The 72,089-nt window shown below is 30.3% G+C and overlaps 3 protein-coding genes across 3 annotated transcripts in view; all 3 read right to left on the bottom strand.

Annotated features, from left to right (window-relative positions):
* LOC114745455 (receptor kinase-like protein Xa21) overlaps window positions 1–5,359 on the bottom strand; it is a 7,745-nt gene extending 2,386 nt beyond the window's left edge. The window contains exons 1-4 of the mRNA XM_028933612.1: window positions 4,672–5,359; window positions 3,784–4,077; window positions 2,653–2,793; window positions 2,322–2,540 (exon numbers count right to left, since the gene is read on the bottom strand). Of these exons, the coding sequence (XP_028789445.1) occupies window positions 2,322–2,540; window positions 2,653–2,793; window positions 3,784–4,077; window positions 4,672–5,359 (1,342 nt within the window). The remainder of the gene's footprint in view (window positions 1–2,321; window positions 2,541–2,652; window positions 2,794–3,783; window positions 4,078–4,671) is intronic.
* Window positions 5,360–27,514: 22,155 nt separating this feature from the next.
* Window positions 27,515–62,818, bottom strand: LOC114745456 (receptor kinase-like protein Xa21). Its single transcript, XM_028933613.1, has 10 exons — window positions 62,612–62,818; window positions 62,099–62,531; window positions 61,801–61,961; window positions 61,596–61,716; window positions 35,394–35,643; window positions 34,925–35,106; window positions 32,890–33,030; window positions 32,556–32,774; window positions 28,059–29,816; window positions 27,515–27,891 (listed from the first exon to the last, which is right to left on the bottom strand). Exons 1-10 carry the CDS (start codon window positions 62,816–62,818, stop codon window positions 27,515–27,517), a joined length of 3,849 nt encoding a protein of 1,282 aa, XP_028789446.1.
* A 4,977-nt stretch (window positions 62,819–67,795) lies between these two features.
* LOC114745454 (probable LRR receptor-like serine/threonine-protein kinase At3g47570) lies at window positions 67,796–72,083 on the bottom strand. The gene is made up of 5 exons (XM_028933611.1): window positions 72,049–72,083; window positions 71,335–71,553; window positions 70,275–70,331; window positions 68,577–68,765; window positions 67,796–68,373 (listed from the first exon to the last, which is right to left on the bottom strand). The coding sequence occupies exons 2-5, from the start codon at window positions 71,462–71,464 to the stop codon at window positions 67,997–67,999; spliced, it is 753 nt and encodes a 250-aa protein (XP_028789444.1). The 5' UTR covers window positions 71,465–71,553; window positions 72,049–72,083; the 3' UTR covers window positions 67,796–67,996.
* Between the last annotated feature and the right edge of the window lie 6 nt (window positions 72,084–72,089).

Here is a 72,089-nt window from a genome sequence, read left to right as displayed (position 1 = left end):
TGACAAAACATGTAACATGATATGTTTTGTACGTGGTTGTTCCTGTAGCATCCTACTTCCCATCCTCAATATAAGAGCTAGTTGACTAATTGAGTAAATTAAGAAAATTAGTTAAGTTATATTTATAATAAATATGTGTTTTTAAATTAAAATATACTTGCTAATCAAGTATATTGGCTAAAATTACCATTATTATAAGGACTATTTTGGGAAAAAATAGATGAATGTGAGAGATAAAGTAAATTGGGCTCTTATACTTAGGATCAAAATAAAAATCAAACGAGTTCTTATATTAAGGATTGGAAGTAGTATATATGTTTCAAAAATTTGAATTCACTTCTCTATATTACAAGAAAACCCCAGATATCTTATTAATTTCAAATTTTTCCTATGCTAGGAAGTCTACAACTAAATATAGGAAAGAGAGGAAACTAATTTCATCCATGTAAGAAATTAGTTACATCCAACCTAGCAATTTACATGTGGGTAACATCTTTATCATTCCTTGTGTCACAAAAGACTCTGTCTAATTTTCGGGCAAGGATTCTATGCAGGAAAAATTAGAACGAAGAACCTAGAGAGAATGATATTTATCGATAATGATCATAAAAATTATAATTACTTAAACAACTAAAAATCAAAATATAAATTTAAAAATACTAAATTATCCCTAATCAAATTAAACCTCTTACATTATCTCTGCCGCATTCTATTTTTAAAACTTTAAATTTTACTAAATTTTTTTACTAAATTAAACAAAATTACTGCTTGCATAGACATCCCTTGAAAAACATTACACGAACACTGTTACGTTCAATTTTGACACAATTTAAGTTTTACTTTTAAGATCATAACAGATTTTAATTAAAAATAAAAAAATATACTTTTAGTATTGTTAAGTTCTCCAATCGTATATATCCATGTGTCCTTTTTTGTTTCATGTAAATTTATAATTAAATGTTAATATATTAAAAATAGGACATATGGTCATGTGTAACATGATCAATATAAAGAACTTGATGTAATTATTTTCATTTAAAGAAATGTTATATATATCTAGAAAATAAAAATAAAATTAACCCATTAAAAATTAAAAGGAAGTTTGTTTAATTTTTTTAATAAGAAATTTATGTGAGTCACAAATATAAAAAATCCATGTAATGTTTATAAATTTTTTAATTATTTGCTCTTATATTTATATATAGATCATATATATATGGATTCATGATATTTAAAAAAAAGATATATGATGAACGGATTAGATTATTCTTCTTGAATGATTTTGAGGAGTGAATCTTATAATATACACATAATATAAAACTCTAATAAATCATACCATTTATTCATACTATTTATTCACAAACTAAAATTATAAATAACATGATTCTTTTTACATAATTTCATGAGATCCACAATAGTTTGTTCATAATTTGACGTTATAAATTTTAAATTGACAATATAAATCACAAAAAATAATTGATGATAGAAATGGATAAATATTGATTGCTGGTCAAAGAAATGGATAAAAATTGATATTAATAATTAAATGATACCATGATGATAGGAAAGAGGATAGAATATGGACGTCGGTGAGGAATAAAAGTTGAAAAAAGATATAGTCATGTGGATGATAGGCATTTTTAATTTTAGTTTTAGTTTTATTCTTTTTAATTTTAAATGTACGTAGGACGGAATGCGCGAGGTTAGACGAGGAAAAATTTAATACTTTAAATGTATACTTTTAAATTTGATCCTTCTAAATAATTACAATTTTTATGATACTTTTTAATACATATTAATAAAACTACAAATAAATATTTTGCAATTTCTGTCTCAAATTTTAGTGTTATATGATTTTGATCCTTAATATAAAGCCCAATTGACTAATTTAAGGAAATTAATAAGGTTATTAAATTACTTAATTATAACATATGTTACATGATCTCTAAAACATTTAGGCGAATTATTAGATCATATATCAATTTATAAATGAAGCAAATTAGTTTGGATAAAAGCGATAAACATAAATATTTCAAAGTAATTTAATAACTTATTTAATCTCTCCAAAATAGTCAACTAAATCTTATATTAAGGACTAGGGTAGTAATATATATAGGCTAACAAGAGCATGTCCTTGGTTTTGTAATTTATCAAAAGAAGGATTGGAATTATCAAGTATGTATGTGCCCGTTGGAAGATATCATTAAGTTTTAATTAAAGATCACAATCATTTCTTTTCATGTTAGAATGTTTGAATGAAATTACTATATAAACATGTGACAAAAATATAAACACACCCGCACACAACTCTTTGCGCGTACCTGAAAATGAGTTATCATTCAAAAATAAGCTTCGCAGATATGTGCAGTTACTTATTGACTTTGGAATACTTCCCTCAAAATGATTAAGAGAAACTGCAAAAACTTCAAGTAAAGGGAGTCTATAGCACATCTCTTCTGGCAAATTGCCCTTTAAATAGTTATAGGTAAAGTCAACTATTCTCAAAGAAGGTGTGTTGTAGATAGATTGAGGAATTTCACCTGGGAAAAAACAATTTATGAATTTTAGAGATGATGTAGAATATAAGTTTTGCAAATAATAAATGGAATTTTGTTGAAGCTTCAAATTGATGGATGAGTAGATTGACCATACCTGAAAAGGAGTTGTTATTTAGATTTAAAGTTTCCAGCATTGTCTGATTCCCAAGAGTTGGTATACTCCCAGTGAAACCGTTTTGTCTTAAACGTAATATTCTTAAAGAAGAATTGGTGAAGAGAGATGATGGAATTTCTCCTGTTTAATTTAAAATTTAATTTCAGCAAAACGATAATTAATATTATACTATTAATAACCCATATGCCTTGCTTATTAAGCCTATATTTTAGTAAAAGCTCCTCTTAATGATAAGCCATATATGCTTTTTTTAATCATGCATGCATTTTTCAAGAGTCCTGTTCTAATTTATTACTATTGAGTATTGACTATAGAACACTGATTCTGCTACAAGATATAACCGTAAAAGAATTTTTATTTTTATTTAAGGAATTAAAGTATTTTCAATTAGAAATTTTGGAGATAATATAGAACAAGCTTTGCTTTCGCCCGTACCCACATATATTATATATGATAAATTAAATTTTGTTAAATAATAAAATTGGTGGCTGAGTAGATTGAGAATATACCTGTTAAGGATTTTTCTTCCAGATATAAATATTCAAATAACGTGCAATATAATATTGCCAATTGATGATGTTAGTCTACCTTTCTCTTTATGAAAAACTAATTTCACATTAATAAACAAAAGTACAAAGCTTAAACATACTGAGCCAAAAAAAAAAAGAGTCTACCTTGACTTTTAAATTACACTTCCACCAAAACACTTAGAAGATGGAGTCATTTAATATGATTCTATAAAATTGGTTAAAAATAATAATAAATATGTAAAAATACTATTTATTTTCTAAAATCACTCTGACTTGGGAAGTCGATATTTTTATGGCGTGGATGAGTTAATGAAATATAAAAAAAAAATGGATATTTTTATTTCATATTGTTTCATTGATATTCACTGTCATATTAAACTATCTACAATCCACAGCATATTGACACTGCTTGAATTACATGTTTAATGCTTTGCTTATCCGTGTTTTGGAAAGTAATCCAGTGGAATATTAATTGTTTACTATATATCCAGATAATTTGTGTTACAAATTAATGACCTATAAACATTATGAAAATAAATTTGCAATTAACCTATCAAGGGTTTATAGTTAGAACTCATACCTTCCAAGTTGTTGTTCATGAGATTCAAAACTTGAAGATTGGGTAAATTTCCAATGTCGCTTGGTATGTATCCTCTGTTGAATCTGTTAAAACCTAATTCCAAAACTTTCAGTTCTTTGCATTGATGCCAACTAGATGGCATTTCACCGGAGAGATCGTTTTCAGCCACAGAGAAAAATTCAAGTCTTGGGAGCCCAATACACACATTGGTTGGGAGACTGCCATGTAATTGATTTTGGGAGAGTGACAATTCTTGCAGCTCTGAATTATTAAATAATGAAGATGGTATAGTACCTGAAAGCGATCAATTGTTTGTGAGATATACAATATCTTCATTTGGAATATTGAAAACATGGAGTACGTCAGTAACGTCATAAGTTAATATAGTCAAGGGTCAAGGTGTAAAATAGTCTCAAAAGTTTTTTTGGCTTCAATATTATTGCGAAGTTTAATTGCCCCATACCATTAAAACTGTTAATAATCAATGTTATTATTTTAACGGTCAATGTTAGCCTTTTAATGATAGGAGGCAATATTGTTATGATTTTAAACTTTCAGGACAACATTAAATCCAAAAAAGCTTTAAAACCCTTAGTGCTCCTCCATGAAAACTTTCAGCACAAATTTATACTTTAACCTTATAATCCATGCGCTTGAGACCATAATCTTCTTACTCATTTTGAGAGATAACGCCTCTAACATACTTTAAATGTTAAAATAAATAATTATTTTCAAAAAGCCATGAGCGTTCCAATCTGCTGGACTAATATCCATAGACCAAGGTGTCATTCCTACGGCGTGCTGAAAGATACAAAACATGGAAAGCAAGAGAAAATTAAAACATCAGGAACCAACACCTATAGACACTACAAATCATCCAGGACATACCTGACAAAGTGTTATGAGACAAATTCAATTTTTGAAGTGAAGATAGGCTGAAAATTGTAGGTGGAATAGTTTCAGAAAGCTTGTTCCCTGCAATTTGTAACATCTTCAAGTGCTTCAAACTTCCTATCTCAAGTGGAATGCTTCCTTGAATGAAGTTAGAATTCCAATCCAAGATCTCTAACCTTGATAAATTGAATAGAGATAATGGAATAGATCCAATAAGACTATTATTTCGAAAACTCAGGTACTCAAGCATAGATAAACCTCCTATCCATGTTGGAACTTGCCCATGAAAGTCATTGTAGCTCAAGTTGAGCAGTTTCAACCTACGCAATTGTACCCACTCTTTTGGTATCTCACCGTAAAAATCATTGATGCTTAGATCAAGTTCAACAAGGAATGATAGATTTCCTAGCTGTGCAGATATGATGCCTTTAAGACCTGTATCACTAAGATTCAAGTAATGAACCCTTCCGTGATGAGTATTGCATCCAACACCAACCCAATCACAGGGAGAAGAAGCAGAAGAGTCAGACCAGTTGGCTAGGAGATTATATGGATCCACAATAGATGCCTTAAAAGCAAGGAGTGCAGATTTGTCGACGGTGGAATTCCCCTTGCTCCATGCCAAGGAGCCCAAAAAGTAGTGAAGGAAGAGAACGAAAACAGAGGAAGCAAGTTTTCCCATGTTTAACAAGTCAATTACAGCTGCAAATATGGAGCATCCTGGAATAATACACATTCATACTTCTCCGTGTTCAAATTATTTTAGTACTGTTTAAAAAATTTCTACGAAAAAAGTAATTATAAACTACTAAAAGGAGACGCACCCAAAAAAGAAAAGAAAAAGAAGATGAGATGCGATGGCAGAAGTCTCAGCCTTTTTCGCAGGACTTTCTCTCACATACCCCTTTCAGGCCAATGAATACTTCCGTTGTGTGTGGGGCCCTTCGATGCCCCTTGTTTTGAAAAATCGTGTCTAAGAATATGTCAACAAGAGGGAAGAACTTTTTATCGCCCATAAATGATGGCAATTATTATTTGCTGAATTCTAAAATTTAGTACAGCTTGTGAAAGAACCATAAACCTAATGTTATCCAAAAAAAAAAAAAAAAGAGAACCATAAACCTAAAATCCATATTAAGAAAATTCAATTTTTTCCTAAACTTCATGAAAACTGATTTATATTTAAAGTTGTCCAGAACTCCAAATTAAACTAAATCCACATGAGAAAGAATTTTTCGAGGTGGATGTGGATTAGTCCACACTTAAACAATGTCTGAAATTTTAACCTATTTTTTTCATTTCATTATCTATTAATTTTATTGCCAATTTCTTTTCTTATTAATCACATTTTATGTACTGCATTATTTATTTCTCACACACATCTTTTTCCTACTTATCATCTCTCTCCTTAACTTTCTCTCCCTATAAATAAGAGTATTTTTAAAAAAAAAATAAAATACTTTTTTCACTATCTATCTTTTTTAACCAACTTTTTTATTTGCATAATTCACTTATTTATATATTATTATTCTAGCTCTATTTATAACGTAGAGAGAGAAGATTTTAATTCTATTTATAAGTCATATTATCACATTTTTAACAGAAATGTACTATTTTACCCTCATTTTTTCTTGTGTTGATTGTTATTTTGTTGAAAAGTCTATATGTAAAATAGAGATAAAGTTCAAAATTTGTTAAATTTTAAAATAAAGATTTGGCAGAAAAAATTAATAGCACATTTATGTTAAATTAATGTGGTACCTGTGTGTTATTTTTTTTATTAAATCCTTTAATTGTATGCTATTAACATAATTAGCTTCTGTAGAAGAGCTAATAATATTAAACAGAGCAAAGTTTCAGGGGTTAATGGCGTTAATAGAATGAAATTAAAGGATTTGATAGGGAGAGAAAAAGCATACAAATACCAAACTAATTAATTAGAAATTCAAGAAAATTACAGGGACCTCAAAAATGGTTTTTCCTAACTACTCCATCTAATCCATAATATAATACTTTTTCTGGTTCAAATTATAAGATAAAATTTATCCATTTGTGTTTATTAAGAAATTAGTTAAAATCAGTTTAAAACAATAAATATGTAAGTCATGTATTTTTTTCCCTCAAATATACTGTTATTAATGAAGATAATTAGTAAAAAATACAATAAATGAATCAAAGAGGAAAGAGAATATATAAGGGTAAAATTAAAAAATTAATACTAAGAAAAAAGTAAATGTTATTTTATAAAAATAAAAAATAAACCCATTCAACAAAGTGTAGCTCGTATTTTGAACAAGAGGGAGTATAAGACATTAGTTAAACTTTCTCACAAATAAAAAATGTTACTCAAATTATAAATAGTTTTTCAATCATAATTTATGAAATAAAAAATAAGTATGTAAAAAAATTTTTATCTTAACTTATGTAAAATATATCTATAAAAATTTTTTTGTCAGCTTCTTGAGCCAAAACAGTAATATTAATTATTTATCAGGATACTACGTCTAAAATCATTCAAGACAGGTGTAATTTTAAAAATACACAGAACTCGTTTTTTTTGGAAGAACGAGTTTTGCACCTTCATTTTTTTAAATAATGTTTTTCTAATAAAAATGGTGGCAAGGATAGCCTGCCATTTCCCCTTCTGCACCTATATTACATGATTTAGTAATGTTTTTAATTTTTTAAATTAGTCAACTGCATTTTAACAAAAAAAATTAAAAATTGTATGTATTAATTAATTTATTTAATTTTAGTTTTTAAATATATTATATTATATATAAATTAATATTATAATCATACGTGATGTGTGCGCATGTGCACACGGGAAGATGATGAAAAAAGTGACGTGAGGAGGAAAATGTTGAGGGGAGTGGGATGAGGTGCACAAGGAGGAGACGTCAAGGGAGCAGGTGGCAGGCTATCCTTGCCACCGTTTTTATAAATAAACATTATTTTTTTAAAAATGAAGGTGCAAAACTCGTTCTTCCAGAGAACGAGTTCCGATGGTAGAAGAGTTAGGCCAATCTTTTATGACGGGCTAAAGGATATATTTAGTTTTTTAATTTTATATAAAGTTTTAGTTTAATCTTTTAATTTTTAAAAGTATATTTTTAGTCTTTTAATCTTAAAATTATTAATATTAAATAATGATTTTTTGTAACAATCATGGTTGTTTTGAATATTAAATTTGATATGTTAGTATTTAGTAATGTTTTATCAGCATTTAAGAGCTCAATATTATTTTTTGATAACAATTTTAGAGTTAGAGGACTAAAAATTTACTTTTTAAAGTTAACAGATCAAAATAAAACTTTATACAAAGTTAAAAGACTAAGTATATTTTAACCTTTATAATGTGACAAACTAAATTTTAAATTTCTATTAAAAGAATTGTGTACAAACTGTATAGAAGAGACTTCTGATAAAAAGATATTTGTATTTAATAAAAAAACAAAAATTGTGAAAGATGCAGATGGACGGAGATCGTAAAGTGTTAGTTGAAAAAGAATTGGCAATTTGTAATGACGGAGACAAAAATTACAAAAAAAAAAATTGTGTGGTCTTTAATTAATTTGGAGAAATTGCAAAAAAAGATATTGGAATTGTAAAAACACAGATAGGGACCCTTTACAACTTCACTTTGGGTTTTGACATTTTCAGGGCATATTATTCTTGTTAAAACCTAAAGTGAAGTTGTCAATGGTCTCTATCTGCGTTTTTGCAATTCCAAGGTCTTTTTTTTACAATTTTTCCAATTAATTTCTTCCTTGCCACTTTGACTCTTTGAGGAGCACATTATCAATAACAGTAGGCTTTTGAGTAGCCCCAAAAGAACGTTAATTGGAAGCTTGTGGAGATCCTTTATATTATTTTTTTTCAAAAGAAGATATCCAATTTAAATTCTTCAGGCGAAGACTTAATGTATGTATATGATTTTTAATATAAAACTTATTATTTAACTAATTTGATTAGATTAAAAAAATAGATAATTTAGTTAATTTATAATAAACATGAAACTTGTTTTTTTATAAAATATATTAATTATTTTCTTTAATACCACACATCTCTAGCTACTTGATTATTGTTGATGAATATCACTAAGTTGATTATTGTTGAGAAATATTACTAAGAATAATTTTTAAAAAACTGAATATAAAATATAAATCTTATACTAACTCTGGTCCTAAGGATAGAAATATCAGTAATATCTAGTTCAATTTCCCAAAAAAGAGAAATTCAGTGTGGATGGTAAGCTAATTCCACTCTCAAGAAGAGATTCAATGGATGGCCATAATCATTTACTCCATTATTTGATCCGAGGGTCAAGTATGGTGGCTTGGAGTACCTCCAAAGAACGTTGATAATGAAAAATGCAATCCATTCACTTGTCTGGATTCAAAGATTACATATTTGAATTGTGGGCGACTTACGTTCTCTTGTCATATGAATGCGCCTGAAAGTCAAAATCAATATGACAAAAACAACTTCCAAATGTCTTCTTGAGAATTCATATAATGATGGTATTAAAACCTAATCTGAACGGTCAATTTTCCATTTCCTTGTGGATTAATGTCTTTTCTATTAAATATTACCCTTATCAAAGTTATATATAAATTTTTTATATTCAAATTAAATTAAATTATTTTAAATATGATTGGATTGACTATGATTTAATCATGATTAGACCAGTTTACTGATTGGCCTGGCTTTCAATGAATGATAGGTTTTGATAACTTTTTTTTTAAAAAAAAAAGAATACCTCAGCTTCTTCTTTAACTCTTCACCTCTCCGTGTCAGATTCGAACTGGGGGCAAGTGGGAGGACTCTCAACCTTTGAGCATATGTTGATAACTTTGGTGATAAGGTTGATGATATTATCGTAGTGGTAACAATAATGATAAGATGGACATTGAGGTATTGGTATGGCCCACAATGATAACAAATCCAATATTGGTAATGGAACAATATTTCATAATGGCAGTCGTGGTTGTAGTCCTGGTGGCATTTATTGTAATGAGTGCTCCCCTGCATAGTGTAGTCAATATTTCAAAAATAGTCGTAGTAATAATTAAATTTAGCAGAAAGGGTTAGTTTCTCATAATATAACAAACTAAGGCTCTAATCTCTATTAGAAATGTTTTTACATATAATGTTTGATAATACCTTGAATAGGATTGTTTCTAATATAAAAAAAAATACAATGTTGTTCACTCAAGATAAATGGCAGTAGAATATAAAAATCGTAACTGAATCACTAATTGTGTTTATATTACAAAATATAGGAGATTATTGTGGATCATAGCGGGGTTCATTTGTTATTAGTGCTCCATATGTCTGCGTATATTGATAATACATAGTTGATGTTTTAAAACTGGAAATGTTATATTGAACTAATATAAATTTTGGATACCAAAAAAAGAAAAAAAGGAAAATGACTAACTTATTTTTCCATAAACGACAAATGATCCAGATTTGAGACCTTGATCACTTGATAGTGATTTGGTTTTCTTCGGTCTTTATTATCAGTACATTTCAAAAAGATACTTCTATATCATAAATATAAGTTACTTTTAAAGACGTGTAATTATTTTTCTTGAATTTTCATATAAAAATCTCTCACTATATGCACGGGGAGACTTTTCTAGTTTATACTATAGATTTTTAGTTTAAAAAGCAATTAATAATTTATCATAATTAATAAAAATAACGGTGAAAACCGTTAGAATTTGTTATTAATGAAATGATTTAATTAAGTAACCAGCATTCAACTTATTTTCTTTAATATACACGCATATTAAAAGTGACTTGTATTAAGAATCATAATGGTTTTAATCTTCTCATCTGAAATGGAATATTAGACATGAAACACTTTATAACGCTGCACATCTCATTATTTTACGGCATGCAGCGTTATGGTTTTATAAGGCGAATTAAGAGTTACAAGAACAGCACTAGGAAACAAATGTAACTCACTGGATGGAACTTGTCTTTCTTTGATCCTATTCACAAAACTTCCCTTGATAATACACGCACACACTCCACTGGGTAATGAAAGGGTGCTACTATTATGTACATTTGATTTTAACAATTCGGAGAGAAGGGGTGAAAGGTTGTCGCGGCAAACAGTAAAAAGGAGAATGAAAAAGTGAAACTGTAAAAAGGTCAAGGCCTTAGGACATTTTAAATGACTTTTAATTGATATAGTTTCTATGAACAACAGAGATTATAATATTTCAGTTTCCCTTTTTATCATGTTTTAGCACCTTCCATGACAGTTATTTGAACAACCAGCATGAAAAGTCTGAATCTATCTATAAAATTATGGTCACTTTTTTTATGATGTTTTTTTTTTCCTGGTGAAACACCAGAGTATCCCCACACTTGAGTAGTGGGAAACTAATCTCTTGAGACTTGCAGAGACCCAATTACAGGAGCTACCCTCCCAAACACGCCAACTCCATTCCCATCCTCCAATAGAATCAAAGCCGGGAGCAATGGTCAAGGGACACAGACAAGTAGAATAAAAAGACAACATAAAAAGACAAGTAGAAGCCTATTTGTACTGCATTAATCATTTCTCACACACATCTTTTTGCTACTTATCATCTCTGTCATTAACTCTCTCTTCTTATAAATAAGAATTTTTTTAAAAATAAAATACTTTTTTTAATATCTATCTTTTTTTAACTAACTTTTTTATTTGCATAATTCGGTTATTTATATATTACTATTCTAGTTCTACTTATAAGATAGAGAGAGAATATTTTTATCCTATTTATAAGTCATGTTATCACATTTTTAATAGAAATATACTATTTTACCCTCATTTTTTCTTGTGTTGACTGTTATATTGTTGGAAAGTTTATATGTTAAATAGAGATAAAATTAAAAAATTGTTAAATTTTAAAATAGACATTTGGCCAGAAAAAAAATTAATGGCACATTTATGTTAAATTAATTTGGTACCTGTGTCTTTTCTCTTTATTAAATCCTTTAATTTTATGCTATTAACGTAATTGGCTTCTGTACAAGAGCTAACAATATTAATAGGGCAAAGCTCTAGGAATTAATCGTCCTAATAGAGTGAAATTAAAGGATTTGATAAGGAGAGAAATGCATACAAATACCAAATTAATTAATTAGAAATTGAAGAAAACTACATGTACCTCAAAAATGGTTTTTTCAAGCTACTCCATCCGATCCATAATATAATACTCCCTCTTATTTAAATTATAAGATAAATTTTATCCATTTATATTTATCAAGAAATTAGTTAAATCGATTTAAAACAATAAATATATAAAGCATGTATTTTTTCTTAAATAAGCCCTTATTAATGAAGAAAATAAGTTAGAGATGTAGTAAATAAGTCAAAGAGGAAAAAGAAAGTAAAATTGGTAAAAATATACTAAATGCTTAGACCCCAAAAAAAAAACCAAATCTTTTCAATAAAGTTTAGCTTATGTTTTGAACCAAAAGGAGTATAAGACATTAGTTAAACTTTCTCACAAATCAAGAAATGTTAGCTAAGTTATTAAATGTGTTTTAAATTGATAAAAGTTACATATTTTAACTTTAGTTAATAAATATGATTGGACCAAAATTTTATTATAAAAGACTTCTTACATTATGAAACTTATCAACCGGAGGGAGGGTTGTAGTTAGCAACGATGGGAAGGCAGAAGCGAGTTAACTCTGACTCATCTAAAGTATATTTGGAATAACTTCTTAGTAGCTTTTCAATTGTCATTACAGAATATGAGGTAAGTATGTGAAAAAAAATTTTATATTAATTTATATAAAATGTACTTATAAGTATTTTTTATTGCTATCCCAAATAGACCCGAATATTGGTCATTGTACGTTGAATACTCTTATTACGTGAGGGAACTTGTTTTATCCGAGTCCACATCAGTCATTAATGTCATACTGTAGACATCTCATACAACCTGTAACGGTAAGGGAATATGATATATTTGTTTAATTATCATCTGATAGAAAAATTGTGAAATACTAATATGGGCTAAGTTTAGTAGAAGAGTTAAGCCAATCTCTTATAATGTGGTAAATTGAGTTTTAAATTTTTACTGAAAGAATGGTCCATATTTAATACATTATAGCGTTTAAAAGAGACTTCTAATAAAGAGATATTTGTATTTAATTTTAAAAAACAAAATTTGTGAACGATACAAATGGTAAAGTGTTAGTTGAAAAATGATTGGCAGTTCGTAACGACAGAGACAAAAATTACACAAAAATATATGTGGTCTTTCATTAATTTTTCGTTATCACTTTAACTCTTTGAGGAGTAACTGCAGGTCTTTAATTAAAAATTATCAATGTTTAGTAATTGAGGATTTGCTCCAATTCTCTCGCTAATGAACTTTACCGCCCTTGGAAATCGGAGGCCCACGGCGGAGGTGGCAGATCTCCTCCAACGGAGTAAACGGAAGGTCGAATCTGATGACGATGCCGGTGGATCAGGTATGATAAAAAGGCAGAATGTGGAAGCTCTGAGATTTTTGGAGGAAGGTCGCTCATATAGCCAGACATGAACGATGGAGTCAGAAGGGCGGCAAGTGCCAATGTGATGAATAAGGGAGTTGGAGGAGTGGAAGAAGACGAGGAAGGTAGGAGTCAAGGAGGTGGAGCGTAAGATTGGGACGTGGAGCATCCCTGAGTTTGTACCCACTGAGGAAGAGAAAAGTAGAATCAGAAAGCCCATCGCAAGAAATCTGGGCTATTGTTCTGCATATCAGGCGGAGTTGTGGGAAGGTTTTGGTAGGTTCGGAGCAGTGTTGAAATACTGAAGGTGAAGGTTGAAAATGGAGGACGAGGAGATGGGTGTCATTATTGGATCTTTGTTGCAGATGATCCAGTTGGAGGAGGAAAGACTGGATTCTGAAGTTCACTCGCGTGTTGAGGGAGGAGAATAAGGTGGCAGATAACATAACCAATATGAATTTAGAGCTAAGCATTGGCACGCATGTATGGAGGGACTGTGGGACAAATTAGCCTTTTATGTTTTGCTGATAGATGGGGAATTCAAGTAGATAGAGTGGCTGATTGTTCCGTGGTTTTTTGCTTTGTTTTTTTTTTGTTTTGTTCTATTGTACTGTTTTGTCTGATTTTTAGGCTAAGACTCATTCCTCTACGGGGGGAAAAACAAAATAAAAACATAATTACCTCCTATTCAGTGCTCAGTCTCACAACATTTTCAAGAATTCAAACAATGCAAATTATGCAAAAACAACCTTCATTGTATCACTAGATGGGCTTGGCAGAATTCAAACAACATATTAATAATTAATAATATCTGTCATTAATCTGAGCATCTGTAAGTGGCCAAAGCCAATAAATACGAGAAGTCTGCCGTTGCCCCAGATAGAATTCACCAACTCAACATGTTTAATACTTGTATAAGTTTACAATTTATACGTTGATGTTTAAAGTGTCAGAGGTCAAGGCAAATGAAAATAAGCTCATTAGAAGAACCTATTGGAAAAGATAACCGAAAATCTCAGTAAAAGAGAGACATACAAAATCTGCAGCATACCCTTGCCAGCCCAGTATCCCAAAACCTGTAAAATACAGCAAAATTTACTTAGACATTAGAAACAACATTAAGATAACACCAGCAAGCAGAAATTCAAATGAAATCCACACAGTTATAATGATCATTAACACCTAATGACCAAATTACTCAGGAAGTTGATAAATTAAACTGTAACGTCCAAAAAGGAACCTGCCAGAACTTGGTTATGAAACTCCATTCCGTTTCGGCCACAACCACAACAAAAGCTATCAACACAGCGTAACACCGGAATATGCCATCGAAAACCTAAAACCCACTCACAACAATGAGAAACGAACAGCGAAAACAAGATGAGGTCAAATTGAATCTAATACGTATAAGGGAAAGAAAAGGTAACGCACTACAGATCCGTTCTTGAAGGAGTGCACAGCAGAGAGGATATTGACGGCGATGCAAAAGACGGCAGCCAAACAGGTCAATAAACTGAAGCACCTACACGCTACCAAGAAAGGATCCGGTCTGGCTCTGACGGGGGTGCTCGACGGAGTTCTGGGAACGCTCTCTTCCTCGCCGTTTCTAGGCATTTTCTTAAGCTTTCTCAGATGAAACAAGGAATGCTAATTTCCGATTCGCCAAACAAAACTTCCTCACATTTTCTCGAGCTTCCCAAGATAATTTTCGTGCAAAAGGCTTTGAGAGTTCTCGATGACAGAGTCTCTACATGGAATTCTTCACATGCCCCTCAGGGCAACGAAAACCGAATGGCGAAGTGACACGTGGTGATCATAATACTGAGAGCCCCCGTCCCTTCTCGGCTTCCCCCCCCCAAATAACCCCCAATATAGAAATTTGTTTACTAGAGGCAATCCTATTTAAGATACTATCGGATATTAAATATAGGTACTTCTAATAAAAAGTCCCCTCCAAAATATAGATATTTGTTTATTGGAAGCAATCATATTCAAGATACTATCGGATATTAAATATAAGTACCTCTTTAAGCGGAGATTTGAACCTTAATTTATTATATTGTGAGAGACTAATTTTTTTATTAGACCCAACTCTTATCCGTGCAAATAAAAAGTTAATATCTGCTCTTTAAAGTATAAACTAGTACAGTACCCGTGCAATGCACGGGTGTGAATTAGTATTTCTTCATATAGCATAAAAAGTTTAATCACTATATACTAATTAGTTAAATTAGTTAAATTGATATATTTGCTTATGTCACCAAAAGAGAAAATTCATATATATGCTCAAGATATAAGATTATAAAAAGTTTCTTTGTAAGTAATATTGAAATGTTTTTGTGATGTTTCTATCATTTAAGACCATTATTTTCAAAATATTCAAAGCGTCGTTGCTCTTAAATGTTCTATAGGTGCTCTTATAACATGTTCTGCTAATATAATCACAATTAACCAATTGAGGTGCAAATTAGTATTTCTTCATATAGTATAAAAAGTTCAATCACTATATAGTGATTAGTTAAATTGATATATATGCCAATGTCACCAAAAAAGAAAATTCATATATATGCTCAAGATATAAGATTATAAAAAGTTTCTTTGTAAGTAACATTGAAATTATTTTTTTTTGTGATGTTTCTATAATTTAATATCATTATTTTCAAAATATTCAGAGCATTATTGCTCTCAAATGTTCTATAGGTGCTCTTGTAACATGTTTTACTAATATAATCACAATTAACCATATGTCATTACAAAGACCAATTGACTTCACTTAATATTGTTACATATAAACATGACTGAAGCACTCAATTTTGGCGGAAGACCAGGTATCCACTTATATATATAAATAGTTATTTAATTTTTAGATTTTTTCCCTCAATTTGAGATTTAAAATACACCTATATAATTTAATTGACAACTGCCATCAACAATGTAAATTAGAAATCATTATTGGATGGGACCTGTGTTTATTTTTTCTTAGTTGTTGCTTCTTGTCCTAAATATAAGATCCTACATGTATATTTAAAATAAAAAATGAGATCATGTAGTATGGTTATTTGATTTTTAGGTTATTCTTAATTTAAAATTTAAATTATTTATTCAAGATTTTTATTCTGAATCTAAAATGTAAAAATTAAATATTTTGGTTGTAAATATAATAATGAACTCTACGCATTAAAAATTTGAAGAAACAACATTGCATGCAAGTCTCTTTAAATTCTATTAACTTATTTTTCTCTCTCTAACTATGAATAAATATATTTTGTGATGAAAATAATGATTTAAATCAGAAAACTTAGGTCAAAAGCATCTATTCCCATATCACAGTTAACGATGTTTCTTGGATCTTATGTTCGCTCTCATCTCAATATTAGTTAAACCACGACCCTAACCACAAAGCATAAATATCGGATATGGGTTACATAAATATGATAATAAATGAAATATAAATAAAAAATTTTTTATAGTTTTTATTTATTTCTAAAACCAGCCATGTTAACCGATTTTGTTTATGGCCAAAAAAAATAATCTGCATACACAGATAATTATAATTCTAAATTCTTGTATTTGTTTTATTCAAAATTAAAATTTTTAATATATAAATATTAAACAATTAAACACTTCCTAATTATTTATCACCAACATCTATTTTATTTTATTAGTTACATTATAATAATTTAAAGAATCTAAACTCACTTCCATGCAAAATTAATACTAAATAATACTAAGAAATTAATGCAAAATTGAAAATATGTACTCCACATCATGGCCAGTATAATCGAATTTGAAATCCCACATAATCTCCATGTTCTTAAATTGAAATCAAAATTACATAACCACCTGAAACTACTTGTATAAATAAATAATTACTTCCATCCGATATATGTGCCATGATTTGTGATGATAAGGAGGAATTAGAATTAGAAACTCATATATGGAATATACGGTGATTTATGTGTATGGACGTGTCACGAATTTTGTTTCTGTAAAAAATAGAAAAATAATGCACTACTCAACATTTCAGAGCCATGTTTTCAATCACGGCAAGTGAGCTAGTTAATGGGCATACAAATAAGCCAACATGCCATGATATCCCTTACGAATAGCACCCTATATAAACAAAGTCTATAAAAGAATCACAGGGGATGGAATCTCTCAATTCTCATATAGTTACTTCTACTCACACATAACAATAGGCAATGGATAACGTGATGAACCTACCTCTCACAAGTATAGATTCAAACTGCCTCACCAAACCCATATGTGTCTCCGTCGTTTGAGTATTCAATGATGCTCAATATACACGAGGGCAAAATCAAAACCCTCGATCAACTTTATTCTAATGGACAGGCAGGTATGGCTTTGTTTATTTATGTTCGCATTCATACTTTTATAACCTTGTAATATTTATGATGTCTATATTTCACAATTAACAAAAATCCAGGCCGTAGTCATTGAGAAAGATATGCTAAACAAATTCCGGATGATTGTTAGAGAGGGAGAATACTACTACTTCAAGGGATTCAACACAATTAGCAGTTATTACTACAATCATTTTATGCCTTGTGATCACCCTTATGTTATCACATTTCACAGATTTACCCAAGTCATCCTATATGAAGGAAGTGATGTCCCACGGAACGTATATGACGCCTTGCCTCTTTATAAGATAGTCAAAGAAGAACCATCCAATAATATCTTAAGAGATAACTGTAAAATTTTGATCAATTTACTTTGTTTGTAATCAACAATATCTTATGGACTATAAGAAAGTTAGCAATTGATGCAATATGTAGATGTTGTTGGGTTGATTAACGAATGTTGACGATTTAAGCTTTATGAGAGAGGGAATACGTTCAAGACAGTTTTGAAGGTAAATCTCTTAGATCTCAGGTAGGAAATCCCAGTCTACTTTACCTTGTTTATCATGCTATCATATTTAAATAAATTGCATTATTTATATCTCATCTTGAAATGGATTTCTTTTTATTTTTATGTAAGAAATTAATGAAGAATTTGTATAAAGCATATCATATATAAAAAATATTTCATATTTTAAGACCATTCATCTAAATCCAAGGGTCAGCACAAGCCTAAAAACCAATAAACATAAGATTCCTTTAATAATATATCCTGCCCATCATTCAGAGTTTAAGCACTACATATCCCCTCTAAGGACCCTACCAAAATTAAGTACATATTCAAGTAGCTACAAGCATGATAGAGTTTCCATAAATCAACAAAAAAGGTGTGCTGCAGAAGTAGTTTATTATATAAAACCTAAAATAAAATAACAATTGACTAAATAAAATAATTAATGGTAGTATCATTACTCAAATTAAGCACATACATTTTCCACAATCTCTAACGCTAGATCCTTGGCTGGTTCATCTAGATAATACATTGAACCAATCAAATTGCTACGAACACCTTGCAGGACAATCTGAACCTGCATATGACCACATAGAATTCAGAAAATTGCTAGAAGTTCACAAAGAAATGTAATCTTATAGAAGCAGGCTACTCACAATTCAGAAAAATGGTCCTTCGTGATCTTCAACAGAAGGTGAAATAGATAAATATTTAGCAGGAGGTACATTAACTATATCAGTAGTCACTAAATCCATTTGGCTAGAAATGTATTAACAGGGACTTGTGCATCGCAAGATTTGATGTGAAAATTAGGCATCTCTATAGCATTTTTCTAATTAAAGCTGCAAATACAAATATAATTAGCATTAATAAAGTGTAGGATAATTAAAACCAAACAGTTGTTATCATTTTACATTATGTTCCTTTGTTGAACTATGCTCAAAACCTTATATATTGTACCTACAAATTATATGAAAGAAAGAAAATATGCTATACATTAGCAACATGTTTAAGTGGCCTATCCTTGCATAGAGAGAAAGTCAAACCTGGCCATATGCTCCAGTAAATTCATTATCCATAGCATCACGAGTGGTGCCTCTGATGGGGCTGCCTATTCGTCATTCCTCACCAATTAGTGCATTCAAAATACTACTTTTGTACAATTGATATCGTGGGAACATAATTTTCTTCATCAAGATTCTCTGATTCCAATAGATAGCACTGATGATAAATAATCAATTAAAAATAACCCCTTAAATGGATATATAATGCCTACTTTTGGGCATGATAAACTTAATCTATCTTGCATCTAAACATATGCCTAAACTATTGATATCATGTTCTACCCACCAGCTCCACCTATCACTAATTTTTTTACAATGTTAATAATATAACAACAATAAAGATATACTCACCTTGATGCACCCTTCCTCTTTGAATTTATAATTCCTAGAAACCTTTAGTTCAAATCCATTAAGGCTAGTTTAGGAGGCGTGGAAGGGATCTAGGTAATGGTATGGGGGTCAAATTTTCTATATGTAAAAAGAAATTTGGACCTCTTCAGATGAAATATCTCTATTAAATTGAATAGCCTAAATATTAATATCTATACATATATTATTTTTGTATTTTTATCTTCAAAAAAAATTATGACATAAAGTAAAAATAATTTTTCACAATAATGTTTAAAAAGTGATACATAAATATTAAAAAAAGATAAAGAATAGTATTATCTAAACAAATCAAATTTACTACAGTACCAACAATGGCAATATGTTCTAAGAATCTAGTTTGTTTTTATTAGTACCTCTCTATCATTTGTTGGTATTGTTCAGGATGCTAAGAAGTAATTGATGGAAGGGAAATAAAGAGAGAGTTTGAGCTCTCTGACCTTTGAATGTGTCTCATAATTTATATATGCCTACATAAATAGCTATATATCTTTGTGGCTTTGCAAATATATTCAACAATTTACAACTTGATTATGTGTATTTAAACTCTTGTTTAAACCATTTTAGTAAGATGAATAGGTACACTGAAATGAGAGTAAAAAGGTGCTTTTTCGTTTTTTCAAATAAGAAATTAAAACTGCTTGATCTCCAAGGGTTTGCACTTTTTCCTTTATAAATAAAAATACTGATTCAAATAAAAGCAAGTCAAAATCGCAATGGAACCAAACAGGGCATCAAAGGTCCTCAAAATATATTGATATGTTTTCAGTTTGCAAGGGGTTTTTAAAAGCCCAGAAAGTTTAAAGCTTCCACTGAAGTTCTATTATAATCCTGCAAAGATGACCCCCAAGATAATCTGTCCAACTTTTGTTCTCAAAAGCTTTATATTTCTTTTAATTCCGCTTGAATTAATCTTTAAAATTGCAATTCTGGAAAAGTGGAATTTGTTTTCAAGGAGTTATTTTGATATTCAAGTCCTCTTTATAGACGACTAAAATGAAATTAGCCTAAAAAATTTACCTTAAGATAGATGTTTATTGCTAGGTTGGATCATCATGCTGTAACCTTGCAATATCTTGAAGAGCTTCAGCAAGGGCCACAACTTTTGATACTGGCAAATTATCATCCCTTACAACCACCTGAAGATATGATTCAATGAGCTTCTCAACATGTATAATTGATCTTAAGAAGTTGTTGTTATCTGTAGGATTAGGAGACATTCTTTTCCAAAGCTTCAAGTAACTTCTCAACACTGTTAAAAACAACCCCATTGATGATGCTAAAGCATAAGGCAAGTCACCAATAGTTGCTTTATCAAATTACAGGCTTGCTCATCTAATTAGTTCTGTCTAGGTGACATGGGAGACCCCGAAATGGTTTAAAATCTGGAGGAGTCTAAGCAAGAAATCAACTAAAATTGACCTTTTATTTGCAGGAATCATGGTCACAATAGTTTCAAGAAAATACCGCGCCAATGTTCTTGAACTCTGAACATTGAATACCTCACACGAACCCCTACCACCATGAGCACACGCCTCTGCAAACCGCCATCAATATCATCCCTTCCTCAATTGAATATGAAATGCGCGAACTTGAGAATCTATCTCTGGCCTCACAAGAACTTGGGGGTAACTTCTCTAAACCGTCTTCACACAGTTGCTTCGAATAAAACCAAAACTCCCCCATACTTGAGCTTATAAATGCATGAAACTGCCCACGATCGTAGACATGAAGCCCTCTCATTGGAGTGATCAACGTGGCACACTCAGAAACATGGCACTAATATTTATTTTAGAAATCTGCTGGTTTTATGAAATTTTAATTTTAATTTTAATTTTAATTTAAAATTTAAAATATTTATTAAATATACATTAAGATTTGAAATATTAATTTGAAATTTGCAAGACTAACCATCCTTAAAAAATTCCGCCCAAAAACATAACAACGCGAGCACATAAGACTATTCAATTTTTTTTGATTTTATAAATATATTATTAAATTCATACTTTTTAATCCATAAATTTTAATTTTAGTTTTATGAAATTTTAATTTTAATTTAATATTTGAAAGATTATTAAATATAATTTAAAATAATATTAATTTGAACACAAAGAGTAACCAATTGTCGCTTTTTAATGAAATATTAGTTTTAATTCAAAATTTAAAATATCAATTAAATTAATTTAAAATATAAAATATTAATTTGAAATAAAAAAAACTGCCCATAACACAGAAATACGGGACAATGTGGATAATTCTTTTAATTTAATAGCTATCATATATTTACCAAACAAAAAATATTACTCCTCCGGTCCTTAATATAGGACCCAATTCTTGAGTTGGTTTTGGTCCTAAATATAAGACTCATTTCTCATATTTATTAATTTTTTCAAAATTACCCTTATGAATACTCTCTCAACCATAATCAAGTAGAAGAGGGAGATGAGGTATTAAGAAAGATGATTATAGTATTTTAGGAAAAATGTGTCACTTTTCTTATAATTAACTAACCTACCTAACTTCTTTAATCTAATCAAATTAGTTAAATGAGTCTTATATTAAGGACCAGAGGAGTACTTCACTTAATTGTAATTAAAAAAAACTACCCATGTTCATCGTTAAAATGGATAATTTTTTAATTTAACAGCTATCATATATTCAAAAGATTGTCCACCTTCAAAATTACTTAAGATCAGGAAATTAAAAATAAATTTGTAACATGATATCTGAATTTTTTTAATATAAAAATTTATTCTGTTTATTTTTGAAGAAAGCCCATCATGTGGCGTTATATAAGCATGATTTGGTCAAAAAACTGTTCACGTTCACCTCTAAAAGGGTAATGTTTTAATTTATGAGCTAGCATATATTTAGAAAACTGCCCACATTCAAAATTACTTGTAATTAGAAATTAAAAATAAATTTGAAGCATGGGATCTTAATTTTTTTGCTGTCATACATAACCAGTTCTATAAATTGAATTCGATTTTGAAATTATTTATAATGAAATTGTCTTCCTTCCATAGTGCATGATCTTAAACATGAGGCAACCAAGATATGCAGTAATCAAACAATTATTAAATGATTTATCAAATAGTAAAAGAGATTACTCTTTATTTCAAAACGATTAAAAAATTGATGCATTTATCTCCCTCTTCATTCTACCACTTGTCGCACTTCTAGATGGCCTTGCGGAGACCCCTCCATTATAATAGTATTCCCCACAATGTACACTCTACTTTTTCCTTCCTGTGAAAATGAAAGAAACAAAAAGAAAAAAATTTCACTCTAAACCTAAGTTTTTAATCATTGACTTGGTCAAACTGAGAGAAACAGACTTAGAATAAGAGCATACCTTTCATCTAGTAACTCTACATCAAGCCTGAACTATGTGTGTCCATTGACATTGCATTCTTCTTTTTCTCCTATCTCAGTTAGTAACCCCATGACATTTACAAGAGAAAATAGAGAGTTAGATCATCACAAATAATTTTAACATAATAATCACATATCCAACACTTATATAATAGCCTAACAATTAGATATCGATCATTAAACTGATCAGATAATATTTCAGAGAATGAATGGAATGCAAAACCAAAGTTGTTCATTTTGTCATCATCCACACATGGTCGAACAGAAGTAGAAAAAATAAAGTTTGCTCGATAGGGATGATTAGTGGTTTGGTACGAGCCTGTATTGGGAAAAACATAAAAATATGACACAACAAACGTTTTTCCCTCTTCAAAATTCTTGCGATGTCGTGGAAGGAAGGCAGTCTTAACTGTAGCATGGATGTTGTGACCTTGTAAAAAAACAAATCTTAGAACATAAGAACTAACATGCCTAAATTAATCAGTAAAACACTTACATCCTCGTCCTTAAGAATCATTTCCATGGATGATATTTGTTCATGAGAGTAGCATCGGGGCATAGTTCATAATCGAACCACATGAACTTTGATTCTCCAATTTTGTCTGTATGGGTTAATAGCACGAACTGAACCGAATGCAGAAGCCATGTGAACACTTGGAGAAAACAGATGGTGCAGTAACAACAGGAGTAATTCACTAATAGGAATAAATCTATAGGCTCCTACTCTTTATATAGGAAAAAATTCATCTGCGGTTACAATAGGAAAATGAACGTTACGGGTGATGCACGTGTGTTATGTAGCATCAGTTGACACCCATAGTACATAGCGGTTACAGAGAACAGAATATGTCATAGTTGTGCGCATAGTGGGCAGCGGATTTTCAGATAGTGGGGCACAAAACAAAAATATAACTAAACTAAACAATGCCTAATAAATGCAGTGATATTTTTTTAACATATACAAGCACACCTCTCATACATATCCTGAGTTAATATATATAGAAAGTTTTAAGTATAAAACACTATTACCTATAAGTATTTTTTATTGTCATATATATATATATATATATAAGGGAATAAATTAATATCTTAATAACCAGTTTTATTTTTGTCATTTAAAAATAATATGAACTCCAAACCCCTTAATCACTGATTAACTTGGAGAGTGGCTATTGCCCATTATGAAAAAACTGTCCAGGGCCTTTCACAATGAAAATATGGGTAACCGTCGGAAGCACTCACACTAAAGCGGGACCATCGGAGACACGATTACAAGCTCCCCACTTACCACCTTCAAGCCCATTATAATATGTATTGATTGAAATTCGTGGCATATATATCGGACATAAAAATATCAACGGCCTCTGAAACATCAATCAGGATCCACGTGGAGTACAATCTAAACAATATTGAATAGTAGGATAATAATCAACATTTTATTTTTTGCATGTATATCTGTTGTTACTCTCCAAAACAAAGTTGTCAATTAGATATTTATTTCAATCAGGACAAATAAATTTAATAATTAATTAGTTCAAAATTAACATAATTATCCCCAGTAAAAAATAACAGCGGTGACATATTTTCGGGGGAAAAAAATAAAACATGTTAAATCAAATTCTTTAACCAACAACCACAGTTTTCGGAAAAACCTAGCTAAATCAAAATACTTAGAAACAAAATGTTGGGTAACTGAAATCTGCATTTAACAACAAATTAATATTACTGTTTTATTACATTGCAAAAGAGAGGACTAATTATTTAAAAACAAATAAAAAAGTAAAGTATTTATCTCCTTCCTCGTTGTGCCACTTGTCGCACTTCTAGATGGCTTTGCGGAGACCCCTCCCTTATAATAGTAATAGATAGATACGTAGGCAATTTGCAACCGTGGACTGTCGGACACTTTAATAATGACATGTGTAAACCAAAGCCCAAGGCCATTTACGTAACTACATATAATGGTCTTGGTAGTGGCCCACTTCATCAATTGGGTTGATGTAAGATAGGCTTTGTTAGGATCCACAATGAATGAGGGTGGTCATCAAAGGAAACTTCGGCTCGACATGACAATCCAAAAAATTTTTTGGTTGTTGCTTTGGTATACCTTAATTCTAATAAGTTTTCAGGATCCAATTCACTTAAATTTTTTTTCCTACCAAAAAAAAATGAAAGCAACTGAGGGGTTTACCAAATATTTCACCGGAGAGATACGTGCCTTTTCATGTGAAGGGACTTTTCCTCTCTTTTTTTTAAAGAGAAATTTTTCTAAACCTTTTGAAATCTTAATAACAATAGTACTTATTCTTTAGACCCCATGTATTCCAATCCAATCTAAATAAATATATCCAATAACATGTAATTATAAAAGTCTTAAAAATTTATTAATGCATGCAATAAATAAGTTTTTAAAGTAGTACTACTCATGCGTTGGATGGAAAGGAAGGAAATAGAAGCGAAGGAAACCCAATGGAAAAGAAAAGAAAAATTTATAGCCATGCGGAATGTCTCCATCGCATATTCTCTCCACTTATTCTCCATTTAGTTAAAACATAGTGTCTAGGGTAAAAAACAAAATCTAGATCGTCTCTTTTTGCAATGACACTAAGAGTTTGTTTGGAGCTTCATTCAAAATAGACTTTTAAGTTTACATAAGCTGAGATAAAACTTTCTTCACATACTTATCTCGTATTTCATAAATTACATTTTAAAAGCTACTTATAAGTCAATCCAAACAAACCCTGAGCCGTTCCTTGTAATTTCATTTTAGCCACCGTTATTTTTTTCTCTATTCCTCCATCACCCCCCCAGAGATTTCTGAATGTTCAGAGCTCTTCATCATCCCCGTCCATCATGGTGGCCTTTGAATATGATTCGATGAGATTCATTCTCGTTCATATCCGATGAGATGAAGCAACTTCTTGGAATAGAGGATCCTTATTCCAGTTATATCTGTCTACCATTTTTATTGACTTTGTGCATTCATGTTTTAATTATTCATTTGAATAAATTAGGACTTCTTTTTTGTTTGATCTGATACACTTTTGAGACATGTTTCTCGATTTTTTTATCCAAACAGGCAGCCTCTGATATATATATATATATATATATATATTTTACTACCTTTTGTCCTTAATATAACAACTCATTTGACTTTTGTTTTGGTCATAAATATAATATCATAATCCACTTTGTCTCTTATATTCATCTATTTTTTTAAAGGTAGTATTTATAATAATAGTAGTTCTAACTAATATATTTTATTGGTAAGGATATTTTGAAAAAGATAACATGCATTTATTACAAATAACTAACTTAACTAACTTTCTTAATCCACTCAAATTAGTCAACTAGCTCTTATATTAAGAACCGGAGATGATATTATCATAGTTCATCGAATGGCTTGGGGGCTTTTATCACTTTTTCCTTGATCTATGATACAAAGTGTGAACTACCAAGGTTAGTATGGAAAGAATGGAAACGAAATGGTTCCTTTTTTGTAGTATTATTTTTCTGGTTGAACGATTATGAGAAGCCAGTAGCCAAAAACTTAAAACATAAAAGGGATGCATATAAACCGATGAACACCTCTTTTTCTCCGATGATTTCTGCTCACATACCACTTTCTGATGGACGAACACGAGCAGCTGAATTTGTAAGGGACGACATTAGATTTTGGGGGGGGGGGTAACTGACCAGATTTTGTTTTTTTATTTTTTATCCTAAACTCTGTATTTTAATTAAATGAAGAGTAAGTGGAGAGAGCATGTAATGAAGACATTCCGCCTTGAGCACTAGAACCTCGTACACAAAAAGAAAGGGTTAAAAAAAGATAAATAATAAGTTTTTTAAAAAATAAAAAATAAGATATAAGATACCCAAAACATCCACGTTTCATCTTCCCTTTCTCTCTTAACTCTATTTTGCCGTTAATTTTCTCTTCCCACGTCTGCACAAATCAATTTCATTACAGGTGTGTCTTCTTCCTTCAAATCCAGCAATGCAAAATTGATTTCTATGCCAATGAAAAAATCGATTTCTTACATGAAATCGATTTTTACCCCTTCTTTCCTACTATGTTTTTCCTCTTTCACTGATTCCTAGAACTTCAAAACTGTTATGCTCCATTATTTGAATGCAAATCTTCCTCCGTTATTAATCTTTGATTTATTCTTTTCCAGACTCAAAGTTCCCAGTTAATCATTGCCCAGAATAACCCAAATCAATGGATGTTCATGATAGCCATAGAAACAGAGCACAGAGTTCAGTTTAACACCTATCTTCCATAGTTTAACGTTCTCATACAAGTCTATTCATGTCACTTTCATTCAGATTCTTAATTCGAATATCTCAGGACGTTGGATGAATCCCAAAAAAAGACAATAATTTCCAAACTTTGTATAGTTATCTTGAAGATAAAATGGAATGAATTATATTGTTATTCAAAGTACATTTCTAACACATAAAGACTAACTTGAGACAACCAAAACCCAGATGCGCAGTTCAAAATTCTCAAATTTCAAATCATTAATATATTAATACACGAGACATCATCACTCTCCATATATGTTCCCACAATAGAACAATATAATCCAAAGGGTGAAAGATTGTTGCAGATAAATTTTGATTTAACATTTATCCAACAAGCTAGTGGTTCCTTGAATATTTTGCATTAATATGACCTTGGTTTTTCCCAGTGACACCACAACCTCTGACATATTAGGTCTTGCCTCAGGTGCATCATCGCAACAATTTAGGGCTAACTCAAAAATTGATGATATATGCAGCAATATATTACCAATTTTTTGGTTGCTTGTGTGCAGCAAATTGACATCTACAATATTGATGATTGAATGTGGCGTTGATTTGCTAACAAATTCTTTCAGATTCAGATCTTGAGTAAACATCTCATCTGTTGGCTTCTTCCTTGTAAGCATTTCCATAAGCAAAATACCAAAGCTGTATACGTCTCCTTTCATTGAAACTGCTCCTTTTGATCCATACTCTACATATAATTTTGAGTGCTAAATTAACTAGTTGAATAACTTATAGTTTCTTCTAGCATATGCACGTACGTATATAAGCATATTTGTTTGTGCACGTGTATATAGGCATAAATGAATATAAGAAACATAAATTAAATAAAACTTAATATAAGTGCTAAATTACTACCTGGTGCCATATAACCAACTGTAGCCAAAGTTTCTGTATAAATTTCTGATTGACGGTTAATTAGCAATTTGGCAATTCCAAAGTCACTTAAATGGGCCACCATATCTTCATCCAATAAAACGTTGCTCGGCTTCACATCACAATGGACCACTGGGATAGGAGAACCATAATGAAGATACTCCAACGCTGATGCCACATCAATCATTATGTCCAATCTTTGCACTATATCTAAACAATAGTTATGGGAGTACAACCATCTCTCAAGACTTCCATTTGGCATGAATTCCATTACAAGAGATTTAAAATCACCATTTGAGCAACTGCTAATGATCTTAATAAGGTTTCGATGACGTAAATTGCATATGGCAGCACATTCAATGTCAAAACTCCTTAATGCTTCTTGCAAGTTTGAGTTGAATACTTTTGCAGCAACTATCTTTCCATCTGAAAGAATTCCTTTGTAGACTAATCCAAAACTTCCCTTGCCAAGAAAATTACTCTCATCAAACCCATTTGTTGCTTGCAAAAGATCATAATAGGATATCTTAGCCACTGTATCCAAATTTAAGGAGTCTCTATTACTCATCTCATGACTAACATGACCCTTCTTAAACTTAAGAAACATTAGGCATGAGGCAACCAAAATGATTGCAGAAGCTATAGGCAATAAGCATTTGATGACAAGCATTATTTTAGTTGAGATGTGCTTGTTTCCTTTTTTGCATGTAGGGACGTTGAGCTGGGGCTCCCCACAAAGATCTTCATTCATCATAAAAGATTCATATGTAAAATTAGGAAAAGGCCCACCATTTGGAATTTCTCCATGCAATAAATTGTATGAAAGATTAATGTACTCCATTTGGACAAGTAACTCTAAGGACTTTGGAATCACTCCAGACAAATAATTTTGGGAGAGATCCAAGGATTCCATACTTATCATGCCACTAAATGATTCAGGAATAGACCCTTGGAGTTTGTTATGAGCCAAAGATAGATTTTGCAATGTTTTCAAATTGCCCATAGTTGTCGGGATGTTTCCTGAAATTTGATTTCTTGACAAATTGAAAAGTATAATTGCTTTCAAGTTTGACACCTCAGGAGAAATTCTTCCACCCAATGCATTGGAGGATAAGTCTAAGAATAACATATCTTCAAGACTCCAAAGCGAAGAAGGAATATGAGAAATCAATTTGTTAGAGCTTAAATCTAACCTCCGCAGAGAAGTATTTGTGAAGCACTTTGGAATCATCCCTGAAAACATGTTGCCGGCTAGATACAATTCACTCAAACTTCTGATTTGGCACAATTCATTTATGATGGACCCTTGCAATCTATTGTTGCTAAGACTTAAATGTTGAAGGCTTTGCAGTCCATTAATTGTACTTGGAATCATCCCATTCAAATCATTCTCCTCAGAATATAATGCGATCATGTTTGTTAGATTCCCAAGTGTAGTGGGTATATCTCCACTAAACTTATTCCATGATAGATCTACAATAGTGAGCTTAGAAGCATTTGAGATGCTGATTGGAATTTGTCCAATAAATTGATTTTGTCCCAACATTAGTTCCTGCAGATTGGGAAGGCCAATTCCTAAATTTGATGGGAGAAAGCTAGAAAAGAAATTTTCTTGAAGGTAGACACGTCTCAATGTCGTAATGTTGAATATATGAGAAGGAATGGATCCACTGAAATGATTAGTTACTAAAATCAAATCTTCAAGCTTATCAAGATTGCCAATCTCCTTGGGTATAAGACCTGGAAACAAGATTAAAAGCTGTTGGGTAACTACCTTAGAAAACAAAAGTTAATGGATGATAAAATTTATATGAAGTAGAAAATTGACAAAACATGTAACATGATATGTTTTGTACGTGGGTGTTCCTGTAGCATCCTACTTCCCATCCTCAATATAAGAGCTAGTTGACTAATTGAGTAAATTAAGAAAATTAGTTAAGTTAGTTATTTATAATAAATATGTGTTTTTTAATTAAAATATACTTGCTAATCAAGTATATTGACTAAAATTACTATTATTATACGGACTATTTTGGGAAAAAATAGATGAATGTCAGAGATAAAGTAAATTGGGCTGTTATACTTAAGATCAAAATAAAAATCAAACGGGTTCTTATATTAAAGATTGGAAGTAGTATGTATGTTTCAAAAATTTGAATTCACTTCTCTATATTACAAGAAAACTCTAGATATCTTATTAATTTCAAATTTTTCCTATGCTAGGAAGTCTACACCTAAATATAGGAAAGAGAGGAAACTAATTTCATCCATGTAAGAAATTAGTTACATCCAAGCTAGCAAGTTACATGTGGGTAATATCTTTATCATTCCTTGTGTCACAAAAGACTCTGTCTAATTTTCGGGCAAGGATTCTATGCAGGAAAAATTAGAACGAAGAACCTAGAGAGAATGATATTTATCGATAATGATCATAAAAATTAGAATTACTTAAACAACTAAAAATCAAAATATAAATTTAAAAATACTAAATTATCCCTAATCAAATTAAACCTTTTACATTATCTCTGCCGCATTCTATTTTTAAAACTTTAAATTTTACTAAAAAATTTTACTAAATTAAACAAAATTACTACTTGCATAGACATCCCTTGAAAAACATTACACGAACACTGTTACGTTCAATTTTGACACAATTTAAGTTTTACTTTTAAGATCATAACAGATTTTAATTAAAAATAAAAAAAATATAATTTTAGTATTGTTAAGTTCTCCAATTGTATATATCCATGTGTCCTTTTTTGTTTCATGTAAATTTATAATTAAATGCTAATATATTAAAAATAGGACATATGGTCATGTGTAACATGATCAATATAAAGAACTTGATGTAATTATTTTCATTTAAAGAAATGTTATATATATCTAGAAAATAAAAATAAAATTAACCCATTAAAAATTAAAAGGAAGTTTGTTTAATTTTTTTTATAAGAAATTTATGTGAGTCATAAATATAAAAAATCCATGTAATGTTTATAAATTTTTTAATTATTTGCTCTTATATTTATATATAGATCATATACATATGGATTCATGATATTTAAAAAAAAGATATATGATGAACGGATTAGACTATTCTTCTTAAATGATTTTGAGGAGTGAATCTTATAATATACACATAATATAAAACTCTAATAAATCATACCATTTATTCATACTATTTATTCACAAACTAAAATTATAAATAACATGATTCTTTTTACATAATTTCATGAGATCCACAATAGTTTGTTCATAATTTGACGTTATAAATTTTAAATTGACAATATAAATCACAAAAAAAAAAATTGATGATAGAAATGGATAAATATTGATTGCTGGTCAAAAAAATGGATAAAAATTGATATTAATAACTAAATGATACCATGATGATAGTATAGAGGATAGAATATGGACGTCGGTGAGGAATAAAAGTTGAAAAAAGATATAGTCATGTGGATGATAGGCATTTTTAATTTTAGTTTTAGTTTTATTCTTTTTAATTTTAAATGTACGTAGGACGGAATGCGCGAGGTTAGACGAGGAAAAATTTAATACTTTAAATGTATACTTTTAAATTTGATCCTTCTAAATAATTACAATTTTTATGATATTTTTTAATAAATATTAATAAAACTACAAATAAATATTTTGCAATTTCTGTCTCAAATTTTAGTGTTATATGATTTTGATCCTTAACATAAAGCCCAATTGACTAATTTGAGGAGATTCATAAGGTTATTAAATTACTTAATTATAGCATATGTTACATGATCTCTAAAACATTTAGGCGAATTATTAGATCATATATCAATTTATAAATGAAGCAAATTAGTTTGGATAAAAGCGATAAACATAAATATTTCAAAGTAATTTAATAACTTATTTAATCTCTCCAAAATAGTCAACTAAATCTTATATTAAGGACTAGGGTAGTAATATATATAGAGTAACAAGAGCATGTCCTTGGTTTTGTAATTTATCAAAAGAAGGATTGGAATTATCAAGTATGTATGTGCCCGTTGGAAGATATCATTAAGTTTTAATTAAAGATCACAATCATTTCTTTTCATATTAGAATGTTTGAATGAAATTACTCCCTCCGTTCCTTATTATAAGAGACATTTAATACTTATGGCATGTTCTCATATATAAGAGACACTTAAAAGTTGTCTCTATTTTTTTGTATTGATTTCCTATTTTATCCCTATTTATTTTGTCTCCAACTCATACTCTCTCTCTCTCCCACTTCTTTTTTTAATAATTTAATTGTTCTCTCTCATACTCTCTCTCCTTATTAATGGGGGCATTGTTGGAAAAAACATTATACTTTTTACATATTAATTGTTCTCAACTAATTTTAACTGATTTTTTTATCAACGTAATTTAGTTATTTGTCTCTTATAATAAGGAACGGAGGGAGTACTATATAAACATGTGACAAAATTGTAAACACACCCGCACACAACTCTTTGCGCGTACCTGAAAAGAAGTTCTGATCCAAAAATAAGCCTCGCAAATATGTGCAGTTACTTATTGACTTTGGAATGCGTCCATCAAAATGATTAAAAGCAACTTCAAAAACTTCAAGTAAAGGGAGTTTATAGCACATATCTTCTGGCAAATTACCCTTTAAACGGTTATAGGTAAAGTCAACTATTCTCAAAGAAGGTGTGCTGTAGACAGATTGAGGAATTTCACCTGGGAAACAAAAACAATTTATGAATTTTAGAGATGGTATAGAATATAAGCTTTGCAAATAATAAATGGAATTTTGTTGAAGCATCAAATTGATGGATGAGTAGATTGACCATACCTGAAAAGGAGTTGTTATTTAGAACTAAAGTTTCCAGCATTGTCTGATTCCCAAGAGTTGGTATACTCCCATTTAAACCGTTTTGTCTTAAACGTAATATTCTTAAAGAAGAATTGCTGAAGAGAGATGATGGAATTTCTCCTGTTAATTTTAAAATTTAATGTCAGCAAAACGATAATTAATATTATACTATTAATAACCTATATGCCTTGCTTATTAAGCCTATATTTTAGTAAAAGTTCTCTCAATGATAAGCCATATATGCCTTTTTTAATCATGCATGCATTTTTCAAGAGTCCTGTTCTAATTTATTACTATTGAGTATTGACTATAGAACACTGATTCTGCTACAAGATATAACCGTAAAAGAATTTTTATTTTTATTTAAGGAATTCAAGTGTTTTCAATTAGAAATTTTGGAGATAATATAGAACAAGCTTTGCTTTCGCCCGTACCCACATATATTATATATGATAAATGAAATTTTGTTAAATAATAAAATTGGTGGCTTAGGAGATTGAGAATATACCTGTTAAGTAGTTTTCTTCCAGATATAAATATTCAAACAACGTGCAATATAATATTGCCAATTGATGATGTTACTCTACCTTTCTCTTTATGAAAAACTAATTTCACATTAATAAACAAAAGTACAAAGGTTAAACATACTGAACAAACAAACAAAAAAGTCTGCCTTGACTTTTAAATTACACTTCCATTAAAAACACTTAGAAGATGGAGTCATTTAATATGAGTCTATAAAATTGGTTAAAAATAATAATAAATATGTAAAAAAATACTATTTATTTTCTAAAACCACTCTGACTTGGGAAGTCGATATTTTTATGGCGTGGATGAGTTAATGAAATATAAGAAAAAAATAAGATGGATACTTTTAGTTCATATTGTTTTATTGATATTCACTTTCATATTAAACTATCTACAATCTACAGCTAATTGACAATACTTGAATTGCATGTTTATGCTTTGATTATCTGTGTTTTGGAAAGTAATCCAGTCGAATATTAATTATTATATATCCAGATAATTTGTATTACAAATTAATGACCTATAAACATTATGAAAATAAATTTGCAATTAACATATCAAGGGTTTACAATTAGAACTCATACCTTCCAAGTTGTTGTTTGAAAGATGCAAAACTTGAAGATTGGTTAAATTTCCAATGTCGCTTGGTATGTATCCTCTGTTGAATCTGTTAAAACCTAATTCCAAAACTTTCAGTTCTTTGCATTGATGCCAAGTAGATGGCATTTCACCAGAGAGATCGTTTTCAGCCACAGAGAAAATTTCAAGTCTTGGGACCCCAAAACACACATTGGATGGGAGACCGCCATATAATTGATTTTGGGAGAGTGACAATTCTTGCAGCTCTGAATTATTAAATAATAGAGATGGTATAGTACCTGAAAGTGATCAATTGTCTGTGAGATATACAATATCTTCATTTGGAATAGCTCCTTAAAATATTGAAAACATGGAGTACGTCAGTAACGTCATAAGTTAATATAATCAAGAGTCAAGGTCTGAAATAGTCTCACAAGCTTTTCTGGGTTCAACGAAGTTTAAAATTGTAAACAATTTTGCCCCATACCATTAAAAATGTTAATGATCAGTATCATTATTTTAACGGTCAATGTTAGCCTTTCAATAATGGGAGGAAAAATTATTATGATTTTAAACTTTCAGGACAATATTAAATCGAAAAAACTTTTGAATCCTCAGTGCTCCTCAGTGTAAACTTTCATAACAAATTTATACCTTAACTTTATAATCAATGCACTTGAGACCATAATCTTCTTACTCATTTTGAGAGATAACGCCTATAATATACTTTAAATGTTAAAATAAATAATTATTTTCAAAAAGCCATGAGCGTTCCAATCTGGCTGGACTAATATCCATAGACGAAATCGTTATTCCTATGGCGTGCTGAAATATACAAAACATGGAAAGCAAGAGAAAAACATCAGAAACCAACACCTATAGACACTACGAATCATCCATGACATACCTGACAGAGTATTATGAGACAAATTCAATTTTTGAAGTGAAGATAAGTTGAAAATTGTCGGTGGAATGGTTTCAGAAAGCTTGTTCCCTGCAATTTGTAACATCTTCAAGTGCTTCAAACTTCCTATCTCAGGTGGAATGCTTCCTTGAATGAAGTTGGAATTCCAATCCAAGATCTCCAACCTTGATAAATTGAATAGAGATAATGGAACAAATCCAATAAGACTATTATTTCGAAAACTCAGGTACTCAAGCATAGATAAATGTCCTATCCATGTTGGAACTTGCCCATGAAAGTCATTGTAGCTCAAGTTGAGCAGTTTCAACCCACGCAATTGTACCCACTCTTTTGGTATCTCACCGTAAAAATCATTGATGCTTAGATCAAGTTCAACAAGGAATGATAGATTTCCTAGCTGTGCAGATATGATGCCTTTAAGACCCGCATCACTAAGTTTCAAGGAATGAACCCTGTGGCGTGTATTGCATTCAACACCGACCCAATCACATGGAGAAGAAGAAGAGTAGACCAGTTGGCCAAGAGATTGTATGGATCCGAAGTAGATGCTTTAAAAGCAAGGAGTGCAGATATGTCGACAGTGGAATTTCCCTGGCTCCATGCCAAGGAGGCCATAAAGTAGTGAAGGAAGAGAATGAAAACAAGGAAAGCAAGTTTTCCCATGTTTAGCAAATCAATTACAGCTGCAAGTATGGACCATCCTGGAATAATACACATTTATACTTCTCCATATCCAAATTATTTTAGTAATATTTAAAAATTTTCTACGAAAAAAGTAATTATAAACTACTAAAAGGGCAAGGAAAAAAAAGATGAGATGCGATGGCAGAAGTCTCAACCTCACATATCCCTTTCAGGCCAATGAATACTTAGGTTGTGTTTGGGGCTCTTCCATGCCCCTTCTTTGAAAAAAAGATGAGATGCGATGGCAGAAGTCTCAACCTCACATATCCCTTTCAGGCCAATGAATACTTAGGTTGTGTGTGGGCTCTTCCATGCCCCTTCTTTTGAAAAATCGTGTCTACTTTTATATATGTAAGCATATGTCAACAAGAAGGAAGAATTCCGGTCAAAAAAAAAAAAAAAACAAGAAGGAAGAATTTTTATCGCCAGTAAATGATGGCAATTATTATTTGCTGAATTCTAAAATTTAACACGGCTTGTAAAAGAACCATAAACCTAAAATCCATATTAAGAAAATTTAATTTTTTTCCTAATTAAATTTTTAGAGGTGGACGTGGATTAGTCTACACTTAAACATTGTCTGAAATTTTAACCAACTTTTTTCATTTCTTTATCTATTAATTTTATTGAAAAATTTATTTTCCTATTAATCAAATGTTATTTATGTCTCAGGCACATCTTTTTCCTACTTATCATCTCTCTCATTAACTCTCTCTCTCTCTAAATAAGAGTATTTTTAAAAAATAAAATACTTGTTTACTATCTATCTTTTTTAACCAACTTGTTTATTTGCATAATTTGCTTATTTATACATTACTATTCTATTTCTATTTATAACGTAGAGAGAGAAGATGTTTATCCTATTATAAGTCATATTATCACATGTTTAACAGAAATGTACTATTTTATCCTCATTTTTCCTTGCGTTGATTGTTATTTTGTTGAAAAGTCTATATGTAAAATAGAGATAAAATTAAAAATTTGTTAAATTTTAAAATAAAGATTTGACAGAAAAAATTAATAGCACATTTATGTTAAATTAATGCGGTACCTGTGTGTTATTTTTTATTAAATCTTTTAATTTTATGCTATTAACATAATTAGCTTCTGTAGAAGAGCTAACAATATTAACAGAGCAAAGTTTCAGGGGTTAATGGTGCTAAAAGATTTGATAAGGAGAGAAAAAGCATACAAACTCCAAATTAATTAATTAGAAATTGAAGGAAACTACAGGGACCTCAAAAATGGTTTTTCCTAACTACTCCATCTGATCCATAATATTATACTTTCTCTAGTTCAAATTATAAGATAAATTCTGTCCATTTACGTTTATCAAGAAATTAGTTAAAATAAGTTTAAAACAATAAATATATAAATCATGTATTTTTTCTCAAACATGCCCTTATTAATGAAAAGAATAAGTAAAAAAATCATAAACGAATAAAAAAAAAGAGAATATATGAGGGTAAAATTTTAAAAAAAATACATTAAATGTTTAAGCAAAAGTTAATGTTATTTTATTGGGAAAAAAATCAAACCCCTTCAACAAAGTTTAACTTGTATTTTGAGCAGGAGAGAGTATAAGACATTAGTTAAACTTTCTCACAAATAAAAAAATCTTAGTTAAGTTATAAATAGCTTTATAATAATAATTTATGAAATAGAAAGTAAACATATGGAAAAAAAATTATTTTACCTCACGTAAAATATACTTATAAGTATTTTTTATTATTACCGCAAACAGACGCTAATATGGCCATTGTACCTTCAATGGTCTTGTTGATTACCCGAGGGAACATGTCTTATCCAAGTCCAGATCAGTCATTAATGTCAGCTTGTGAGCCAAATGCCATAAACAATAATATTAATAAAAATTATTTATCAGGATACCACATTTAAAATTGTTCAAGACGTGCGATTTTAAAAATATACGGAACGCGTTTTCTGGGAGAACGAGTTCAGCACCTTCATTTTTTTTTAAATAATGTTTTTTTATAAAGGTGGTGGCAAGGATAGCCTGCCACCTCCCCTTCTACACTTATATTACATGATTTAGTAATATTTTTAATTTTTAAAATTTTTCAATTGAATTTTATATAAAAATATTGTATGTATTAATTATTTTATTTTATTTTATTTTTTAAATATATCATAAATTGTATGTATTAATTAATTTATTTAATTTTAGTTTTTAAATATATCATATTATATATAAATTAATATTATAATAATTTGTGATGCGTGCACATGTGTACACGGGACGATGATGGAAAAAGTGACGTGGGGAGGAAAATGTTTTGAGGAGAGCGGGATGAGGTCCGGAAGGGGAACAGGTCAAAGGGAGTAGGCAGCAGGCTATCCTTGCCACTATTTTTATAAAAAAAAAAAAAAACTATTTTAAAAAAAATTGAAGGTGCAAAACTCATTTTTTTAAGAAGGTGTTTGGACAGAAACTAAACTATTATTTTAAAAATACTTTTACAATATACAAAATAAATATATAAAAAAATTTGCCTCGTTTTATAAAAAAGTGATAAGTATTTTTGAGTACTTTCAAACATCTCGTAAAAAACAAGTTCAGTGTATTTCTAAAATCCCACCTATCTTGGTAATTTATATTACCGTTTATAATATTGGACTCAAAAAGCCTATTAATGTCATGGTGCAGATATCTCATACAACTCGTAACGGTAAGGGAACACGACGTTGTTTTTTAATTATCGTATGATGGAAAAATTGTGAAATACTAGTACGAGTTAAGTTTAGTGAAAAAGTTAAAGCCAATCTTTTATAATATGACAAACTAAATTTTAAATTTATATTAAAAGAATTGTTCACATTTAATACTTCATAGTGTTTAAAAGAGACTTATGATAAAAAGATATTTGAATTTAATTAAAAAAAGACAAAAGTTGTGAACGATGCAGATGGATCCAGATTGTAAAGTGTTACTTGAAAAATAATGGGCAATTCATAATGACAGAGACGAAAATTACAAAAAAATATGTGCGGTCTTTAATTAATTTCTTCGCTATCACTTTGACCCTTCGAGGAGCACATTATCAATAACGGTAGGCTTTTTGAATAGCTCCAAAAGAACGTTAATTGGAAGCTTGCGGAGATCTTTTGTTTTCTTCCAAAGAGGATATCCAATCCAAATTCTTCAGGCGAAGACTTAATGTATGTATATGATTTTTGATATAAAACTTAATATTTAACTAATTTGATTAGGCTAATTTAGATAATTTAGTTAATTATACTAAACATAAAACTTTTTTTTTATACAATATCCTAATTATTTTTTTTAATACCATACATATTTCCCCTAGCTACTTGATTATTATTGTGGAATATTACTAAGAATAATTTAAAAAATTAAATATAAAATATAAGTCTTATATTTAAAGATGCGAGGAGTATTATCAGTATCATCCTTTGCAAATAAGGGGCAAGATTTTGTTAAAACCTTGTGGGCTTGACTCTTGTGATAAGAAGACTTTGTAAACTTATGGATAGTGTTTTAAAGGCTTCCAAGAATTCCTAAATTATCTCAAATTTTATATTTGTCTCGAAATGAGTTCCTAAATCACATTAATCCTTGACAAATTTACGAGTATTCCGTTCAGAAATCATGAAAATTGGGAAGGAAAAAAAAAAAAGACACGGCGCATTTTAGTCTGTTGACTGGTTGTACGGTAGAGATTTTCCCAACTTCATCAAACTTCATGCTTTTCCAAAGCAGGTGATCGGCTTCTCGATGGCAACAGTGAGATATCCCTTTTTTTTTTTCATTTAAGGTTTTTTACGCAAGTTTAAAAAAAACAAATAGGATATCAGAACTCTATTTGAATTTCCCGACAAAAGTTTAATTTGTTTTATTTATTCGCTCCATAGTTGTTTCTCTGACTCCTTAATAAAATTTAGTGAAGATATACATAGGAATACTTGAAAAACACGGCAATAAATATTTTCATTTTCTGAAGATAAAATGTTTTCAAAAAAAAATATGCTTGCCTTTTTCAATACGATTATCTAAGGTGTCAATTTTGATTAGGACTCAGTTAAGGTCGTTTTTCTAGTATGATTTTTTTTTTGCCAGCATGATTTTTTTTATTTAAACTTTTGAACTCTAAACATTACTTAAAATGAAATGACTGTAAGATATTTTATTATTATTAAAATTATTTAGATATTTAATTAGGAAATTAATAAAATGTCCTGAGTGTGACTCAAGGTCAAATAAGGCCCAAGTCCTTAGGGTTATTAATTTCAGTCAATATTGTATTTACTCTGATAGTGAGAATTACAATTAAGTGTTCTAACGGCTCAAAATATTAAGCGATACATTCAGAGAGAGAAAAACCTTATCTACTTTTTTGAGATTTTCTGACTGGTGACGGCTGATTTCAGTTGCCATCACTGTGTCTTTTTGCTAGTCAGAAGAGACCTATACAAATTGTTTTCTTTCTACTCTAATATTGTCTTATAGTTCTTATCTCCTATCTCAGATCCTAAGATCAATTAAGCAAAAGCTATAACAAGAGATAACTCTAAAGTATTCTGCTGTATTCTTATAAAAGGATTCACATTTGTATTATCTGGTTTATATACATTTATATATATATATATATTTGAATATGTCTTACAATGACAACTAAAAAGTCTCTAAGAACATTAATTATAATCAAGGACAAAATTTTTTGAAATTTAGAGATTAAGAAAAAGATCCTTTTATAAAATAAAATATTTAAAAGGAAATGATAATTAAAAAGTCTCTAACATATTAAATTTAATTTTTACAATAAGGGTAATTATTACAAAATAATAATCATCTGAGCTAATGGTTTTAGGATTATAAGAACAAAAAAGATACTTCTTAAAATTCATTAACTAAATTGAAACTCGTATAAAGTTGTAAAACTAAAAGTACACTTTTGCCTACGAATGTTTGAATGGCTCATGACGATTGATGAGGAGGAATGCCAGTGCTCTGGAATTTTCTTCTTCTTCTTCTATTTCGTGCTTCAAAGGGAATAAAAGAAAAGGAAAAGCCAGTTGTGATTATATAGAGACATTACATAAAAACTTATTAATAACATCTAGAGACAATATTATCTTATTTGAAGAAAAGTATACCATTCGATGTCAAAAATACATATAATTAGAACATAAATAGCCATAATTGTGCGGTAAAAGGTGTTGATGTGTTTGTTATAACACATGCACACATTATATTTTTCAAAGAGTTTAAATCACAATCTCATATATTTTAAAAAAAATTAAAAGAGAAACTTGATAGGCTTTGAGGCCATAAAAGATGACCTTGATGCAAGAGAAGAATAATATTGCGTGTTGCGTAATTTCTCTCATAGAGGATCACATCTTTATCATCACACTGCATTATTTCACTTGTGGCCAATATTATTAGTCGGGAGTCTTTTGGACTATGTTGGCAAAAAAAAAAAAAGTCTTTTAATTTGGAGAAAAGAACTAACGATTCGATGATGAACGAAACCACAGTTATAAGAATGAGATTCCCTAAGATATAGAAAAAAATATTACCCCTACTGTCTTTTTTTCAAATAAGGGATGATATTTTTTAAAGCTTGTAAGAAATATTTTAGAGATGTCTAAATGTTTAATGCAACTCTTTTTTTCATATTTACTCTTAATTAATTAAATGGCTTTTCACCTTTCTTTTATCTTCTTATTCTCTCTCCCACCCATTTTTGTAAGGGTATTTTTGGAATTTTATGCATATTTATGGCATCTAACTAATTTTGGCCAACTTTTTTATTAATGTGATTCAGTTAATCGTCTTTTATAAAAAGAAATGAGGAGTATTCTACAAAACTACTGTCATTAGACACCATACAAGTGTACAAATCATGTGTTTATTTTGATGTTACGTGTCTTTGAAATATATGACCTTCATCAATCTTAAATAAAAGAGTTGTATTTAATTAAATACAGGTCACCATTAACCATATTATTCCATTTGATTCATAATATAAATCGTTTCTAGAAGAATGATTTCATTCCAAATAAAAGTCACTTAAAAAGTAGTTAATATTAATTTATCAATTTTGTCCTTACAATTAATACTTAAATGTAACTCATTTTATGTTTCTCTTTAATTCACTACCTCATTTAATATGAGTAAAGTTGAAAAAAAATTCTCAATTTAAAACACATTTAATGAATTAACATACAATTTTTTGATATTGATTAATTAGTTAAAATGACTTATATTTTAGATTGATGGGGTACGCAACTTAAAAAATTTATCACTTTAAATTTTTTCCGAATTAAAATGTTTTATAAACGTATCCAATTATAATATATAAGCAATTAATCAAGAGAATTAGTAGAAAATAAGTATTTTTATTGTTAAAGATCGATGTGACTTATATGACTGTATATTCTGAAATTTAAATCTTTTTTTTTTTAAAAAAAAGATAACTTGAAAGCATGATTGTACTACTTTGGAAAAATCAACTCATGGTGTGAACAATCTGACCCATATAAAAAGCACATTTGGAAAGGATAAAACAAATGGAAACATTGAATGATGTACCTTAAAAGAAGTCAAAATTGCGTAGTCTTTACTCGCTCCCGTGACCGCTTTAAACACCACACGTTCCCTGCAATTATTTCTTGTAGCCCGACAAAAAAGTTAGCGTGAGAAAGGAAGCTTGTATCGATGTTTTGTTCTTCATTGATACTTATTTTTCATACTTAATATAAAAACTAATTAATTAATTTAAGTAAATTAAAAAAATTAGTTTGATTAAGTATTAGAAATAAGTAGGTATTATCTTTCTTAAAGTATTTTTGTTAGAACTACTATTATTATGAAAAATATTTTAAAAAATAAATATAAAAAATAAAATGGATTGAGATTTTATATTTAGAATTAAAATAAAAATTAAATTGAATTTGTTATATTAAGCAGCGGAGGTAGCCCCTCAAAAGTCTTCAAAAGTAGAAAAGACCTAAAGTCAACAGGTTGCCTCTACTTTCTCTGCTTCAATATCGTTTAAGAGCAATTTCCTCAATGCTTTCTCCTAGTTCACTCAAAATTTAGTGGAACGTTGAAAAATGATGTTCGCTCTCGCTGCTCAAATCCTGTACCAATCATTCATTGTACAAAACTGATATTTTATTGCCTTCCCCCTCCCCGGATTACAAGTCACGGCGGCATTAATTACGTGTATAATATTTTCATTTTTATATATTTGATTTTTTTTATTAAAAAAATAGAGAGAGCGAGGTTTGATATTAATTGGGAGAATGACTTTACAAATAATAATACAAGAGTCCTTCTAGAAAAAATTCTTAGCCTTTTTTATAGGATCTTTTGATAGTTTTTATTAGTATTAAAATTTTTTCATATATGTCTATATTTAATGTGAATAGTGAGAGACTAAAAATTAATATGATGCTAGAATTTCTGAATTTAGTATAAGTAATAAGGGTAATTTTAGAAATCATTTAAATTTTATGACAGATTTAAAGCTACGTGCAAATTAGTTAGTGTATATTTATAATAATAAGGACTAGAAAGAGTATCAAAGAATTTTATGTTTCGATCAAGGACTAAACTTAGGTCAAGTTAGTTAGGTCCGTTATGTCCAGGTATCCAATGAGCTTTTGCCATGTGTATTAGCTTTTATTTAGCCTCAAACCCCCTGTTAAAACGCCGTTAATTCCTTTCTTTTTCTATTCCATGTCTCTTCAGTGATCCAATCTCAACTTCTTCATATTCAGTCTTCATCATCTTCACTATTCCTCAATGTATCAGAAACCAACAATAATCTTCCCCAAGTCAGCAACCCTAATGGCGGTAAGGGAAGGTGGAGGAAGAGGATAGATGACCGAGCATAATCGAGGGCAGCAGAAAGCCGTAGATTTGTTGAGAACAATCTTGAACAATAACATCTACAGGTGTCTATGAATTATATGGGACCCTGGGAGCAGAAGAGCAGAGTCTAAAAACAATCATCAGCTTTTAGGGAAAAACTCTCCCAAAACTAATGGAGGATTGACAGTGAAGCAGGGGTTAAATGAAAATTAATACAGGTGGTAGAAGCTTATTAGATACGGGACATAATAGATCTAATTAACTTGATCTAAATTTTATCAAATTAAAAAGAATACATTAAATATTTAGACAAAAGCAAATGTTATTTTATTAAAAAAAATCAAATCCCTCTAATAAAGTTTAGTTTATATTTTGAATTAGAGGAAGTATAAGACACTAGTTAAATTTTCTCATAAATCAAGAAATGTTAGCCAAATTATTAAATATATTTTAAATTAATAAAATTAACTCATCCAAAATCTGTTAGAATAATTTATAAATAGTTTTTCAATCACAACTTATGAAATAAAAAATAAACATATTAAAAAAATCTTATCTTCACTTATATCAAATATATTTATAAGTATTTTTCATTGCTACTATCACCAACAGACACTATTGGTCATTGTACAGACACTAATATTGATCATTGTACGTTGAATAGTCTTGTTGATTGCTCGAGGGAACAAGTCTTATCCGAGTCCAGAGAAGCCATTAATGTCATAGTGCAGACATCTCACACAACCTGTCGGTAAGGGAACATGACTCAAGTTAAGTTTAGTAGAAGAGTTAAACCAATCTCTTATAATCTGACAAACTAAATTTTAAATTTCTATTAAAATAATTGTTTATATTCAATACTTCATAGTGTTTAAAACAGACTTCTGATAAAAAGATATTTGTATTCAATAAAAAAAACCAAAATTGTGAATGACGCAGATGGATCCAGATGGTAACGTGTTAGTTGAAAAATAATTGGCAATTCGTAATGACAGAGACAAAAATTACAGAAAATATATGTGGTCTTTAATTAATTTCTTCGTTATCACTTTGACTCTTTGAGGAGCGCGTTATCAATAACAGTAGACTTTTTAAGTAGCCCCAAAAGAAAGTTAATTGGAAGCTTGTGGAGATCTGTTGTTTTTTTTTTTTTTTCAAAGAGGATATCCAATTCAAATTCTTCAGGCGAAGACTTAATGTATGTATATAATTTTTAATATAAAACTTACTATTTAACTAATTTGATTAAGCTAAAAACATTAGATAATTTAGTTAATTATAAAAAATATATGATTTTTTTTTATAAAATACTCTAATTACCTTTTTCAATTGAATTTTCAGATCCCAACGCATCTTTGATTTTGCTAGTAGCCGTACTTACCATTATTCCAACCGAAAATGTAGAACGGGAAATGACATTTAATTATAGGATCAAAAGGTTAGAAAATTTAAATCGAGACCATATAGGTCCTATAATATTCTTTTTCAAAAACCTTTTCATTTTCATTTTCCGTAATTAAAAATAGAATATGAGTTCATATTAAGGGGTGGTAAGTTTCAATTAACAGAAAATTGCAATACAAAAAAATAGCTTATTACTAATGAAATTAGAGAAAGAAAATTATTCTGTTGCAAATTTTTGACAGATTACTAACAAAAATTTCATTGCTAAAAATTCTGTCGTTAAATAGAAATTTTATAGCTAAATTTTGTCACTAATTACATGTTGTTTTTTTATAGTTTCGGTATCAAACGTATGACAAAAGCATTTGTAACTTAAAATCTCATTTATAAGGAATATAAGCTGTAAACTAATCACTAAACTGCAAATGAAGAAAAATTGATAAGACTGGTTAAATTTATATTTTCCCATTATAAAAAGATGTGTGTGAGAGACAACATTAAAATGAACCTGATGAGGACAATGCCGACTACACTCTTCTCCAAGAAATTAGATCACTCATAGATAGAAGCTGGGAGGTTCGACTTTCGTATGCCCCTCGAGCCTGTAATGCTGCAGCTGACCATCTGGCGAAGCTTGGACTTGGAGGTTTGTTGGGATTTCACATGGTCTATGAGCCACATTATGGACTTGCTGAACTTCTGGCTATTGATTGCCGTATGACAAAGGGCAATCACGTAGGTGTTAGCCAAGGTTTCCCTTTAATTATAAAAAAAAAAAATTATTGCCCAAAATCACAAATAAAGAAAAATTAATAGTAAATCATTAGAAGTTGATTCTAATTCTACTATACTTGCTTGGCCAAAAAAATCTCTGACATTTAACAATTGCTTCATTTCGCCTTTAACTTACATTCCTCTTTTTTAAGTTGCAAGGATGGAAATTGTACTTGTCAAATTTTTTATCACTTCAAGTAATTTAATACTAATTTTTTCTTAATTTGCAACTTGCTAAACATCATCAATTTACAATTCATATTCTTCTTTTTATAATGATAAAAGTTCACTTGTCAAAATTTTTGCAACTTTGAATGTATGTTTTAACACTATTTTTTTCTGTATTTGCAATATGTTTCATGCGAAGTATATATTTTTGTAATATGCTTAACACACACACACACACATATATGTATAACTAATTTTTAGCATCCATGAACGATGTATGTTGATAACTTTTTTTTTTTTTTAATTTTTAAGAATTTCAGAATACCTCAGCTTCTTCTTTAACTCTTCACCCGTCCGTGTCAGATTCGAACTGGTGGCAAGTGGGAGGACTCTCAACCTTTGCGTATATGCTGATAACTTTGGCGATGAGGTTGATGATATTATCGTAGTGGTAACAATGATGGTAGGATGGACATGGATGTTTTGGTATGGCCCACAATAACTTTTTTTTTTTGGTCTGAATATCTCCATTTCATTTAATCAAGAGAAGAAACAAGTCTCACGTACAAGCAAAATGAAACAAACAAAGAAAATAAAACTGTGAAAACGAACTAATATTGATAATGGGACAAAATATCATAATAGCAGTCCTGGTGGCATTTATTGTAATGAGTGCCCCCTGCATAGTTTAGTCAATATTTCAAAAATAGTAGCAGTAACCAATTGAATCTAATGGAAAGAATTAGTCTTTCATAATGTAACAAATTAAGATTCTAATCTCTATTGGAAAATGTTCTCACATTTAATGTCTGATAATTGTTTCCAACAAAAAAATACAATGTTATGATGTTCACTCAAGATAAATGGCAGTAGAATATAAAAATAGTAATTGAATAAATGATCCAGACTTGAGACCTTGATCATTCGATAGTCATTTGGTTTTCTTCTTTAATATCACCTACTCCTTCTGGTCTTTATTATCAGTAGACTTCAAAAAGATATTTTTATATCATAAATATTTTTATTATATTAATTATTTTTCTTTCATTTATCTTGAATTTTTATATGAAAATATCTCACTGTATGTACGGGGAGAATATTCTAGTTTATACTATAGATTTTTAATTTAAGAAGCAATTAATATAATGTTAGAAATTATCATAATTAATAAAAATAATGGTGAAAACTTTTAGAATTTTTTATTATTAATGAAATGATTTAATTAAGTAACCAACATTCAACTCATTTTCTTTAATACACACACATATTAAAAGTGACTTGTATTAAGAATCAAAATGGTTTTAATCTCGTCATCTGAAATGGAATACAAGACACGAAGCACTTTATAACGCTCCACGTCTCTTTATTTTACTGCATGCAGAGCCTGTCAGAACAAACCTCGTTGTGGTTTATGAGGCCAATTAAGAGTTACAGTTATAATTGTTATTGTTTCTATAAACAACCACGAGCATAATATTTTAGTTTCACTTTTTATGATGTTGTAGTACTCGTCATGACTGTTGTTTGAACAACTATAGTGAAAAGTTTGAATTTATCTGTAAAAGTATTACCACTTTTTTTTTTTAATATGAAACATCATACTATGCCCAACTCAACTAGTGGGAGACTAATTTCTTGAAATTTGCAGAAGTCCAATTATGAGGGTTACCCTCCCGAACACGTTAGAAGCCTACTTGTGTAATAGTGGGTGGAGTAACCATTGTGTTAATCCACAGCCTACCGCATGCCTCCATCAATTAGGTTAGGTTTTACCTAGTTGTTATCCTGCGCTAATCATTGTGTGCAACTTTTCCCCTATGATTTGGCCCTTAACAAGTGGCGTATAGAAATTTTTAAGTATAAGCCAATTCACCCGCTTTTCATCGAGCATGCTCTCCTATAAGCCAGTAATAAGAGTGTAAAACATGGGCCAGGGAATTCCTGAATAATTCTGTATATTATTCAGCTCAATAATCCAATTACATTGTACAATAGCAACCTGTGCGAAGTGGGCCTTACAAGCCATTAGGCCCAAAGCAATAATTCAGCCCTAATCAGAGTCCTAAATACGAAATACAAAGCAAATTAATCCTAACAGTAAATGTCCCAAAATTACAGACTTCTATTCTCAACAAAGAGTTTTATGGCGTGTCTAAAAACAGCTCCTCTTGTTCTATTCATAAATTAGAAGAATTTAACAATGTTTTTTGTTTAATTTTTACATTAATATATAATAACTAAAGTATATTTTTAATCCTTTAACTTTACACAAGATTTCATTTTGATCCCTTAACTTTAAAAAGTAAACTTTTAGTCCTCTAACCCTAAAACTGTTAACAAAAAATGATGATATTGAGCTCTTAAATGCTGATAAAACATTACTAAATGCTAATATAGTGAGTTTAACATTCAAAACAACTATGATTGTTACAAAAAATCAATATTTAAGACTAATAATTTTGGGATTAAAAAACTAAAAGTATACTTTTTAAAGTCAAGGGATGAAACTGAAACTTTACATAAAATTAAAAGACCAAATGTATACTTTGGCCATATATATATATATATATATATATAATTTTACCCTTATATTGTACAGACTGTTAATTTCTATACCAGGAGTTCTACCCCTATGTAGACGGTTAATTTCTTAGAAAATGTATATATTAACCTAAGATTCTAACCCAATTTTGGGTTTGAAATATCAAGTTACAGGTACAAGTACTAATGGGCTGAGGTTATAAGTGGATTGAGCTCACAACCTTTTGCTAACAAAAGAATTTACATGTCACTGAGCCACAAAGCTATTTGTGGGTGTGGTTGAATTTTATTTCAAACCAAAACAGAGCCAAATGATATCAATCCATCTCCATAAGTTACACAATTCGAACTAGCTTAATTACTTCAAATGAACTATAATTTTCTTGCTACAAAAAGGAAAAAATATTATTGCTTAGTAATGCTAACTTATGCCTTCGATCCTTGATATAAAAGTTAGTTAACTAATTTAAATAGATTAAAAACATTAATTAAGTTAGGTATTTGTAATAAATATGTATTGTCTTTTTAAAAATACTATTACTAATCATGTGTGTTAGCTAGAACATTTAACATGTGCAACTATTATAATGACCACCTTGAAAAAAATAAATAAATATAATAAACAAAATGGATTGGGGGTTTTATATTTATAACTGATTTGTATATGAAACTATCTTTTGTATTGAGAACTGAGGTAGTATAAATTTGTACTAATGTTTTCAATTGAAAATTGTTACTCATGCCATAATAATCAAATAAAAAAAATCTTGGATTGGGGGAGAAATTCAAATCTTACTCTCAAAATCAAATAAATTAATTAGATACTTTTTTGACTAGGTACAGTTATTATCTTATTGGAGGTAATCTTGACCGAGACATTGCCAAGCATTAAGTATGGGTACCTCTCCTAGTCAAAATTCAACTTTGATTTGTTATATTATGATGAATGAACTCTTTCTGCTAGATCTAATCTTATTGATTACATAAAATTTTAAAGAAAGCTTGGGCTGGAGCGTGGATATGGATTGGGCAGGCAAAAATAAAATTATCAGGAGTGTTGTTGGGTTGGGTTTTGTTGAATAATTCGTGGCCTCTAAATCTTGAAACTATTTCTTGTTAAAACCATCAACCTAGGCTTAAAGAATTGTCCTTGCCGTGGGGAGAAATTTTTTCATTGATTTAATATTTCATAAAAATATTATTACGATATTAAATAACAAAAAAATAGATAGATAAACCTAAACTATTAGAACTTAATTCAACCGTTTAAAATTGCAAAATTAAAAAAAAATGTCAATAATAACTGTTCATGTCAAATTTTAAATTTATTTATATATATTATTTAATATTTAATGTTATGACAATATTGTTATAAAATATTAAATCTCAATTATTATAATTTTTTTTGCCCAGTCAATTATTAGAAGCTTTTCCCGCCATCAGTCTCTAATGGAATAAAAAGAGGTTGAGAAAAAATGGATGGCAAGGGAAGGAACCGATTCATTGATCATGGAGTCAAACTGGTACACGTCTCGTTATTATACAAGGGGGAAAAAACAATATTTGGTTCCTTTAGTCTTTACAAGAGCTTGAAGATTCACATAATATTCCTCTTCCCTGTAATGCATTTTCTCAGGTTGAGCATGGAGAAGAACAACCGGGGAGTCAAGGAAGAACTCAAGGCCCCGAGCGATGGCTCTATTTGGGGATTTGATTCCCTTCATCGCCTTCTGAGAGAAAATCTCAGGCCCCAGCACTTCCACGTATTTTCAGTTTTGAAGTCAACTTGAATTTCTTTGTGGTTTCATTTTTAGATTCATCTTTTTATACATGAAACTGTGCTGGATTTCAAATGAGGATCCTTGGGTTCACGTTTTCTCTTTTTAAAAGGCGACACCTGTAGTCATTCTGGCTGATGCTTATATTACGTGGGTGCATTCATATCATCAATTTATTTGAATTGGGATCTTCTTTTGCGCATAATAGATTGGGTTTAAGCTGCGTTGAAATGCTTAGTAGTGTTTCTTGCCTTGTTGGTACTGGCAGAACCTAAAGTGTTCCTGATCACTGTTGAGTGGATACACGAGCCTTTCAATCAGAGATGATGCTGTTAACTTCTGCTATTCCTGTCTTATGGAAGTTATGTGAAAAATAAGTTTCTCCAATCACGCCCCTTTTGAAAGACCATCTAGTTGCTTGAATGAATTGTTATGAAGTGTTGTCAATTAGATGGTGTAGTAGATTCAAGCTCTGGTCCTTAATATAAGAACTTGTTTGACTTTTGTTTTGGTCTTAAATATAAAATCTTAATTCATTTTGTCTTTAATATTTATCTTTTTTTTTTTCAAAATAGTCCTTATAGTTTGCACATATTAAAGGTTTCATTAAATGATAGTTCTAGCTAATACACATAATTAATAAGGGTATTCTAGAAAAGATAATACCTATTTATTACAAATAACTAACTTAATTAATTTCTTTAATATTTCCAAATTAGTTAATTAGGTCTTATATTAAGGACTGGAAATAGTATATTCCCAGAGCATAGGAGCCTTTAACGATTTGGATTTAAAAAAAAAAAAAGAGAAGTTGTTGACAGGCATTGGAGCATGCATTTTTATTGGGCGTTGTCCTGATCAGCTTACCTTCTCAACGATATTGCTGACATTATGAAAGTGGTTTTTAGCCTTTTAATTCGGGTTTGGTTTTGCCAATATCTCGCCTTTTATTTTGAGAAAATGGTGTTGCAGAATTGTAGTCTGTTATAAGGACTTTGTGAGTACTTATCATCAAACTAAGGCAACTATAACTTATAATGTGCCCTTAGCAAAGATCAGAACTTTAAAAAGGTACTACTAATTTATTACTATATGTAGCCTTGTCAAGAATATCGCGGTTGATTGAATCGATTCTATGACCATGAACATGTAATGTCAGCGTCTTCATTTTCACTAAAAGTTTCAGTTTTATCATTATATCCCTGAACTTGCGTAAAAGAGGATCCTAGGCACACCAACAGGTTGTTGTTTTGAATAAACACCCAGTCTTGGCCGAGATTAAGTTTTATCCATTACTTATTGACTTATTGTATTGGTTAATCAGCAATTGGATTTCCTTCCTGTTACATAAGTTTTGCATCATGAATTCTTACTCAAGCCACCTTCCTCTTTTAGTTTATTAATTTAATGCATTTATTTGTTTGTGAAAAATAAGTGATCTATAATAATCATCAAAGTGGTACTTCCCACGCCGCCTTCCTTTTTTAGTTTCTATATTAAACAGTTGCCTTCTACTCATGTGTAAAAGGTTTGAATTGAAACGAAAAACATAAAATTTATACTGCCCAAACAAAAGGATTTTTTAAATACCTGAATTTTAAATGTGAGATTTTAAATCTAAAATTGAAATCCAAATCCAAATTCCCTTAAGAAATTAAAGTCTTGAGTACATTTACATAAATATACATAAATATCATTCCATTTTTATTTAAAAAAAAAAAGAATTGCTATAAAGTCCTAAGTAAAAAACATAATTACTAAAAAGTCTCAATAACAAGAGAATAGTTTATAATGATAAGTTTTAGGATAGTATATGACAATTATCACTTGTCATTGAAACTTACAGGTAATTATTATTATTTTTTTCCATGAGACCTCATTATAGTGCTCCCTTAAAAAACTTGAAGTAGTCCAAGTCATTTACACTGATCATATGGTCTATTATTTTCCAGCTTTTAAATCTTTAACTTTGAAAATTCATATCTTGACTTACACTTAATAAATTGGAGTGATTTAAGTCTTGATTTAAAACTTGATGTGTCCTTTATTTAAGCTTATAATATGACTTTTGGTTGCCCTATTCCTTTTTTCTTGCTTTCACAGGGTGTGTGGAGGCCGAAGAGCAAATCGAGCAAAGTGCCCATCGGATGTAGAGGACCCCACAAAGTTGTCTTTTCTATATTTATTTATTTTATTATTATTTTTGAGTTATCAAACCATATTATCCTTGCCGTTGCTTTATCCATTGTGGTGTAAACTTGAAAGGCACCATCAGCATGACAAGAGTCAACTTTCAAATGCCCCGTTAAGAACGATGGTTGAAAAATCAAAGTTTTAGGTATCTTTGGTCATTTTCATCGCCATTTTAGAAAATAACTGGAGTATTTACTTTCTTTCTTGTTTATGTAGTAAGAAATTAATTTCATAACTCAAAAATTAATGTCTACTAAGAGCACAGTTACTTGTCCTATATTAAAAAAATTAATATCAATGTAAAAAAAATAGTTAATTTGTAAAGTATCAAATCATATTCAAGAGAATTACCCTTAATTAGACTCAAAATGTTCAAATTTGACTCAATCAGATAGTCATATAAAAAGATCATAAATATTTTATTTACTGGTAATTGAGTCTATAAATAAACGAGAAAGATATACACGAAAGGCGTGGACATGTTTGTATAGGCCTAACACGTAAAAATTCCGTGTTGTATAATTCACTTGGAAGACCACATTTTCATTTCTGAAGGCTCTATTTCATCTGTGGTCTAAGTGATAGGTATATCACAAAAAGATCGCCAGCGAGGAGAAGAAGCTTGTGTGGATACATTAGTGGATGGCCACAATTCAGCGTTACACAATTTGACTTGATGGGTCGATTTTAGTGCGTAGGGAAATGAGTATGATGAATATAAGCTAGATATATTCGTTGCTTAAACAGATCATGATATTTTCACCTAACAATATCGCGGGAATTTTTAAAGAATATCTTCTTTAACCATGATGTTAAGCAGGCACAAGCTAACGTATAACTTTTATTTGTTGGGAGCTTCGAACTTAATGAGGCCAATGACCTTCTTAAGCGTGAAATTACGAGTTTTGTCCTCTATAAATAGGGTTAAAGGACAAATCTATTCATAAATTATTGCATCATTTTGAAAATTTTATGTGTACTTTTACATTATTTTCTTTGTTGACATGTTTGTTAGATAGTCAATATTAGTTGACTTAACTACAGTGACAATTTTGCACCATGTTGAATATCTCATGTGTACTTTGGTACTTAAAAAATGTTATAATATCTAGTAGTAACCCTATAAATATGATGGGTGAGAATGAGTTAGAATGAATGATTAAAAAAGAGTTTAACTTTGAAACATTACTTAGGGTAATTTTAATTTGTAGTGAAAGCAATCATGAGATTGAAAGTACATTCACAAAAATCAACGTAGATGATGTATCCAGACAAAAATTGAAAGATCATAGGCATAAACAAATTACGTAAGACCCACACACTAGTATTTCTATTCATTCATTCATTTATTTCACCAAATCCATTTTGCGATTATGCCAATATATGATATTCGATTTGTAAATGTGTAGCCGGTTTAAAATTAGTTACTCTATTTTCATATTTAAAAAATAAACTAGATCATATAAGAAAACACGGATGAAGCCACAATAATAAAATAAAAATTAGTAAATAATAAAATACAAAACTTTGTACGGCTTTTGGCCTGTGTTTATAACATTATATGAATGGCTATTATTGTTGGTAAGAAATAAAATAGGAAAATTCAACAAAAAAATTGAAAATACTAAATCTCAAGTAAAGAATTCCCATAAAAATGTGTTGTTATTTGTAAGTCAAGTGTTGTCAAAACTGATTAAAATATCATAACCAAATCTAATTTAAAATTTAGTAATTTTAAATTTCTTCTCCAGGAATTCTCCCAATAACATATTCTAAACTGTTATTTGGCACTATAAAAAGTACTCCTTCGTCCTTAATAGAAGACCTATTTAATTAATTTGATTAGATTAAGGAAGTTAGGTAAGTTAGTTAATTATAAGAAATATGACATGTTTTTCTTAAAACACCATAATCATCTTCTTTAATATCTTCTCTCTCTCTTTTACTTGATTATTATTGAAGGAGTATCCATATGGTTAATTTAGGAAAAACTGATAAATATGATAAATAGGTTTTATATTTAGGACCAAAATCAACTTAACAATTAGGTCCTATATTAAGGACCAGAGAAGTATATAGTAAGAGGCTATAAAAGAAAAGAGGATTCAGTTTGAGCATCATACCTGGATCATTCAAATAAAAATCGGATGGTTCAGGTTGAATATAATTTCATTTAGATGTTTTTAATGGTTTAAACTTTGGTCCCACATTTTGCTTCCCTTGTCCAACATATAAGGATATGAAGAAAAAATAATCATGTAGTTTCGTATAAATATAATTTAATTACCAAAAACCTTCACAACACGCAAGTAATATGCAGTAATAAATTTGAGTGTAGGAAAATGACAAAACGACAAGATAATAAACATATGATACGCGTTGCCACTTATTGTGAGACTTTTTAATAACTAATGGCCTGTGTGGTTGGATTACAGGAATGAGGGTTACATGTAATCTTAATGTAAAAATCCAATTCAATTGTTTGGTTAGGCTTTATAATGTAAACAAGATTACATCTTGGAATCCTGATTCCCTTAAAAACCTGCATCCATCTTATATAGATAGACCCTATGAATGAGGGTTACATGTAATCTTAATGTAAAAATCCAATTCAATTGTTTGGTTAGGCTTTATAATGTAAACAAGATTACATCTTGGAATCCTGATTCCCTTAAAAACCTGCATCCATCTTATATAGATAGACCCTATGAATGAGGATTACATGATGAGAATACATTATTACCCTTAAAAAAGTCAGACACGATTGGAGCACCACTGCCAATGAACTCAATCCCCAACCTCATTCTCGTCCCACTCATCGTCTTTTTTTCTCCAGTCCCAACTTCTAGACACACTCACCTTCCTTTTTTTTTTTTTGAAGTGAAAAAGGGATTTTATTGCTAATCAAAATTCTCCAGCGAAGCAACCCGAAAGTGGTGTACCTTGAGATGATGTACCTTGATGACCTATGGTAGGTGGATTTCGAATACCGTCTGAACTAGTAACCAAAAGGGGTCAAAAAGAATCGTGAGTGAAGCTGGTCAGGGATGACAGATTTCCATTGCGTTGAGGAAGGAATACAGGACGCAGGAGGAGGGTTTCTTTTTCTTTTTGATAGACAAGGATATTTTTGTCCTTTTAATTTTACCTGTAATTAAGTAAATATAAAAAAATTATTTTGCTACCCCATTCCTAGCTAATATGGTACCAAACAAACTTACTGGAATTACCATTACATTACATTACATTCCTATCCATTACATTACATTGCATTCCTTATCATTCAGTAAACCAAACAGGCTATGAATTACTCCTCCGGTCCTTAATATAGGACCCAATTTTTGAGTTGACTTTGGTCCTAAATATAAGACTCATTTCTCATATTTATCAATTTTCTCTAAATTACCCCTATGAATACTCCCTCAACTATAATCAAGTAGAAAAGCGAGATGGGGTATTAAGAAAAATGATTATGGTGTTTTAGGAAAAATGTGTTACTTTTCTTATAATTAACTAATTTACCTAACTTCCTTAATCTAATCAAATTGGTTAAATGGGTCTTACATTAAGGACCGGAGGAGTACTTACGTGGGATGTACAATGATTTTCCCAAATTTGAAAAATAAAAAAGTATTAAAAATGCAAAAATTGGGTGTACTGCGGATAAGTACCGTAGATGTACAGTATTAATGTACCCAATTCACAATAGATAAAGGTTGAATGTTCTCATTATTCAAATGCAATAGTAACAATAAATTTGCTATGCCAATATTCAAAATTTAAATGCACTATAAAATATAATACAAAAACATCATCCTTCCATTTTTTGAGGTTAAAAGTTCAACAGAAAAAATAAAAGGAGAAAAAAGTAAAGGAACAATAATTAAAATTTGATCTAACAATTATTCAAGTAGTTAGTGGTGTCTCTAACATCTTCTATAAACGAGGTCTTGATTTTGTTCAGTGTTACCAGGTGAATCAATGCAACAATTCAAGGCCAACTCAAAAAGTGGTGATATATGTCACAATATGCTGCCAATATTTTGAGCATCTCTTGGCAATAAATTGGCATATAAAATATTGATGATAGAATGGGGTGTTGATTTGCTAGCCCAATCTTTTAGACTGAGGCCTTGAACAAACATCTCGTCTGTCGGTTTCTTTCTTGTAAGCATTTCCATCAACACAACACCATAATTAACTATATACATCTCCTTGAAAGGAAACAATTCCTTGTGCTCCGTACTATGTACGTCAATTTCAAAAATTAATTAATAAAAAACCATCACTGCCCAAAAAAAAAAAAGAATATGCATGTGTGGTTTTTATTTTCAAAGTACAAAATAATCACATTTAAAAAGAAAAATATTTGTTGGTAATAGAATAATATAAGATTTCATGAAACACAGTGAAAAAAATGGAAATTAAATAATAAATATTATGTTAGTAAATACCCGGTGCCAAGTAGCCTATTGTAGCCAAAGTCTTGGTATAAATTTCCACTTGTCCTTCAACTAGCAATTTGGCAATGCCAAAATCACTAAGGTGGGCCACCATATCTTCATCCAACAATATTTACTCGGTTTTATATCATAGTGAACAGCTGATATAAGAGAACCATGATGAAGATATTCCAAACCAGCTTCCACATCGATCATTATATTCAACCTTTGAAAGGTATCCAAATAATATTTATTGGAATACAACCATTTGTCAAGACTCCCATTTGATGTGAATTCCATTATTATGGATTTAAATTCCCCATTTGAGCAATCACTAATTATTTTAGTGAGATTAAGATGATGTAAATTACGCAACGTAGCGCAGTCAATATCAAAACTCTTTAATGCTCCTTCCAGGTTTTGAGTTAAATACTTTAATAGCAGCCACTTTTTTCATTTGGAAGAATTGCTTTGTCGACTAATCCAAAATTTTCCCTTTCAAGAAAATTACACTCATCAAATCATTTGTTGCTCGTAGAAGCTCATAATAGGATATCCTCATTAGTGTCTCAAAATTTATTAAACCCTTGTTAGTTGAATCATTAACATGATCTCTCTTATGTTTTAAAAAGACTATGCATAAAATAATAACCAAAATGACAACCATGGTAGGTAATAAGTGTTTTATCAACAACATAACTTTACTTGAGTTATGCTTGTTTCCTGCATGGCTACAGTAGTAGCTGAGACTTTTCACAAAGATCTTTATTCATCATCAAAAAATCAGTTGGGAAATTCTTAAGAGACCCACCATATGGGATTTCTCCTTGCAACAAATTGTATGAAAGGTTAATGTATTTTAGATAGATGAGTGACTCCAATGACTTTGGAATCACACCAAACAAGTAATTTTGAGAAAGATCCAAGAACTCCAAGCTTATCATTCCACCAATGGATTCCGATATGGGCCCTTACAATTTGTTATGAGGCAAGAAAGACAAAGCAAAGTTTTCTAGCCACCCATAGTTGTAGGGATGTTTCCTACAAGTTGATTTCTTGACAAGTTCAAGAGTGTAACTGCTTTGCAGTTTGATACTTCAGGGGGAATTCTTCCTCTCAATGAATTGGAGGATGAGTCTAAGACTAATATATCTTCAAGACTCGAAGGAGAAGATGGTATATGAGAAATCAATCTGTTAGAGCTTAAATCCAACTTCCGCAAAGATGTATTTGTGAAGCACTTTGGAATCTTTCCCGAAAACATGTTTTTGGCTAGATACAATTCATTCAAACTTCTGATTTGGCATAATTCATTTATGATGGACCCTTGCATTCGGTTGCTGCTAAGACTGAAATATTGAAGACTTAGCAGTCTCTTAATTGTACTTGGAATCATCCCATTCAAATCATTCCCGTCAAAATATAATGCCATCAAATTGGTTAGATTCCCAAGTACATAGGGTATAACTCCACTAAATTTATTATGTGATAAATCTAACACAGTGAGCTCGGAAGCATTTGATATGCTGGTTGGAATTTGTCCAATAAAATGATTTTGTCCCAACCTTGATTCCTATAGGTTGGTAAGGCCAGTTCCTAAATTTGATAGGAGAAAATCAGATAGGGAATTATATGCAAGGGAGACATATGTCAATGCCGAAATGTTCAATATGTGGAAAGGAAAGGATCCATTGAAATTATTATCTGATAAATCCAACTGCTCAAGCTTATCAAGATTGCCTATCTCTTTGGGTCTAAAACCTGGAAGCAAAAATTTGTTGGATGATTAACAAAAAAAAAACTGATGGATGATAACATTTATATAATAGAATAAAGTAATGAAATTTGACAAAACAAATAATATGCTTGTGTGTGTTACATATGTTACAAAAATTTGAATTCACTTCTCTATGATCTATACTGCAAGAAAACTCCAAATTAATTATTAATTTCGATTCCTTTCAGATTTTTGGTATGCTTAGTCCACAATTTTTGTCCAAAAAAATTATTTCATAATTAAATATAGGAAAGTGAGGAAACAAATTTCATCCATGTGTGAAATTAATTAGTCATTGACTTGTCTTATCACTCCTTAATTATGTGTCACATAAAACTCTAACTACTTTTTGGTAAAGGATTCCATAGCATGTGATCTTTAGTGAACATTTAATAAAACTAAAATATTCATGTCTCAAATTTTAATGTTACCATATATACACTAGTACAAGAGTATGCCCTGGTTTTTAATTTACCGAAAGAAGCTAGGGATAGGAATTGAGAGATCAGAGAGAGGGAGAGGGAGGAGATAGAGAGAGAGATTGAAAATATTAAATTTTAGAGCTCGCAATCATTTCTCTCCAAACTAGCATGCTTGAATGAAAATACGTACTAAACAGGTGATGAAGTTATGAACACACACACAACTCATGTACAAAGGCGTGTAGGATTTTGAGCATACCTGAAAATGAGTTCATCCCCAAAAAAAAAGCTAGCAAAGATGTGCAGTTACTTAGTGATTTTGATATATTTCCTCCAATTTATTATTAACAGCCCGAAAGACTTCAAGTAAAGGGAGCTGATGGCACATTTCTTTTGGCAAATTGCCATTTAACTTGTTGTCAGAAAGGTAAACCTCTCCCACAGAAGATGTGATGAAAATAAATTGAGGAATTTCGCCTAGGAAAAAAGTAGGCAATTTATGAATTTCACTCAGAAAAAGTTTTGCAAATAATAATCGGAATATTGTTAAAGCATGAAATTGATGGATGAGTAGATTGACCATACCTGTGAAGGAGTTGTAATTTAGAAATAAACATTCCAGCATTGTCTGATTGCTAATTGACATTGGTAGACCACCATTTAAGCTGTTTCTTGTTAAATATAGTTCTCTTAAAGAAGTGTCGAAGAGCGATGATGGAATTTCTCCTGTTTAGAATTTAGTGATGTGAGGAAAACGATGATTGATATTCCCTCTAGTCCTCAATATATCTAAGTCAGATAACTAATTTGTAAATATTAAAAAAAATTAGTTAAAATAATTATTTGTCAAAAATGTGTGTTGGTTTCCCTAATGATGGAAATCTTATTGATATGCTTAATTAACAAGGAGAATTCAGGAAAATAATTATAAGTTTGGAAGACAATGTGATGGATTGGAGTCTTATATTTAAAATAATGTTAATCTCTCTACTAATTCTTATATTTAGATTCATATGAAGTGACACCTGTAGGTATAAATACAAAACCCATTTGTAGTGTAAATTACACAATGAAATAGGTTTTATACTGAGAATTGAAGGAGTATTATACTGTTAATAATCCATATGCCTTGCTTATTAAGCTACTACCTTCGGTCCTAATTATAAGACCCAGTTGACTTATTTGAGGAGATTAAGGAAGGAAGTTAAATTAGTTATTTGTAATAAATAAGTGTTGTTATTCCTAAAATATCTTTGCTAATTAAGTGTATTAGCTAAAACTATTATTATTAGAAGGACTATCTTGGAAAAAAATGTATAAATATGAAAGACAAAATGGATTGGGGTCTTATAATTAGGACCAAACAAAAAGTCAAACGGGGTCTTATATTAAGGATCGGAGGTAGTATATTTTAGTACAAGTTCTCTTAATAATCCACATGCCTTCTTCTTATCATGCTTGCATTTTCAAAAGAATCCATGCACTGTGCAGCTCCTTCTTCGCTTCAGTTAAACGTTCTAAGCTATCATTGCTTATAGAAAACTGATTCTGATGCAAGATACAAATGTAGAAAAATTTTTATTTTGATTTAAAAAATTAAAGTGTTTTCAATTAAAAAATTTGGAAAGGTTCACCATAAAAAAAATTTGGAGATAATATTTGCTTTCGCCGTACCCACGTATATTACCTATCATAAATGGACTTTTGTTAAAGAATAAAATTAATGATCCGGATTATTGAGAATATACCTGTTAAGGAGTTTTCTTCTAGATATAAATATTCCAGCATCATGCAATTGCCGAATGATGATGGTAGCCTATCTTTTAGATTGTTGCTTGTTAAATAGACCTCCATTAATGAAGAAATGCTGAAGAGAGATGTTGGAATTTCGCCTGTTGAAAATTAAAACTGAGCAAAATTATAATCGATTATATAATGACAATAATCCAAACCATGCTTATTAAGCCTAGGTTTCAGTATCAAGTTTCAAGAGGCATTTAATTAATAAATACAATTTTAAGCATAAAATTACACCTTGGAAATAATAACTATGATATGAGTGAATAGAGCATATACCTGAAAAGGAGTTGTAACGGAGATCTAATCTTTCGAGTAACGCCCAATTGCCAACCGATATTGGAATATTACCTTGTAGATTGTTTCGACCTAGACTTATTTCCCTCAATGAAGAAATATTAAAAAGAGACGATGGAATTTCATCTGTTTAAAATTTGAAATTAATAACACATAAACAATGGATACTTTCCATTAAATTAAAGCTGTATAAATGAGCACGTAAGTTGATCATGAAGTGTCTTGGGAAGGGTAAAAATGAGATAAAATTACATGATGAATATGGAATGATATTGATGCGTGTGTGTGTCCTGCTGGTCAAAATATATATGATATAAACATATATTTGAGCAATATACACAATCAGCTTACTTGCGAAATGGTTTGTTTCTGATGTCATGTTCCGTGTCTTTAAAAGAAATGCAACTAGATAGTATATTCATTGAAAGATAACCACTAAATTTGTAATGTAAATTAATGACTTGCTATAAACAAATATGAATAAATTACAAATGGATAAGTCAACCCCTTACCTTGCAAGCTGTTGTTGCTGAGATATAAGTATTGGAGGTTGGTCAAATTTCCAATGTCACTTGGGATGCTTCCTTCCTTGAATCTGTTATTGCCTAGATTTAACTCTGATAATTCTTTGCACTGATGCCGAATTGAAGGTATTTGACCAGACAACTCATTTTCATTTACATAAAGTCTTGTAAGTTTTGCAAGCCCAGAGCATACCTTTACTGGAAGGCTACCAGAGAGGTTATTGTTGTCAAGTTCAATGAATTGTAGCATTGAACTATTAAATATAGCGGATGGTATAGAGTTGGAAAGTTGAATATTTGAAAGATATAGTAGCTGTAGCTGTGGAAGATTACCAATCTCCTTGGGAACGCCTCCTTCAAATAATTGAGGGGAAAAAAAGAGTCACTATGGGCTTTATAACTTGCATATAATTTAATTTCAGGCATCACGTGAATTGGTTTGTCCTGGCGAAATAGATTTGTCCATAGAAAGGGAAAATTATAGATTTTACCAACTATCAAAGAGACACCTGATAAAATGTTATAAGACAAGCTCAGTCTTTCAAGTGAAGACAAGTTGGAAAGTGGTCGTGGGACTGCTCCAGAAAGCCTGTTCTTTGCAAGTCGTAAAATCTTCGAGTTACCTAGACTTCCTATCTCAGGTGGAATGGTCCCTTCAGTGAAATTATATTTCCAATGCAAAGTCTCCAACCTTGATAGATTGGATGAACGTGGCCGAATAAATCCACTAAAACTGTTATTGCAAAGATCCAAGTGTTGAAGTGTAGATAAAGCTCCTATCCATGTTGGAACGTGTCCATGAAGGTCATTGTAACTCAAGTTAAAGAACTTCAATCCATGTAATTGAACTAGTTCTTTTGGCATTTGACCACGAAAATTGTTGTTACTGAGATCAAGTTCAGCAAGAAATAAGAGATTTCCTAGCTGTGGAGATATGATGCCAATGAGATTCATACCGCTAAGATGTAAGGAGTGAACTGGCGAGCATTGCAAGTGACACTAACCCAGTTGCATGGAGAAGAGGACGCCGACTTGCATGGAGAAGAAGACGCCGACCAGTTGGCCAACAGATTGTATGGATCCAAAGTGACGAAGGATTTAAAGGCAAGAAGTGCATGTTTGTCAGTGGTGATATCAGTCTCACTCCAAGTTGAAGAGATCATCAAGCAATGAAGTAAGAAGATGAAAACAGAGCAAGAAGGTTTTCTCATGTTCAGCATATATCAGACTAAAAAAGCTGCAAGTATATATTGAGTATTCACACATACACACATCAATTTATACTTCTTCAAACAAATCAAGCCCAACCTGTGAGTTAATTAGGAGATAGGTGTATATATGTTAGGCAAGCCTAACCCGTGGATGGGACCAAAAAGTCACACAACTCACATGCATGATATACATCAATATTGAGAAGTGGGAGCTATGAAAGTAACAACTCATGTTCTTTCAAGCTGTACATGCTCTATTCTATACAAAAGCTAAAATATTTTTAAAGAAATATAATAAGCCAATAGGTTGTCGGCATGAGCAGGCTCCCAAACTGTTTAGACTGAATTATAAATACTTGAGTTAAAAATATCAGTAACATATATTTCAATTTCCCAAAAAAGAGAAATTCGGTGCGGATGGTGACAATAATTCCACTCTCAAGAAGAGAAATTCAATGGATGGCCATAATCATTTACTCCATTACTTGATCCGAGGGGTCAGGTATGGTGGCTTGGAGTAGCTTCAAAGAACGATGATGATGAAAAATGCAATCCATTCACTTGTCTGGATTCAAAGATTGCATATTTGAATTGTCGACGAATTACGTTCTCTTGTCATGTGGGTGGATCTGAAAGTCAAAATCAATGTCACAAAAACAACTTCCAAATGTCTTCTTGAGAATTCAAATGTCTTCTTGTCATGTTGGTCAATAAGATTGGTGAATCAGTCTCATAACCAATCTAATCAAGAATTTTGGGCGGAATTAACTGGGTTGGATTTTATATTTCAATTTTATCTTCCCTTACTAAATTTGGATTGGCGTCATTTTGAGTTAAAAAAAATAGCATTATGTTATATTTGTGTTTATAACTCTATTTTGTTAGAATGTATTTATGGTTCATACATGAATGTTCAATTTTCCATTTACTTGTGGATTAATGTTTTTTCTATTAAATATTACTCTTATCAAAGTTATATATGAATTTTTTATATTCAAATTAAATTAAATTATTTTAAATATGATTGGATTGACTGTGATTGAACCATGATCAGATCACTGATTCTTAAATTACTGTCCTAACCAATTTAATGACAGGCCTAGTTTTCAATACTTGGATGCAATTGTTTCATTTACTCTCATTAAGAAAGATTGATATTTCTATGAACGGTAATTATATTTAATTCTAAGAATTGAAATTTTAAAAATTATTAAGGCCATCTGTGGGAATTGAAAATTTTTTTGCAGCTGATAAAATGACCTTAATTCTGATTTTTTTTTTTTTAAGATTGAAGAAGGATAAGTACTACTAATAAGTTTAAAGGTATATTATCTATTGGAATTCTTGGAAATTAATTCGTGGAAGTTGGAATTCCCAACTGAATACTTAAAAACTTCCAACTTACCTTTGATTTTTTTGGTATAAACTGACCTTTTATTTTATTTTGTAGTGACTTTACAAAGAGGATTATTGCTTAGTAAAAATTAACCATATTTGATTTTTTTTTTTGCAATTTTCAATGTATGTTTTAATAATACTTTTTCACATTTTTTTTAATAGTGATTTGGTTTTCCTCTTTAATATCTCCTACTCCCACTCCCTCTGCTCTTTATTATCAGTACTTTTCAAAAAGATATGTTTATATCATAAATAAAAGTTACTTTTAAAGACGTTTATTATATTAATTATTTTTCTTTCATTTATCTTGAATTTTCATATAAAAATCTCTCACTATATGTACGGGAAGAATATTCTAGTTTTCACCATTAATAAAAATAATGGTGAAAACTGTTAGAATTTTTTTTATTAATGAAGTGCTTTAATTAAGTAACCAACATTCAACCCATTTTATTTAATATACACACATATTAAAAGTGACTTGTATTAAGGATCATAACGGTTCAATCTCGTCGTCTGAAATGGAATGCAAGACATGAAACACTTTATAACGCTCCACATCTCTTTATTTTACTGCATGCAGAACCTATCAGAAACCTCGTTATGGTTTATGAGGCGAATTAAGAGTTACAAGAAGAGCACTAGGAAACAAATGTAATTCATTGGATGGAACTTGTCTTTTTTTAATCCTGTTTATAAAACTTCACTTGATAATACACGCGCACACTCTACTAGGTAATAGTAGTAAAACGGTGCTACTATTATATACATTTGATGTTCACAATTCGGAGAGAAACGGTAAGAGTTTGTTGCGGGAAACAGTAAAATACGAGAATGAAAAAGTGGAACTGTAAAAAGCTTAAGGCCTTAGGACTTTGTAAATGACTTTTAATTGTCATAGTTTCTACAAACAACGAGGATTATAATATTTCAGTTTCACTTTTTATCATGTTGTAACACTTTCCATGACGGTTAGTGAAAAGTTTGAATTTATCTATAAAATTATTATTACTTTTTTTTTATGATTTTTTTTTTTTTATGAAACACCAGAGCATCTCTACTCGAATAATAGGAAACTAATCTCTCAGAACTTGCAGGGGCCCGATTATGGGGGCTAGCCTCCCAAGTACGCTAGCTCCATTCCCATTCTTGTCACCGCCAAAAGTGTTTTCAACGGTGACAAATGTCGCCGCTGAAAGTTTTCAACCACGACTGCTACGGTAATGACTTTTTAGCGGTGACTTTTATACTTTCAGCGACGACTTTTTGTGACCGCTGAAAGTCAATTTTTTTGTAATGCGTTAAGAATGATGATTGGAAATCAAAGTTTTAGGTATTTTTTATCATTTTCATTTCCATTTTAGAAAATAACTGGAGTATTTACTTAATTGCAGTGGTATTTTTCCTTGTTTCTTCTTTATGTAGTAAGAAAACAATGTCATAACTCAAAAATTAATGTCTGGCAAAGTTACTTGTACTAGATTAAATAAAAAGTAATATCAATGTAAAAAAAATAGTTAATTTGTAAAGTATCAAATCATTAACGTTCGGGAGAATTACTCCTAATTAGATCTGATAATATTCAAATTTGACTCAATCAGATAGTCATGTGAAAAGATCATACATATTTTATTTATTGGTATTTGAGTCTATAAATGAAGGAGAAACATATATACGAAAAGCGTGGACATGGGTATAGGTCTAACCGTAAAAATTGCGTGTTGTATAATTCACTAGGAAGACCACATTTTCATTTTCAAGGCACTATTTCATCTGTGGTCTATGTGATCGGTATATCACAAAAAGATCGCAGCGAGAAGAAGCTTGTGTGGATACATTAGTGGATGGCCATAATTTTAGCATTAAGCAATTTGATTTGATGGGTCAATTTTAGTGCGTAGGACAAATGGGTATGAAGATAAGCTAGATATATTCGTTGCTTAAAAAGATAAAGATATTTTCATCTAACAATATCGTAGGAATTTTTAAAGAATATCTTCTTTGACCATGATGTTAAGCAGGCACAAGCTAACGTGTAACTTTTATTTGTTGGGAGCTTCTTATAACTTAATGACACCAATGATCTTGTTAAGCGTGAAATTACGGGTTTCATCCTCTATAAATAGGGTTAAGATGTAGATCAACTCATAAATTATTGTATCATTTTAAAAGCATGATGTGTATTTTTACATTATTTTCTTGGTTGACATGTTTGTTAGACAGTCAACATGAGTTGACTTAATGACCGTGACATTTTTGCACCATGTTGAATATTTTATATGCACTTTTGTACATGAAAAATTTTATAATATCTGGTACCTCTAATAGAATATTTCATTAGTAGATTTGTACTTGAACCCCTCTAAATGTGATGGGTGAATGACTTAGAATGAATGATTAAACAGAAAAAAAGAGTTTAACTTTGGAACATTGATTAGGGTAATTTTGTAGTTAAAGCAATTATGAGATTGAAAGTACATTAACAAAAATAAACGTAAATGATGAATTCAGAGAAAATTGAATGATCATAGGCATAAAGAAATTATGTAAGACCCATGCACAAATATTCCTATTCATTCATTCATTCATTTCGCCAAAAGTAATTATATTAATTTGAGTTACTCCGTTTTTCGAAAATGCCAATATATGATATTCGATTTGTAAATTTATAACCGGTTTGAAATTAGTTACTCTATTTTCACATTTGAAATGAACTAGATCATATAAAAAACACGGACGAAGCCACAATTATAAAATGAAAATTAGTAAATAATAAAATACAAAAACTTTCTACGACTTTTGGCCTTTGTTTATAACACTATATGAATGGCTTTTATTGTTGGTAAGAAAATAATAAAATAGGAAAAATTCAACTCAAAAATTAGAAATTACTAAATCTCAAATAAAAATTCCTATAAAAATATGTTGTTATTTATAAGTCAAGTATTGTCAAAACCTATTACAATATCAGAACCAAAACTAATTTGAAATTTAGAAATTTTAATTTTCTTCTTCAAGAATTCTCCCAATAACATATTCTTTTCTTTTTTTTTGGTGAAACCCAATAACATATTCTAAACCGTTATTTTGGCACTATAGGAAGTATATAATAAGAGGCTATAAAAGAAAAGGCGATTCAGTTTTCCGTGGGGATGAGCACCATACCTGGATCAGTGGATCATTCAAATTAAAATCGGATGGTTCAAGTTCAATATAATTTCATTTTCATATTTTTAATAGTTTAAACTTGGGTCCCACATTTTTCTTCCCTTGTCCAACATACAAGGGTATGAAGAAAAAATTATCATGTAGTTCCATATAAGTAAAATTTAATTACCAAGAGCTTCCACAAGAAGTGAGTAATATGCAATATTAAATTTCAGAGTGTAGGAAAATGACAACATAATGAACATATGATGCATATTTGCCGCTTATTTTGAGACTTTTTAATAACCAAATTACTTATTTACGTGGGATACAATGATTTTCCCAAATTTAAAAAATAAAAAAGAATTAAAAATGCTAAAATTAGGTGTATTGCAGATCGGTACCGTAGATGTACAGTATTAATGTACCCAATTCACAATAGATAAAGGTTTGAATGTTCTCATTATTCAAATGCAATAGTAACAATAAATTTGCTATATGCCAACATTCAAAATTTAAATGCACTATAAAATACAATATAGAAAAACATCATCATTCCATTTTTCAGGGTTAAAAGTTCAACCGAAAAAATACAAGGAGAAAAAGCTAAAGGAGCAATAATTAAAATTTGATCTAATAATTATTCAAGTATTTAGGGGTGTCTCTAATATCTTTTATAAACGAGGCCTTGATTCTGTTCAGTGTTACCACTACATCCTTCATGTTAATTCTTGCCCCAGGTAAATCAATGCAACAATGCAAGGCCAACTCAAAAAGTGATGATATATGTGACAATATGCTGCCAATATTTTGATCATCTTTTGGCAGTAAATTGACATCTAGAATATTAATGATGGAATGAGGCATTGATTTGCTAACCCAGTCTTTCAAACTCATACCTTGAACAAACATCTCATCTGTAGGTTTCTTTCTTGTAAGCATTTCCATCAACAAAATACCATAACTATATACATCTCCTTGAAAGGAAACAATTCCTTGTGATCCATACTCTGCATGTCAATTTCAAAAATTAATTAATAAAAAGTCATCACTGCCAAAAAAAATGTGTGTAGTTTTTTTTTAATTTTCAAAGTACAAAATCACATATAAAAAGACAAATATTTGTTGGTAATAGAATAATATAATATAAGATTTCATCAAACATAGAGTAAAAAAATAGAAATTAAATAATAAATATTGTGTTATTAAATACCTGGTGCCATGTAGCCTATTGTAGCCAAAGTCTTGGTATAAATTTCCATCTGTCCCTCACCTAGCAATTTGGCAATACCAAAATCACTAAGGTGGGCTACCATATCTTCATCCAACAATATATTACTTGGTTTTATGTCACAATGAACAACTGGTGTAGAAGAACCATGATGAAGATATTCCAAAGCAGCTGCCACATCAATCATTATGTTCAACCTTTGCAAGATATCCAAAAAATAGTTATTAGAATGCAACCATTTGTCAAGATTCCCATTTGACATGAATTCCATTATTATGGATTTAAATTTGCCATTTGAGCAATCACTAATTATTTTAGTGAGATTGCAATAACGTAAATTGCACAAAGTAGCACATTCAACGTCAAAACTTCTTAATGCTCCTTCTGGGCTTGAGTTAAATACTTTAACAGCAACTATTTTTCCATTTGAAAGAATTGCTTTGTAGACTGATCCAAAGCTTCCCCTTCCAAGAAGATTACACTCATCAAATCTATTTGTTGCTCGTAAAAGCTCATAATAGGATATCCTCATTAGTGTCTCAAAATTTATTAAATCCTTATTGGTTGAATCATTAACATAATCTCTCTTACGCTTTAAAAAGACTATGCATAAAATAATAACCAAAATGACAACCATGGTTGGCAATAAGCATTTTATCAACAACATAACTTTATTGGAGTTATGCTTGTTTCCTTTCCTACATGGCTGCACTAGTAGCTGGGGTTTCCCACAAAGATCTTTATTCATCATAAAAGAATCAGCTGTGAAATTCTTAAAAGACCCACCATTTGGGATTTCTCCTTCCAATAAATTGTATGAAAGGTTAATGTTTTTTAGATACACGAGCATCGCTAATGACTTTGGAATCACACCGGACAAGTAATTTTGAGAAAGATCCAAGAACTCCAAGCTTATCATTCCACCAACAGATTCCGGTATGGCTCCTTGTAATTTGTTATGAGCCAAAGAAAGGCTAAGCAAGGTTTTCAAGCCACCCATACTTGTAGGGATGTTTCCTACAAGTTGATTTCTTGACAAGTTCAAGAGTGTAATTGCTTTCAAGTTTGATACTTTGGGGGGAATTCTTCCACTCAATGCATTGGAGGATAAGTCTAAGACTAATATATCTTCAAGACTCCAAAGAGAAGATGGTATATGAGAAATCAATTTGTTAGACCTTAAATCCAACTTCCTCAAGGATGTATTTGTGAGACACCCTGGAATCATTCCCGAAAACATATTGTTGGCTAAATACAACTCACTCAAACTTTTGATTTGGCACAATTCATTTCTGATAGACCCTTGCAATCTGTTGTTACTCAGATATAAATGTTGAAGGCTTTGCAATCTGTTAATCGTATTTGGAATCAATCCGTCCAAATCATTCCCATCAAAATATAATGCTATCAGGTTTGTTAGATTCCCAAGTGCAGTGGGTATAACTCCACTAAATTTATTCCCTGATAAATCTAACATGATGAGCTTAGAAGCATTTGAGATGCTGTTTGGAATTTGCCCAATAAGTTGATTTTGTCCCAACCTCAATTTCTTCAGGTTGGGAAGACCAATTCCTAAATTTGATGGGAGAAAGCTAGAAAGGGAGTTATTTGCAAGGGAGACATGTGTCAACGCAGAAATGTTAAATATATAGGAAGGAAAGGGTCCAATGAAATTATTACGTGAGAAATCCAGCTCTTCAAGCTTATTAAGATTGGCTATCTCCTTGGGTATAAAACCTGGAAACAAAAAGCTGTTGGATAACTTACTCAAAAAAAAAAGGATGGAAGATAACATTTATATATATAATAGAATAAAGTACTAAAAATTGAGAAAAGACGCAATATTTTTTTTTGGTGCGCGCCTGTGTGTACAACATACATATGTTTCAAAATTTTGGATTCACTTCTCTATATATATGTTACAAGATGACTCCAAATATCTTATTAATTTCGGGTCCTTTCAAATCTTTGCAATGCTAACAAGTCCACGCTTAAATATAGGAAAGACAAATTTCATCCACGCATGAAATTATTAGTTAGTTACCTCCTAGTGATACATGGGGGCCTGCGTAGATCTCCCTGTCACCCCTTATGTGTCACATAAAACTCTTAACTACTTTTTGGGCAAGGATTCTATAGTATTTAATCATATTTAGAGAACATTTAACAAAGCTGCAAATAAATACTGTGCTGTTAAAGTCTCAAATTTTATTAATGTCTCAAATTTTAATGTTGTAACATGTACGCTATTACCAGAGCATGTCCTGGTTTTTGTAATTTATCAAAAGAAGCATAGGAATTATATAGAGTGTGTGTGTGTGTGTTTGAATTTCTTTTTTTAAATATCATTAAATTGTAAAGCTTACAATAATTTCTTTTCATATTAGCATGCTCAAATGAAGACATTAAATATGTGATAAAGTTATAAAGTTATAAGGGAAAATTGGTAAAAAAATCCCTGGTTGAAAATTTAATTGGTAAAAAAGATCTAAATTTGAGTAATTACAACTATGATCCATGAGTGCAACATATCTTTCGTTGTGTGCAAATTGTTACCCATCGTTGATGAGATGTTGTACACAGCGGAAGATATGTTGCACTCACAGGTTATACTTGCACGTGCTTAAATTCAGGTCCTTTTCACCAATTAAATTTTCAAACAGTGATTTTTTTACCAATTTTTCCAAGTTATAAACATAACACAGCTGATATAGAAAGGTTATAATGATTATTAGCATACCTGAAAACGAGTTCAAATCCAAATATAAGGCTAGCAATGATGTACAGTTACTTATTGATTTTGGAATACTTCCATCTAATTGATTGTTAACAACTCCAAAGACTTCAAGTAAAGGGAGTTGATGGCACATCTCTTCTGGCAAGTTACCGTTGAAATGGTTGTTGGAAAGGTAAACCTCTCCCAAAGAAGGTGCGTTGAAAATAAATTGAGGAATTTCACCTAGGAAAAAAAACACAAACACACACAATTTATGAATGTCTTTCCTTATTCAATTATAAAAAAAATTAGCTAAGTTACTTATTTGTAATATGAGAATGTTGTCTTCCTTAAAATACCCTAATCAATCATGTGCATCAAAGCTACCCCTTGATAAAAACTCAAAATGAGCAATCACTATAAGGATTATCTAGAGAAAATTGAATAAATATTAAAGACAACAAAAATTAGAGTCTTATATTTAGGATCAAAGGTAGTATCTTGCATTCTGCAAAAGAAACATAAGCAGCAATTTTCAACATTCTACTAAGTTGTTATTGATTATGAAAAACTAATTCTGTGGGAAGATATTAGCGTGCTAAAAATTTGATTTTCATTTAAGGAATGAGAATATTTTCAGTTAGAAATTCCGAGATGATATAGAACAAGCTTTGCAGATAATAAATGGAATTTCGTTGAAGCATAAAATTGGTGGATAAGTAGATATATTGACCATACCTGTAAAGGAGTTGTCTTCTAAATGTAAATATTCCAGCATT

Source organism: Neltuma alba, unplaced genomic scaffold (assembly GCF_004799145.2).
Source record: "Neltuma alba isolate B1F8T4 unplaced genomic scaffold, ASM479914v2 tig00004682_pilon, whole genome shotgun sequence".
NCBI classification, from domain to species: domain Eukaryota; kingdom Viridiplantae; phylum Streptophyta; class Magnoliopsida; order Fabales; family Fabaceae; genus Neltuma; species Neltuma alba.
This window is presented reverse-complemented; position numbering and strand designations above follow the sequence as displayed.

Bases quoted from the DNA above. Each gene is read 5' to 3' on its own strand.
- LOC114745456 (XM_028933613.1), bottom strand. From the start codon at position 62,818: ATGAGAAAACCTTCTTGCTCTGTTTTCATCTTCTTACTTCATTGCTTG. The intron at 33,031-34,924 runs GTATGTCATGGA...TAAAATTAACAG, and splicing joins GTCTCATAATACTCTGTCAG to GAGAAATTCCATCATCTCTC. The intron at 32,775-32,889 runs GTATGGTCAATC...TTTGTTTCCCAG, and splicing joins AAATAACAACTCCTTTTCAG to GTGAAATTCCTCAATCTGTC.
- LOC114745454 (XM_028933611.1), bottom strand. From the start codon at position 71,464: ATGTGCCATCAACTCCCTTTACTTGAAGTCTTTGGAGTTGTTAACAAT. The intron at 70,332-71,334 runs GTATGCTAATAA...TTTTGTTTCCAG, and splicing joins GGATTTGAACTCGTTTTCAG to GTTTTATACCCAAGGAGATA. The intron at 68,766-70,274 runs GTAATAATTTCA...TTGATGTGGCAG, and splicing joins TGAAGAGCTGGATTTCTCAC to CTGCTTTGGAATATCTTCAT.